We start from the raw sequence: 72,089 nt of genomic DNA, 5'->3' as shown, positions 1-72,089 counted from the left end.
CAATGATATAATAATGAAGATACTTTATATATGTTGTGTACAAGTTATCATTTTGTACAAATTATAATTTGTACAAAAATATTGTACAAATTATAATGTGTATTTTGACTTTGTACAAATTGTTATTTGTACAAAAAGTCCTTGTACAAATTACAATTTGTACAAAAAATGGACAAAAAATCACTTATAACTTGTACAATAATTTATCATATGGATTTTTGTGAAAAAAAGCCTTGATACACATTATTGAAAAACTATTGATAGACCACACATACACCTAAGTTACAAAATTCAAAAGTAGTTCTTTTTCATACGTTTGAACAGGTGATCTAGTTAGTTATGGAATCGTGTAATTGCTCAACATTTTTGACACTCGAATCGATGACTACCTGTTTTACATATAGCCAACATTAAAGCTCATGAACCGTTGCTGTGAATGAACATGTGTATATCACTGCTTCAGTTAGATGTTTAGACAAACAAACATCCCAGAAAGGAAAGCAAGATTAAACCCACCATTTGGTTAGGAATATGACTATGCTAAAGTCAGGAGTATGTCAGTTGTTTTTCTGTTGTTTTTTATGAATGTTTTTTTTCCAATAAGGATCTTTGTTATATAAATATCTATTACTGTGCATTAAAATAAGCCGAAATGAGTTGAGGCACTCTTAACTTTAAAAACAACATAAAACTTATGCAGAACAGACAAAGAGACTTTTATTTCAGACTAGAAAACTAGTTGTGTAGTATTATAAAATCATCAGAACCAATGGCATTGGGCAATCAAACTTTTCACAAACAAAAGTGAAGGGAAAGTAACGTAAATCCAATCTTTTGATGTACCAATTACAAATATAAATCATGACTTGTTTAAAGAAAGATTTGATTTTTTTCTATGGACTTAGTAAAATAACAAATAAGTGGCAACAAATCATTCGAGATTTTCACGATCCAAATTATCCAAATTTACAAATATAATCGTTTTTGCAAAATTTCTGAATAAAAAAAAACTCCAAATAACAAAAAGAACTAATCAAGCAGTACCATCGAATGATATTTTTTAAGAAAAAGAATTATATGTATTAAAAATTTGAAGAAAAAAATCATATTTGTTTAATTTTTTTTTCTCAAAAATTTCGAAAATCAATCTGCCTTTTGTAGCTGTGTAAAAAGGGTTAATAAGATTTATTACATTGGTTGCAATGAATTACTTTGATTTCCCAGTTAGATAAAAACCGATAATTTCACATGTGAAATAAACGTGGTTATTTCACTCTCTGACATCATACAACAATAGGCGTTGTCAAGACGTCGATAACGTCGAAACAAAACATGCGTAGGAAAAACATGTAGTTCCTTAACCCTCTTGCTGCCGGAGGGACACATATGTCCGAACCGGCAGTGCCGGAGGGACACATATGGCCATGGATAAAGTTATGCAAGCTTCTTATCAATGCTGTATCTCTTTCAATTAAAATACAGAAGAATAAACAGGGTCATGTTTTTCTCCAATTGGTCCCAAATGTAGTGGTCATTTTGTCGTGACGTCATATATCGAATGACGTCGTTGTTTGGCATGTTACGTCACAGACGTTGAGCTGTCGTATTTTCCGGCATATGAAATGCAACCTTGAAAAACGGTCGGCAGCAAGAGGGTTAAATTTTGTACATTAATTTCATTAAAAAAAGCAATTTGACAATGTAATAAAAAGTATAACTAATCGCCGTATTTGAATATCAAAAATAAGACAACTTGTGACCGAACGCCGCTATGGATTAAACTCGTGCTGCGCACTCGTTTAATCCATGCGTCGTTCGGTCACGCGTTGTATTATTTTTTGATATTCAAATACGGCGATTAGTTATACTATAATTAATGTGTGGTCAGTTGATTACAATTCTATCGTGTGTATTAATGCATTTTCACCAAAATTCATATTTCAAACTGTTGTACAAGTTATAGGTGCATTTTGGTCAAATTTTGTACAAATTGTAATTTGTACAGGCATGTTTTGTACAAATTATAATTAGTACAAAGTCAAAATACAAATTATAATTTGTACAATATTTTTGTACAAATTATAATTTGTACAAAATGATAACTTGTACACAACATATATACTTTAGAATTTAAAACCATCACAATCTGTAAAGGTATTAACAACTCTTTGTATTAGCCTGCCCTCCCCTGTGTTCTGCAAAAGTAAATTGTCTTAATCATTTTAGATTATGCACTTATAAATTCGATATTAGGTACAATGTATTTTTATGATAATGAACATGCAAAAATAACAATTTCTAGTTATCGTGGACAATTTAGTAAGTAAAATCTAATATCATGATGATAATCATTTACGAATCTGTTAAGGAATTAATTTATATAAGAAATTTTAAAATTCTTTGACACGTATATCTGTAATCTTTGCATCGAATGTACATGAATTTCGTTTTTACGAGTTCGAGAAAGATGACCTTTGATCGTGAATTCAAGAAGTACATGTACGTTCTGCAATTCGTTACAAACAATGTCATTCTGGACTACACAGCTACTTTTGCATCGGATATATTTCTGTACCAAAAATATATAGTACTGGAAATTTACTTTTAATAATAATTAATTATTTCTTTACTTCAAAATTATTGTAATACTTAGGTACTTGTATTTTACAGTACTTGATTTGTACTAAATATGTTTGTACAGAAATAATACAATATTCCATGTTTGAAAATCATGATTTTAAGAGATTTGAAATAGAAAAACTTTCAAAATGCTGAAAATGTAACGGTAGTAACCAAAAAACTGTAGTAACTAAATTTCAAGTAAAAAATTAGTACTGTAAAATACAGGTTCCTAAATATTACAATAATTTTAAAGTAACAAAATAGTACTAAATATTAAAAGCAGATTTCCAGTACTACAGATTTTTAGTACGGAAATAGTACCTATGCAAAAGTAGCTGTGTAAGCTATGAATAGACTCGTATTTCGATTAGCCATTGACTATATGAGGATGTGGATGGGGGTCCTTCGTGTCGGTATTCTTTTTAAGACTATTTTTTTCTCTATTTAATCATAACTCTGTTCTTTTTATTTAATCACCTCTCCTCTCTATCCCTTATTCCTTAAATTTTGTTCATGTTTCTGTTCTTAATATGTTTTGCCTTTTAATCTCTTTTTTTGTAAAATCCCTTCCACAACCTCATATATTGTCTATATCCAATTGGTAATAACTCATTGGAATTGTTTTACATTTAGTCATATGACTGTCATGTCACGGACTTGCATAGCTGACAAAACGATTAGCAGTTTGCTTATCATTGAATGGCATACGGTGACCTTTAGTTTCTTACATCTACGTCATTTGCCAAACTGTCTCGATGGCAATCAAACAACAGCTTCTTATTTTATGTGCTTGTTCTTTGGATTTTGTTTTTCTTATTTAGACATAATTATTGTAACCGGAAAGCATGATTCATCATTCAAACTCATCTTTGTTTCCTCCGGGACCTCTGTGTTACAAGGCAGCAATCCCGGGTTAACCGACAGAACTAAGCAGGTACATTTTTGTGTACTTTTCTAACCCATCCGCTGTCGGCTGGATGTGTCTACAACATGTTCTAAGGGAAGCAGTCCCGTCGCATGCCTAAAAGTAATTCTATACATTGCTGTGAAATCTTGTTGATACTGAGTATACTTACTGCTGCCGCTTTGTATCCTCCCAAATTTTTACCACACTCATTAGCAACAACTGCTATAGACGATATAAAGAATGTTACTGCGAAAAAGAGGCTTACTGCTGGGTTCTGAAATAAAAGTGAAATTTAAACACGGTATAGTATTTTTTACAAGACTAAAGAATCAATTATGGAAATAATTGTAATTTAAAAAACGTTTGATTATCAAATGATTTTTAAAAAAAATAAAAAAAATACACATACAACTAATGCAATTTATTACAAACGTTAGTGTGACAATAATGTAATCATAATTCGTTCATATTTTTAAAATACACATCTATATTTTTATAATAACGAACAATTCCAATAACATGTTTCACCCCACCACATTCTGTATTTCTGTGTCTGTCCCAAGTCAGAAGCCTTTAATTCAGTGGTTGTTATTGCTGTGGTACATATTTGTTTTTCGTTAAAAAAAAATTGTACATACAAATAAGTCCGTTAGTTTTTCTTTTTTTAAATGTTTTACATTTGTCATTTCTGGACCTTTTATAACTGACTTTGCGGTGTGACTTTGCTGATTGTTGAAGGCCGTATGGTGACCTATAATTATTAATTTTAGTGTCATTTGGTCTCTTGTGAAGAGGTAGATAGTTGTTTGATTGGCAATCATAGCGAACTTCATTTTTTTTTATATATACGTCACAGTGTCTATGGAATAGCCGCAATCAGGTCATGAGTGACCAAAAGTTTGGGAAGACAACACATAAAACAATCATAAACATCTAAAATTTACCAATACTAAGTGACCAGTCAGTTTTCAATGGACAAGAATTGAGTAAAACTAGATAAAATGTAAAAGGGAATTCAAATTGCATGTTATATGTTGTGGATAAGAAGATAATTACTTACCCATATAAGCCAAGGGAATACCCACAGCAGACGTGTATTCAGATTGAATATATATATTATGTATCGAAGAATATATGTCAGGATGCAGGACCCAAAGGCAAAATTGTAGAAACCATAAGCAGATGTATACGCTGCGTAACAGTCAACTCTTTTTGCTGCTCCTAATGCTATACAACAAATCAACGAAAATCCCTGTAAATAGAAATATTTGCATATTATAAATAATACTAGTAAATAATAGTATACTGCATTCGTTCTATTTGAGCAGTCAAAAGTCGTTGGCTGTATATTTCTATGTCATATACAGTCACTATCCCGAGATGACTTTTCCTCGTGAATATTTAAATTGAAGTTGTCGAAACTATATTTAATCATTCATACGACCTCTCTAACCTGTTCTTGATTCCAACATATACTACCATGCGTGGAACGACTCAAACTTATTTCGTTAACTTTACAATTTAAGGAAATTTAACATATATTTCACTTGTTCATATTTTTTGTTTGAAACCTATAAATTATTTTCTCTAATTCTATGGAAATTTATCCCTTTTCGAACCCATTGTATAAAAAAATTTAATCTACGTGTGGTTGCTGGTGATCTCAGAAGATCATTGGATGATTTTAAGGGTCATGACCTTTTTGGCTGACTGGATGAACCAAAATATGATAACAAGTGTTCATGAAATTGACAACTTCGTGTAATGTGAAAGGCACTCGAAGGGGATTTTCGGTAAACAAAAAAAAGAAAATGTCTTTTTAATCATTAGAGAAACAGATTCTTACAAAGTTACTCGTGGATTATCGGATTTATCCAATCTCGATAGTTAAATTATAAATTTTAAAGTACTCGCCGAGGCGGCTCGAACTTTAAAATTGATAATTTAGCTATCTCGATTGGATAAATCCGATAATCCACTGGTATCAGTGTAAGAATCTATATATGTTTGATGCTTATTTTTAAATAATCCATTCTCATGCACACGAATTCGTTCGATCACCCTCAATTGCGGGTTTCAACAGGTAATGTACATTTAATTGTGTTGTATATTTCTCCGACTGATGTGAGGCCAAAAATTTAAATCAAATAAACAACATTAACTGTTACACATGAAACAACAGTTACAATTGAAAATTACTTTTTTTTCTAGATTACAGTATAAGGACAATAACAGCAGAGCCTCGCATTTCGCCGTTTTAAAGCCTCATCCTCATCCTTATATCGTTGATAATTATGTCAAGTCAATGCACTATTATTGTCTATGTCGATTGCTCTTCTTTAAAGGGGAAAACCAAACAATAAATAATAAAATCATTACATAAATAAGAAAATGCATTATGGTTTTCAATGAGACAACTCTCCAACAAAACACAAATAACTAAGAAGTTAGCAACTATAAATCACCATATTGCCTTTAATGGTGACCAAAATCTATATATCATAGCAAGCTATAATGGGCCCCAAAAAATACATATGAAAGATCATTCAAACGAGAAAACTATAACGTCGAGATGTAAGTACAAAAACAATAAATGAAAACCAGATTCGATATATACTACCAACCAGACAATTTGACATTATACAAAATGTTGATCTAGTGTTGTAACCTTAACTTAGTGTCAAATATTGCATGCAATTCAAAACGAGGACTAATACAAAAATTAATAGGTAGATTTTGTTTTTTAATTGCTCGACCGTATTGAAGGGTAGAAATTGAAAGTGACCGGGATATATACGGTTTGTTTGAAAAGTACATCAAGCTTTCAGCTACATTAAAAAGTCTCACATATTCTGCAATGGTTATGTTTACGTTCAGATAGACAGTGTTCACGTTCACGAGACAACACTGGATTTATGTTGTATAAATATATACTGTCGTTGAAAATGACATGGACTAGATAAGTCGTTTTCAACTTACAATTTACAGATTTTACTTACAATTAAAACAACATTAAATATTCCTCCTATACTCTTCATAAAGGTCAAACTAAGGTCAAATTTCCACACTTTGATCTTCTCATCTCCACTTGCTTCGTTTTGTGTTGTATTCTGGGTGGTTTCATCATACGAGGGTGGTTCATTTTCCATGGCTATATTATATGGAGGAAGAAAATGATATGGTATATATGACCATAAAACAGCAATTAGCCAAAAATGACATACATGTAGGGGCTTCAAACATGTAATAACAAGTGTCTATTATACAGCACGTCAAGCTCTTAATTTTCCCGCGTCCGGAAAAGTCACTACTAAGGTTGATTAGAAACTATATTTGGTTTCTCTGATTCTTTGCAAATAGGGAGTAATTCCAATGTTTACAATGTTTTGTTTAATCTGTTATTTGGTTTATGAGCAGGGTCATTTTCACCGAGTTTTTAAATCTGCATATAGATTCAAAGTCTTACAGCTTTCAGTTTGTGTTTAGGGAGCTACCATTTGATTTTTATGGGGGGGACTAGGATGAAAAATTTTGTCCTGCTTTTTTTTTAGTTGTAATCTCTGTCCTGCCTTTTTATTTTTTACTCTATTCGGTCCTGCTTTTTTTACTAGTTGATCCTGACTTTTTTTACACAAATTGTCATCCTGCCTTTTTTTCTACCAAGTTGCTCATCCTGTCTTTTTTTTAGCCCCCCCCCCCCATAAAAATCAAATGGTAGCTCCCTTAAGTTTGACCTTCTGACAACATTATATTATTTTTCTGAACAATTATTCAAACTAAAACAGCTTGTATACATTTAAATAGTTTAAAACTGTCATTGGGACATTGTTTGTATGTATTGTTTGCATTGATGCATGTTACTTAAAGGATGTATTGTGTGTATACATCAATGTGACTGTTACATAATGACACACATAAATCGTAAGACATCAATGCGGTTTTAAACAATAAAAATGTATAAACATGTACAATATGTTAAACGCTTATCGTTCCGAGTGTAAAAATGTTCTTAAATTTAGAAGAGGTTTGTAAATAAACATATATGCATGCCATTGACTCTAAATTTCCGTACTAAAAAAAAGGTATATGGATATAGGAAGATGGTGAACGAGTGCTAATGAGACAACTCTCCATCCAAATAACAATTTATAAAAGTAAATCATTATAGGTCAAGGTACGGCCTTCAACACGGAGCCATTCATCACACCGAACAGCAAGCTATAAAGGGCCCCAAAAATCAGTAATGTAAAACCATTCAAACGGGAAAACCAACGGTCTAATCTATTTTTAAAAAAATATGTTGTATTCTAATATGACGTGCTTCTTTCGCTTTGTAAACAACACTGTGATAAAATTCTCGATATATCTATACTTAGCGCAGACTCCGTGGTGTACATAATAATGGCTGTTACAATATACTTCCCACGTAAATCCACATGTATTGAAACCTATTTGCAAACCCTTTGTCGATTTAATTGTTTTAAAAATTGCAATTCAGAAAAGACAAAATCACTTTTATTCTTATTCGGATGCATAATAAAAAGAAGTCATGCATAAGAGCTCGGAGAAACCAACAAAATAAAAATAAAATAAAATTCCGCGAAAGTCTATTAATGTTTTTGGCGCATTTAAGTCATTTCAAAACATGACGTCATACAAATGAAAACTCTAGAGTTGAACGTTTTCTGTTACGTTAACTATTGATATGTCGTTTACTATTGTATTAAAATTGATTATCAAGGTAGGTTATGTTTGATTTTCTATTCTATTGCATTATTCGCATATGTACTGATTTCAGCAAGTCAACATGCCGGCTCATTGGTTACGAAATGTCAACTTTGGATTTGACGGTAGCTCACGGGAAAAACATATAAATCAACATGACAATTGTTGGTTTTGAGAACGAAACATATTTTTTTTCAGCGGTTGTTCACGAAAAAATCCGTGCAAGCTACGGATCTATTAAAATGATGAGCTTTATCTAACAGGGAGTAAAAAAGAACAGCCATACACACAGATTTACCCACCCTCGCTTCAGTTTTTTTAATGATCGTATTTGTCCTATTAGAATCGAAATAATTCATGGAAGCCATAGATTATTGGAAATTTACACATGGCCTGGGCCGTGATATTCGTTGATTTTATCCCTCGCTAACGCTCAGGAAAAAATTCGAATATCACGGCCCAGGCCATGTGTAAATTTCCAATAATCTATGGCTTCCATGAATTATTTCTTAATTTTCTCATAGCTCATTTTATGTCATTTTAGAGTGGGTGTTTTATGTGTACGCTTTTTGAAAAGAAGAGGTGAGACTTAAATAAAATATTGTCTTGTCTTGTTTTGCCAAATTTAAGTTGAAAAGCATTTTCTTATCTAAAAAGAAATAAAGCAAGTAAAGTAGGTAAATTTCATTTATAGTCGGGCATATATATATACATAAAAACAGACAAGACATAAGCTCTGGTGAGCCCTTTAACCGACTATCACATACTTTTTTTTTTAAATCATGCAGCATCATGCAAATACTACCAAATGAAAATGAAAAACAACATGCAAATATAATGAGAGCAAATGTATTTGATTTGTGAGCCTCCAGAGTCAAAGTTCACGTGGCGAGCGCCTCTATGTGCATTGAACGGGGGAGTCAGCAAATCACTTGAAAATCAAAATAATAACTTTACTAAAGCATAAAAACAATAAGTAAATAAATATAAGCATTATCATTTAATGTCAGATATATTCAATAAATGCATAAAAAGCAGAGCAAAAGGCTATGATAAAAAGAAAGAATAAAATATGTTGTCAGAAAATCTAATATATTACAGAAAATATTGAATCTACATCTAAACGAAAGGAAGTATATTAATATAATGAGATCATTATTAATTAGTGAGAATCAAGTATTAACAAATTTTCTTTATGTAAAAATCAATTAATTACAATTAATTACAAATTAACACATGTAAATACAACGGATGTGAAGGTAAATGATTGCTTAATTAACTTACCTATACTGTCTATAAACAAACAAAATAGTTACAGGCAGGTGTAATTACAATCAATTAATTATTGAAGGGTGTTTGCATGTCCCTTTGGCTGAATTTGCTAATACACTGCACAGGAAACAATTATGCACTATTTACTTTTGTTTAACATATAAAACTCGAGGATTCCATCCAACTTCACTATGTACAGAAGTATATCATATAAGAAGATCGTAGGTAAATATATGTATACATTTGTGATAAGTTTGTTCATAAGCATGTGACATTGTTTTGGGTTTTTTTGCCTGACTATTCGTAAGTAACCATTCATAACTATTGGGACAATTTTTAGTCATAAGTGAAAGGCATAGATAAAGAAAATGTATTTAAAATCTGTACACATAATTCGATTTCTAAAGTAACCGAGCTCTGTCAAGATTTTTTATCATCACCAGTAAAGGAAGATAACTCTAGAATTTCTGTCAAGAATACGCCCATCTGATTATGGGAATATCACTTATAATTTATTTTTTATATATTGAAAAGTAGTATACTATTGTTTAAAGATGAAACTAAATAGAAATACAACAAAAAATAAAAAGAAACACATGAGGAAGATAAATGCAAATCAAAATTCCAAATACATGAAAATATATAAACAACAACAGTGTTCTAAAGATGAGCATATTAAGTTTTCAGACAAGAAATATTGTAGGAATATTAAAAAAGTTTGAAAGGAAAGGACCGAAATGTCCGTATTTTTTGTATTAACCTTGATATCTTTGTTAAATCAATTTAAATTCTTTTTGTTTCAATTCCTTTGAAAACATTTGTTTTTCCCTGTTTCTTTCGATCTTAAAACGATCATAGATAATTACAAATAACCAAAAGTCTCTTACATAAACAAGAAGTCTTACCTCACACGGGTTCAGAGTTTCATACACAATTCATTGGTCATGAACCCGGTCTATGGCTGTATCTTTTAGTACGGTGTACGACCGATATTTTTATCATTTTGTACCATGCCGTGAATAATAATCTTTTGTTTACCTTTGGACAGTATATGATATCTTCACAAACAAATAAATATACATCTATAATGCAGATTTTGAAGGTAAAAATTTCGATAAAACCATTCCTGATTTTACACTTTACAATACTCTAAGAAGGAAATGCAAAAGACAATTTGAAAAACGTATAGTGACGAATAAGAATTTGATTTCCTTATCCCAATAAAATGTAATTAGTAAAATATGATTCCAAAATTCCCAAACAAATACCTCTTTAAAGAAATAGGTCTAATGGTTTGGTTACTAAATGTTTTTCAATAGTATAAGAGTAAATACTCGAATTTGGATAAATATTGTCAGTGTATCCAAAGGGGAGATTTGTAGCGCAAGAACCCTTTTCTAAAATATCTTTACAATCGCGCTAAATAAGACAATATTAGTCAGGAACACAACCTGACGCCTATTTGTGGCCAAGTGGAACTCATTTACGAGACATTTGTTTAACATAATATCTTGATCCTTCAATAAACACCATAGTTACAATATTAACTTCATGGCCATTTTGTGACCTTGCATATTATCTAAAAACTGTCACCGAATAGAGTTCAAGTGTAAATCATATCGGAGTATATAAAAATTGCACATAAATGATTATTACATTTCTAATTGTTATCTTTATTAAAAAAAAGATATTATGCGTACTCGATTTATACATGTGGGCAGAAAAAAATAAGAATTAATATATTTACAAATTAATCCTCTTAATCGGTTAAAACCATTATGCATGATCTGATTATACCCAAGCTGACTAACATCATTAAAAAGCGCGCGCACCAACTGACTGACATCAATGCACGCGCTAGCATCGCGTACAGTTCAGAATGACAGAACACGGACGCTGACACACTGAACAGATCTATATATGACGTCTATATTACATATATATTTAAATGTAGGCAATGACACTAACGGATACAGTTCACATGAACTACTGACAGGATATGAGTTGAACATTTCAATTTAAAAGTATATAAAATATTTCCGATTTATAATTGTTGATTATTTTTAGAATAAGTTGTTGACGTCTTTGTATGATTATTTAATATTTTAATAATTTATTTATTTGATAATATATCATTTCCATTATGGGAGGTAAGTTAATATTTCTTTAAAGAATGAATTTTTTAAATACAAAGAAGAATGTATTTGAAGATGAATGAAAACGCAGCTAAGTATCATTTTCTAATATACCAAACTTCCATTTAGAAGAAAAATTTTAAGCAAAATGATATGTTTAATTATTATAATTGTTTCGTTGGTGGTTGTCATATTTACGTATACCCAACATATCTTAATAATTTCTGGGTTCTTTTTATTGTTTATGTGAATTTAAACTGCGTTGTGTTTACATGACTATGCATTTCTGTAATTTGTCCACTTCACCTTTTCTAAAGTCCACTATAAACTAATCTAAACTATTTATCGAAATTTGTGGTCAAGAATGCGATTATTTCGGTTGTGGTTTAATTTAGACTTCGATCGTGTATTAATTTCACTAATTTTCACAACAAATACTCTCTGAGATCAATGTTTGTCACTAGTAATTGTAAACACGATCATTTTAAGGTCCATCCACATCTTATTACAGTACTTTACGTGAACAATTAACCTGCATCTTCATATTTGCTAAGTTGATAAAAATAAAATAATTATTTGATAACGTATATAATCGGCGATGTTGCCAGTAGTTGGCCAGCACGGTTAGATCGTACCTACACAGGTCACATGACAGTTTTATCTTTATTTTCAGAAATATACAATACAGATTTATATGTAAAACAGGTTAATGTTGTGGACAGTTCACGAATAAATTTATTAACAATGGTTGGATTATCGAAATCTGGATATCTCGAGGTTAAACAACCGTCAAATATTAAAGGACGAAAATTAAAGGTAAGATTTTTTATAATTATCTTAAAAATGGTTATTTAATTCTTAAACTTAAAACTTGAATGAAATGTATGCAGCAGCATTACAATCTAGGTTAGATTACTTTCCTTAGAAGAGAAAAACTCTAATACTCCGTGCCTCAATATTGCCCGGGCTTTTTGTCAGATTGGTCTGGAGACGGTCAAGGCGTAATTCTGCCATACTAAATGTGACCTTATTTTCAATAATATTTCCAAGACTCCGTGCATCGAATCTTTTTTTTATGTGCATAATTTGATCTTGTCCTCTTCTATACGTTATAGAAACACACATCAATCAATCAGTTTAAACAAAAAAATAAGCATTTATGAAACTTGTACGGGTATTAGGTATTCCTACAAGACATTAGAGCAAACATCAAAACTATTACAAGGACTGGATGTCATAAAATACCATAAGAAAACAGATTTCTTTCAAAATGTACATCAGTATAGGTTGCAAAATTGTCCAATTTTGCTTGCGAAATATATGTGACTCAGTTATCTTACGGATTTCACAGTAAGATTTCACCAATGACAATAAACAATTTTACTGTCCCTTTGGTGTCTTTCGTCCCTCTTTTACATAGGATATTAAATACTCGTCTCTCAATGACAGTTAAAATTTTGAGCATGCAAACCACTTAATAATCTTGATGCAGTATACAATAAACTGCACCTTTTAATCTTACAAGAAAAGAGATTTTCCAACCCTCTGCTTCCAGAGAGTGTTCCTTGTTAAAACTATATTAACATGAAACGATCATCACCAGTGTGGGGTACGAGTGATACTACTTAAATTATAATAAAACCATCTCAATACAAATTGACTTCAAAAGTAATCTTCCATTGAAAGCCACATGAAATCGCTCTGAAAAAAATAACGGTTTATGTAATTATGAACCCGTAATCTTCTAAACATCTGTGCAATTATCAAACATTTAGTCGAGGTAAAACTATAGTGTATAAAAATAAGTGAATGAAAACAAATATAAACATAGCTATAATAATGAATAAGTTCAAATAAATTGATGATAAATCATTTAATCAATCAATCAATCAAAAACAAAACAAAAAATCCGTATTTCTGCATAAATAATAAATTCTTATGTCGAAATTTTAAATATATAGCTAGGTCGTGAAATTACTCATTTCTCCATTTACATGTATTCGCCTTTTATTTCAGACATGGAAGAAAAAGTTTGTTGTAGTTCACAAGATGACAGACTTAGCAGCTGGAACCTTTGCAGCAAAGTTCTTGCTCTACAACGACGAAGATGATTCAAAACTAACAACAAGTGACAAGCAAGCATACATATTTGACCATGTCACCTCAGTAGAAACAGCCAAGTCAAAGACACGCCCTCTGGCGTTCCAAATTGTACAGGAAGCGCCTGCTTTGATGTTGTCAGCAATGACAGAAAAAGAAACAAACGACTGGATGACTTCTTTGAAAGAACTTTTCTGGCCAGATGAAAACAAGCCACCTGGTGGTACGTAACTTTTTCGGACATGCACTGCTTATTTGGGCTCAAGTTGAATTGTGGTTTTCGAATGTCTTTAGTTATGAACTTTAAAAAAGGGGGGTCCAACCCTCGGGACTACCCCTCCCTGGATCCGACACTGTGATATCACTGACGTTCTTAAGTATTCGATATTTTCACACATACAATTTCAAGCTCAGCGACAAAATAAATGTTATAAATATAATAGAATGATTCATTTGCAAACTTTTAAATTAATTATTTTGATCTAGTGAAAAATGAGACGCCCATTATTAGTATAACAACATTTGACACTTATAACAGTTTTATAACAAACAAACGATTAAAAATTGAAGAAAGTGTTAAACAAGAGTCATCATCAGTTAACACCCATTACTTACTTACAAGAAATAATTGACATGCCGATTAATAACATAATACATACAGTCTTAAAAGCATTTTTTTTATTGAAAAAACAAAATACAATAGGTCTTTACTTTTGAAATTTTTTTTGGATCTCTCGTTTTTTTTTTTTCAAGTTTATATTTTCTCACAATGTTTTAACAGATAAGATCTATTTTCAGATACATTTCATGTGACTGCTGAACAGAACGATGACGCAAAGACTTGGTCATTGTCCGGAGATTATTGGTTGACCGTCACTCCAGAAATCATCACCATCAAATCTATCGAGGACAATTCTATACACGAGTGGAACTTAAACTTTATAAAAAGATTCTTCATGGATAAAATTGATGTTAACATCCTCATCATAGAAACAGGATCGTAAGTTTTATTCATAATGTATTATTCTTTAATTTATTACGATTTTATGATATTTGTAAGTCACTAAGACAACTATTAACAACTTACTCAAGACATGTGAAAGTTTGCTTGTTTTGTGTCCGTTTCATTATCTGAAGATGACATTTCATGGCAAAAGTGTATTTGCAACAATTTATATTCAGTTTGAAATTTGCTTTAGTTAAACACTTCGGTGTTCTACTTTGTGTGTGAATGTGGTATCGAGTCAGAAGAGGATTTTTTTTTTCAAATGTCGTACGTATCAAATTTAAGAGTTGAAAATTGGTAGATGCGACTCTTCAACTAATAGGCTAGAAGCAAGACCAAATGTGTCTAGAAAAGTATTCCTGATTAACGGTCATCCGCAAACAAGCACATTGACCGCTTTGAAGTTCAATATCACGTCAACTTGGTGTTGTCCTTGTAAAATTTCATGTCATAGTTTAAACAAATTCAAAATTGAGTAACATTAAAATAAATATATTATTCTATTTCAGGATTTCTGAATTTGGAGAAGCAAATTTCCGGTTTAGATCAACTTGTGTACCCGATATATTAGCTGTCATAAAACAGAACATTCATAAAGCGATACAGTTGAGGACGCAAAGAAAACGAAATCCTAATTCTAATTCTGAATCATCGTATACCATTGTACAAGGCAACTCATCCACCTCTTCAAATGATAAAAGTTTCCAAAGTCTCCTTATCAGGAGTAATGATACACAGAATAGCAGCACTATGAGTGTTTCAACAGTCGACACTATTCCCACAAGAAGCAGGAGCAGTAGCGAAAATAGTTCTACATCTGCGGATGAATACAATTCTTTAAATATTACAAACAGTCGTGAAACTGAAACAAAGATCGTATCAACGCTAACAGTGAGTAAAGACAATGGAAGAAACATTGAAGTGAAAATCGATCAGTCAGGATACAGTCATGTAGAAACAATTCAAAATGAAAGCGAACAAACAAACATTGATGTCAAAGCCAGATCCGCGTCAGGTTGTGTAGAAAATGGCGACGACTTTCACAGATCGACATCTGTCTGCTCTTGTGATTCTGGTTTTGCTCAATCCGTCACAGACTCAACATGCGTAGATGAAAACAAACGGCGAACGCATATCAGTAACAATTCATTTGATAGTGGAATATCAACGTCGATTATAAAACCAGAAATTTCAGCATCAATAGGGGGTATATTTGTAGTGACAGAAAATTCACAATCGTCTAAGGACACATTCGTGCCGTATTCAAAAGTTATCGAAGAAACATCAGTAAAAGACGATACAAAACCTGCAACCCGAAAGATCAGTAACAATAGCAATTATGCAAGTATTTATTGGGATGCTGAAGTTGATACAATACATGTTCCGAGCGAACCGGAAAAGAAGGAAAATTTATATGAGGATTTAGACAAATATAGGAAAAACCTAAGTAAACATCTCGGTTATGATCCAAAAATAAATCCTTCTGAAGTACCTCCATCACTACCCGACAGACCTTCTACGTTGCCAGTGAGGCGAAAAATTCGGTCTAAAAGCACGAAAACAAAAGATAAGAAAACAACAGCAATACAAGAAATGTTCAGAACTGTAACACGAGGTCGAACAAGTTCGATATCATCTACGTCATCAAACACATCAGAAGGCGACGAAGACAAATTGAATACATCGTCAATAAGCAACAGACCAAAATGGCCGCTACCAAGCAGCGCTGTTTCCGGCAACAATGAATTGTATACATCTGTTCCAGACGCAGGAGTATTCTCTTCCGTTAGACCTAGAGCACGTTCGTATGAAGACAGACCTACAAAAAAGCCTGAACTTTTTAACGATAGTATTGTTACAGTACAGAATTGGCCGATGGCTGCTGCTTCTAATATGGGCTTGAACTCAGTGTATGATCCGATTTATAGCCAAGTAAATAAAGATGAATCTGGAACGGACACTAATGCAATATCAAAATGTCGCTCTTTTAGGAGAAGTAGTAGTTCTATTGATTTAATGGTACAAGACAGGCGTCGTTTAACACAAAGAGCTGTCGATCTTTTGACAGGAGATTTAAACGACGAGTTAATTCCAAAACATTCAGATATACTGACTCCTGTTTCAATATCACAGCCTGAGGAGCCGGATTTTATTGACTTTGCAACTGATATCAGCGTCCCAGAAGAACAAAAAGATATAAATGCTGCTGAAAGTGGTGACGTTTGGAATCCATTTCCAAGAATAGCAGATTTTACAAACGCTATACCGCCCGAGGATGAAAATTCAGAAACTCTCTCTAGTATACCGGAACTTAATGCATCAGATCCATTCGATATATTTCACATTGGAGTTATAAGCTCAAGTTTTGGTTTATCTACCGACAACTCTTTTATTCAATCGGATTTCGTAACAGAACCATCAGACTTAGATAAGACTATTTATAATCCAAACGAAGAAATTTACATGGACATGGGAAATCAGACATTACGTCATGAACAGGCTGTAGAATATGTACTTCCTACGGAAGTGTCTCGGACTTATACCTCATAATTCATGTGTAGTGCTATTTGTGTTTAATATGTAGTAGGATACCAAAGTGCTTTCAAATGTACATGTGAGATTAAAACATAAAACATATCATGAAATTAATGTGTTGTCTTATTTCCTTCTAGATATGACTATAAAGGGTATAAAGGGTATTCAGATTATTTATCAATATACAAATACTTAAACAGCAAATATATCTTTTAAAAAACGGTCCTGTCACGTATTAATTTGATAGTACATGTATTCATACATGTTTGTTTATGAATTAGCTATTTACTTTATAAGGGAGAGTTAACTGTTTTCTTGCTAGATTGAAGGTGGCCGAGTGGTCTAAGTCTTAGACCACTCGGCCACCTTCAATCTAGCAACTCTTAAGTAGTTACTACTGTAATCACTAGCCAGTCAACACTGAGGTTGTGAGTTCACATCGCTCGTGCAGGTGCACTCGACTCCAATCTTAATTGACTAGATTTGTCAGTTTTCCTATCGAAGGTCGATGGTTTCCTCCGGGCATTCCGGCTTCATCCACAAATACAAACTGGCCGCCTAAATACGGTGCTTAAAAGTGGCGTTAAAACACCAAAAATAAGATCTTGCTAGATTGACAACCAGGACCGTAAATTTAAGATATACCATCATAGTTACAACTCACGAATGTCTTTCTTAGTTTTTTAATGTCGACAATGGCAATGAATAATATAAGTAATAGGGTGTTCGTCAACAAGACAGCAACCAAACGAAAAAAAAAACGAAAAAAAACCCTCTAAAGACCAACTAAAAGTCTTAGACATGTACAAGTGTCTACACGATAAGCAAAGCTCTTAATCGTACAAGTAAATATAAGGAGATGAGGTATGAGTGCGAATGAGACAACTCTCCGTCCAAGTCACAATTTATAAAAGTAAACCAGTCTATAAAAGAAGGAACAACAAATAAAAAATATTATCAATATTGTATTCCGGTCAAATAACAACAACAGAAGATATGACATACTTCAACTACTTATGTGGTTTTTTAAATTATAAGCATAATACGAGGTCAAAGTATTAATCCGACCATACTGTACGAGTTTAATTCATTGTTGGAGGCCGTTCGGTTGACTATAATCGCTTACATCCACTTCATTTGAACTTCTGTGGATAATTGTCTAATCGGCAATCATACAATATATCCCCTCATTTTTATGCTCCATTTATAGGCATTATGTTTTCTGGTCCGTGCTTCCGATCGTCTGTTCGTTCGTTTGTCCGTCTGTTCCGCTTTAGGTTTAAGTGTTTGGTCAAGTTTTTTTTTTTAGTCAGGATGATATGATAACAAATATATATATTAAAAAAAAGAACCAGCACAGCTATGCAAACATATACTTGTAGCATATATTTATTTATCCTGCAATTGGGTGTTCTACTATAGAGATACAGCCCTACAGATATCGCTATGCTGTATCTGTGTACTATACAGATATTGCTTTAAAGCTCCGCCAACTGCCGGACTGAGTATTGTATGAACCTGTGTGACCTCAGAATGTGCATTGCAGTTGCATTCCAATGACGTATCAATTGCGAATTAACGATTACTTTTATACGTTCTGTTTGTTTTCAAACATTTCTTTAGAGCAATTAGAATCACACCAATTTTCGGATAACAGACACACATGAACAGCAGGCCACTGCTGGTGGACGTTTCGTCCCCGAGAGTATCACCGGCCCAGTAGTCAACACTTCGGTGTTGACATGAATATCAATAATGTGGTAATTTTTATAAATTTCATGTTTACAAAACTTTGAATTTTTTGAAAAACTAAGGATTTTCTAATCCCAGGCATATATTACCGTAGCCGTATTTGGCACAACTTTTTGGAATTTTGGATCCTCAATGCTCTTCAACTTTGTTCTTGTTTGCATGGCTTTATAAATATTTTGATATGAGCGTCACTGATGAGTCTTATGTAGACGAAACGCGCGTCTGGCGTACTAAATTATAATCCAGGTACCTTTGATAACTATTTACACCACTGGGTCGATGCCACTGCTTGTGGACGTTTCGTCCCGAGGGTATCACCAGCCCAGTAGTCAACAATTCGGTGTTGACACGAATATCAATAATGTGGTCATTTTTATAAATTTCATGTTTACAAAACTTTGAATTTTTCGAAAAACTAATGATTTTCTAATCCCAGGCATAGATTAACTTAGCCGTATTTGGCACAACTTTTTGAAATTTTGGACCCTCAATGCCATTCAACTTTGTTCTTGTTTGGCTTTATAAATATTTTGATATGAGCGTCACTGATAAGTCTTATGTAGACGAAACGTACGTCTGACGTACTAAATTATAATCCTGATACCTTTGATAACTATTTCTACGATGAAAACTATCAATTTCAAAACTTGAATCTGTATGATTGTGTAACAAAAACGTCGATTTTAGCATGCATGTTTAGTGAATATCGAGTCTGAAGCGTAGGACTACTCGCACACTCCTGTTTCAAATTGGACAATGTTTTGTTATTTGTTTTTACTGTTGAAATTAGTTGTTATGTTAAAACAGATAATTATTCACCTTGAGCGATGTATTATTGTTGACCATTTGATATTCTTTTTTTTTCGAACCCGTCTTCAGTTGAATTTGTAATTACTGTATCGTATAACTACACGGGCCTCAAGGGATTTCAAATTGAAATTAAATGCAAAACACGTTGTTTTTGTGTCTTTCAAAACATAAATAATATACTGAATTAATTGCAGGATAGAGACAATAACTGTTAAATGTCTTTAAATATCAGCTGTACTTGTACTCGGCTCGAAACAGGTGTTATAGCTTGCTAAAGCTCGCATACACCTTGTTTCTTAGCTAGGCTCGTACAAATACAGCTGATATTTAAAGACACTAAACAGTTATTGTCTATGTAAATGAGCTAAAGTTGAACTGTCACATCACTGATCCAGGTTATGAGAGTATTATCATTATCATATTTAACCCCGCCACATTATATATGTGCCTGTCCCAAGTCTGGAGCTTGTCATTGGTGTTGGACATTGAGAGCTGCCTGTCACATTTTTGTTCGATTCTTACTTTGTCGTTGGTTTTCTTTTTTTGATTGGATGTTTTATATGTGTCAAGTCAGGCAAGTTTTAGCTATTTTCATGGCAGGGGTTATGCTAATTTTTGAAGTTCGTATACTATTATAAGGTTACATTTATATGTATATTTTCACTTTTGGTTAAATATTCAAATTAGCAAAACCCCCTAAAATGAAAATAGCTAAAAAGTGCCCGGCTTAACATATGTAAAACAAGTATACTCGATGCAAAACTGTTGCTTTTTGGTAAAAAAAAATGCACCCATTAAGATATGTTTTCGAATAACGGACATTTTCCATGATATATTTACCAACCGGTGATATTACATGGTACAACTTATGTTCACTTGCTCGCAGACTTGTTTTGTATCTAAATTAAACAGAATTAATTCAAAGCCTTTTCAACGACATACAAATAGTTATCTAAAGGTACCAGAATTATAATTTAGTACGCCAGACACGCGTTTCGTCTACATAGGACTCATCAGTGATGCTCATATCAAAATATTTATAAAGCCAAACAAGTACGAAGTTGAAGAGCTTTGAGAATCCAAAATTCCCAAAAAATGACGGTTTTATCCATGCATAGCAAGGTATGCATACGCAAACGAACCCGTTCTCCCTCACTTTTATCCTGGTACCTTTGATAACTATTTTAAGTGCATGCGATTTTCAAGTTGTTTTGGTGTAATTTGTTTGAACATTCAATATCAATTAACGAGATCTGAATATCGGTAAACTTCGTTGGTCTCTGCTAATCACTATATGTACAAGTTTTGAATGACGAAGTTTTGAAACATCCAATCCCGCGGAAGACATATCTTAAATCGTTAATCTCGACCCTACATTGAAGATATGACTTACATGGGATATGTGACATCTTGGTACCACATAAGTACATTAATATGAAAAAATAGACTCTCCGCAACCCGGAATTTTTCTATAAGGTTATTGATCAAGGTTACATGTATGACATTTTTAGTTATCATTTTTATGGCGTAATAAAGTTAAGTCGTATCTTAAGTGTTATTTACGTCTTGTCTTTTCATTTGACATATAAGGACTCTACTTACCATGACAAAATCACACACACTTGACTCCTAAAAATAAACTTATAAAGAAAGGTGCATAGGTCAAAATGTGTAATGAGTGGGAAATATGCAGCAGTTTACTTACTTGTTTAATTATAAATTTTATTTTTTAACTCTATGCCACAAAACAAAACTATAATAACAAAATGAACCAAAACCGATTCAGACCGTAAAATATACTTGAAAAATAAAGGCAACAGTAGTATACCGCTGTTCAAAACTCATAAATCCATGGACAAAAAACAAAATCGGGGTAACAAACTAAAACCGAGGGAAACGCATTAAATATAAGAGGAGAACAACGACATAACACTAAAATGTAACACACACAGAAACGGACCGAGCATCAGACAAAATCCCACGAGAAACCAAATACATGAATTTGGGATAGACAAGTACAGTGACACATCTTTTCGCAATGTGAATTTACACTCAAAAATAAGAGGAAACAAACGAAGCAACGTTAAAATGTAACACACACAGAAACGAACTATAATATAACAATGGCCAGATTCCTGACTTGGTACAGGACATTTTTAAAAGAAAAAATGGTGGGTTGAACCTGGTTTTGTGGCATGCCAAACCTCGCACTTTTATGGCCATGTAAAATATACAATCAAAATGACAACACAACACCACAGGACTACAATATAAATAAATTGGAGAACACAATTGACAAAGAATCACACGAACAACAGCCAACAAAAGGCAACAAGTTCACACAAGACCTACCAGTGATGCCCAGTTACAAAAGTTTGAAAGCCGAAACATGTACAAATTTGTTGGTCCGTCTATAAAAAAAAGAACAAAATTTCACTACGATGTTATTTAAAGACCACATTCAAATAATGTACCTATAGATATAAGAAGATGTGGTATGAGTACCAATGAAACAACTCTCCATCCAAGTGCAACGTATAGCAGACACTACTTAAACTTTCGAATCACCTGATATCACTTCCAGTGTTTTTTGTGTTGTTTAAATATACTTCTCCGGTTTAATGAGTTGTATCTTTGTTATTGTTTTGTCGTTTTGAGTCGGACGTTTTATCAAAATGTGATTTTCATTACAGAAATATATCTTTTTTTATTTTATTTTATACAATTTATGATTTTAAAATGTTTCTTCTTCAAACATTCATGTTTTCTAATTTAGATACAGCAAAGCCTTTAACTTAAGCCAATCCCGTTGATTATCTGTACTGTTGATAGTTTCGTTTTCGTCCAAAGTCATTTCAATGAAGCATACGTCATTTGAAATATTCACAATTTCGTGTGGAATATCTTCGATTCGAATATTTTGTAAAATGACAATTATTTTTCTAAGGTTTGTTGTATATTTTTCATATTTTGCTCTATCTATTTCGAATCTTCCCCACTTTCCCTCTGTAAAATGTTCAGTAATGATGAACACGACATGTCTACTCTGCTGAATTGATTCTGCTTTTGCATCTGCCGTAATATCTCCAGGAAGAAGATCTCGATCATGTAAGCACACTTTAAGTCCCCATTCTTCTTCAATTTTAGGAAGGAGACACTTCTGTATCCACAATACGCTTCTTTCTTCATAAGAAACATATGCGTCATATAAATAATTTTCATGCAAATTTTTCTCAACAACTCGTCGGACTTTCCTATACATGTAGAGAATAATATTCCATCTATAGTTATAGAGAAGAGAAAGAGGTACAAAAACACCGAAGGCACTAGCAACTAGTATTATACCAACATGAAGCCATAAAGTGGCTTTGCAGTCTGCGAAATATGTGTTGGTATTCTTTGCTACCTCCTTTAATAGGATTTGCTTATTGTTTGACATAGTGCAGGTATAATTATCTCCGTTATAAAATGTTACGTTTGTTTTTTCAAACCACAAAAGAAAATCCAGAGTATCACACGAGCATACAAAAGCATTGTTATCCAAATATAAGATAGGATGTGAACGGGTCATTTTATTCAACCAAATCCTTATGTTGTCGTCAATAGAAGTAATCAAATTATTGGAGAGATCCAACGATTTCAACTTTTGAAGCTTGGTTACAAAATTAGGAATGGTCCTGAATAAATTGTTTGACATATTTAAATGCGTTATATGTGGCTGTTCGAAGAAAGTTGTTTCCTCCAAAGTCCAAATATAATTAAATGAGATGTCTACTTCTCTCAACGCAGGGGCTCTAAAAGACATCCATTCTCTACCTTTACGTACAATTTGGTCTATTCTTGCATTTGTCATTTTTAGCACAACGAGTTTAGGTAAGAGCATTGATGGAAAAGTGATGATTGCTACTGAAATTCCTGAAATGTCCAAATATTCCAGCTGATTTAAACAGTCCTCTGACAATTTTGGATAACGTTTGTAAACACCATATGATACATCTAGATATTTAAGAGATGTGTTTTTGCAAGTAACAGATGCTGAAGAAGGGGTGCTTTGTATATGAGTGAATCTAAGAAACTCTATAGATGATGGAAGCGAGTAGTTTATGTTCCAACGCGGAGATATGTGAAAAACATTCGAACTTTCTGGTAAATGATAAAAAGATTCGGTGTCGTATACGTTGATAAAGACAGGATCAGCATAATCTATAGTCAAGTATGACAAATCATAAACTTTAATGTTAATTGCTTTCATTAAAAAAGAATAAAGTTGTAATGAATGCTTCGCAGTCGTTGCAGGTAATCTGTTAGCCGATATGATGAATGTTTTGAAACATTCTGGATTCTCGAACGATAACAAAGAATTATGCTGGTAATCTACGATTCCAGTTTTTGACAGGTCTAATGCTTCAATGCAGATAGTTCTTAAATATGTCATTAATTCTGCTGTTAATACAACAGAGTATGGAAAATCATCTTCATTGATTGACTTATCGCTTATGTGGTGAAAGTTTATAACAGACATGTTCTTATTCTGAAACGGATGTAGAATACGCAGTGCTTGATATAGGTGCACGTATGATTCGGAAAGATCTAAAATCTTTAAGTGAGGAAAGTATTCCAATAGTCCATATTCCAGTAGAAAAAAATTACGACAGCCGCTGATATAGAGTTCTTTCAGGTTTGCCGAAAAGTGTTCGAATGTTGAATTAGATAGCCGAAAACGACTACTATTTCTCAAATAACATTGAGAAAATTTCAAAACAGTAAGGTTTTTAAGAGAACTGAATCCTGCTCCAAATTCAGGGAACATGAATAAATCTATCGAAAGATTTTGCAAGGATCTCAATGTAGAAAATGCATCATCAGGGTAAACAAACGCAGTGTTTTCAAATAATGACTTCTTATTGCGACTTATATCTAGATCCATTAGATTACTAAGATGTCTGAAAACTCCCTTTTTCAGGGTTGTAATGGTAATCAAATTATCATTTACCTTCAAAACTTTAAGCAAATGTAGTCCAACAAAGGCATCCTCCTTGATTTCAGATATACGATTCTTATTCAAAATCAAGATTTCCATTTTCGTATAATGGAGGAATGAATCGTTTTGCAGCATGCGTATCGAGTTATTGGAAAGAATTAGCTCACTTATATCTCGACTTAGATTCCCTGGCACAGAAGTAAATCCTTGATTTTCACAATGTGCAATCAGCTTATGTTTTCTATTTCTACTGTACGTACAAGGCATTGCATGGTTTTCGTTTAATATTGTTAACATGATAAGTAAAAGGAACATTCGTCTTATCTGATTCATTTTCATCCAGATATAATTATCCAATTATGATTTCTGCTCCATATAGAAATAAATCCGTTTAATTTCTTTTTCATGCATCGCGGAAGTTAAAATCATTTCCAACTGTAACCGTAACCGCTATATTTATAAATTTATACTTGAATTTTGTTTACTGAAATGTTCACCAATATTTTTAAGTGGACGACCTTGTGCACTCTATTTAAAGAAAATTTATGAAGTACATGTACAACCATAAAAATAGTCTTTTATACAGGTTATAGAATTTACATTATTATGCAAAAAAAAATAGCATCAGTGAATTAATCCAATAACTGCATACATGTTATATGATTACAAACAGTTTTATCATCGGCGGAGAATGACAACACATAATCAGGAAATATCAGCATTATATTTTTATGAATAATGAATCTTAACAGCAAAATAAAGGCATATATACCTTGACTGTTAAGCTCTTTAATGTTATGAATAGACAACAATTGTATAAATTTTTAAACAAGATTTTTTTCTCCAATAAAATAGTTTTATATAAACAACTGTATTGTAAATATAAATGAATTTCATTGCATGTTAATTTACAATCTATTAAAAGGTTATTACGACTTTACCATGTTTACATTTGTCGTGTGTGTGATATATGATTTTTTTGTTAGATATCGAATCTGTATCTAAATATATGTTTAAATAGTTTTCTGTTTTCATTTTGCACATAATAGTAGGGTGTGTTCACGTTTCTCAAACATTTGAGATTTTTGTATATAATAACTGTTCAATTATTTCTTTTTAGTGAACCATAATAATTATGTAATAGGGATAAATGATTTCACCTGTAATTAGAGTTAAAGTTAACCCATTGTAACTTTAACAAATAAACTCATTATAGATACCAGGAGTAAACTTTATTATTTCTTATGCAGCACAAATACTGCAATCTGATTGGTTAATAACCCCGGTGTAAATAACACCCCACCCTGGTTCTGACCCGGGATAAATAAAATTTTGCCAAATTAAATATTACATTTTGACCAAAATAAAGAAAAAAAAAGAAAAAAAAGAAACTAATAGAAATGAAAAAAAATAAAAAATAATAATGACCATGATGACAAAAATTTAAAAAAAAAATTTCTCCGGAAAAATCAAAAGAATACAAACATAGAAAGAAAATAGTCTCTGACAATGCGCAGCAACATGGCCGTTGAAATAATGGTACGCTGTAAATTTGTCATTACAATTTTTCAATTATACCCCCTGGTTTCAAAATGAGTAAAGGGATTGTTCATAAGAAATAAATTCGTTATCTTGGTGTAATCAGGGGTGTACGGAATTTTACACCGTTGTTGAAAATTCATACACCCATTCGGCTGCGTCTCAGGGTGTATGAATTTTCGACAACGGTGTAAAATTCTATACACCCCTGATTACACCAAGATAACTAATAATATTTCCGCCAGACACGCGTTTCGTCTACAAAAGACTCATCAGTGAGGCTCGAATCAAAAATGTTATAAAAGGCAAAATACAGTACGAAGTTGAAGAGCTTTGAGGACCAAAAATTGCCAAACACAGCTAAGGTTATCTATACCTGAGGTAGAAAAGCCTTAGTTTTTCAATAATTCAAAGTTTTGTTAATAGTTAATTTATAATTATGAACATATCAATGAAATCTCCAGTCAACACAGCAGTGCTGACTACTGGGCTTGTGATACCCTCGAGGAAATAATACTCCACCAGCAGTGGCATCGACCCAGTTGTTGCAAATAAACTCATCGTAGATACCAGGACTAAATTTAGTATATACGCCAGACGCGCGTTTCGTCCACAAAAGACTCATCAGTGACGTTCGAATCAAAAATGTTATAAAAGGCTAAATACAGTACGAAGTTGAAGAGCTTTGAGGACCAAACATTCCTAAATGTTTTGCCAAATACAGCTAAGGTAATCTATTCCTGAGGAAGAAAAACCTTAGTGTTTCAAAAAAAACAAAGTTTTGTTAACAGTTAATTTATAATTATGAACATATCAATGATAACTCAAGTCAACACAGAAGTGCTGACTACAACCGATCTAGGAGAGGGAAACAAATCTAACCCTATTATTTTGTTAAAACATGTTAACGTAATAAAGTTTCATATTTTCTTATCTGAGAATGTTGTTGAACTACAAAAACAAATATGTAGATTTATACGATACACACATATATATATATATGAAAGTATGTCTTCCTGTTTTTTGTGACACTATACTAATATATATTGTTATCTATGTTCCAACAATGATAACAAAATGTTATGTGTCATATAAGAAATGTGACCATGTACTTAACAGAAGAACAGCGGGTTTAAAGGAATATTTATACATTTTGTCAAAAAGCATTCACACACATCAACTGCCATTACATGTACAACAAAAAACTATAAAAAAAAGGTATATATACAAACTGATAATACAATCCTGACAAATTTATCTGAATGACCAATATTTGAATGCAATAATAAACAAAATGCACTATTTAATTATAAAATTGAGCAGAGGTATGTGTGTTCATAGAAAAAATAACCAAGACACAAATTATAATGAACAAATCAATATGTACAGGAATAGGTCTTTTAGCACAGGCGCATGATGCAATAGTAACATTTAGTAAATCGTAGACACTAATCAATCAAAGTCTAATAAATCAATTCATTAAATACTTTAGATGTATGCTCGTCTAGTTTGTAAGGCAATAATATCGAGAAGCTTACATCAAATCCACCGAAGAAATAGAGATAGAGATGCATAAATACACAAGGGCACCGAAACACACACAAAAAAACTGAATCAGATGCTTCACTGCATTATGAATCTGTTTTGTTCTTAACATCATTTGCACAACCGGTACACCCAGCACAACTTTATCTGGAATAAGCGCAATGGCATACATTCCTTTCAGTTCGTTGGCTTTTCTATTGGTGTTAACGTAGCTGTCAAAACTTAATTATATACTAGTATATATCAATACAAAATTGGTAACCTTAGCTGTTAGTATTTCCTACATATCTTACATTCAAGGTGCAACCAGTAAGGTATTGGAAAATGATGACTTCGATAAGACAGAATTTCCCGGAGCTGATAAATGCTTAACTTTTACCACCACAAGAAACAACAACATTGACAATCTTCAGTAACGTTTATTAAAGGCCTTGTATTCCCAACAGTCCAATTTTAACATTTTGTCAATACAAAGTACCTCACCTCCAAAAACTTCCTATCAGTTATTCAATGGTTAAAATCTTTGAAATAAAATATGGTTCTTCGAAATTCCTTAGACGAACACTTCAGATATATGGTAATTATACCAAGTCTTCATTGATACCTTCCTACCATCATTAAAGTTCCACTTAAGTCAAAATATAGGACACTTCATAAACATCTAAACTTTGCCTTTATCTATCAACCTAAATCCATGGAACAAATTTATGTTCATTTAAACATACTTAAGATATACATATAACATTGAAACACCATTGGTGGCCTTCGGCTGTTGTCTGTTCTTTGGTCGAGCTGTTGTCTCTTAAACACATTCACCTTTTCTATTCTCAATTTTTACACTGTGTATATGTTCAGTATATTTAAAGGAGAATATGTCCCCATAGTTTAAGACTGTATTCATTATAGGTTGAACAAGAATGTGTCTAAAGTACACGGATGCCCCACTCGCACTATCATTTTCCATGTTCAATGGACCGTGAAATTGGGTAAATAATCTAATTTGGCTTAAAAGTTAGAAAGATCATGTCATAAGCAACATGTGTACTAAGTTTCAAGTTGATTGGACTTCAGCTTCATCAAAAACTGTCTTGACCAAAAACTTTAACCTGAAGCGGAACAGACGGACGAACGAACAGACGGACGGACGAACGGACGCACAGACCAGAAAACATAATGCCCCTCTACTATCGTAGGTGGGGCATAAAAATACAGGCAAGGTTTCGATGTTTATAAACTGTCCTATATCTTTATACTTTAGTGAAATCTTAACTATTTCAAATCTGATTTTCAGCTCTGTGTCCAGTTCCTCGTTCAGTCTTTCACACTTCAAAACTTTACATCTTCCCCCTTCTTACCCCAGGGATATAACTTTAAACGAACCGATTTTCAGGTGTACTCTTTGATATTCAAAATTGTTTAACTTTTGGTCGGGACCCAGTTCAAGACAGATTGTGACTGAAAATAACTAATTCAGCTTTTTAAAATTTCAGAAGATTTCAAATTAACGTTTGTGTTTATTAGAAAGTCAAATACCGATTATACCTATAACACTAACAAAATGGGGTCACTATGTTATCATTATAAAGGTGATTATTAAGATCAGGCTGCTATAATTAGTTCAGTTATAATCAAGCATACATGTACCTGTTTACAACGCATGTTACTTTACTGTAGGGTCCTATATATAGACCATTAATATTGAGCTGTAGGTAGGAAACGTATATACCTTTTGATCTTCTGAACAGATGAAAGGTTTAAACTTCATCCGACACAATTTGCCTGTTCTGTTTATGTTTTGGCTTGCGATCATCATGGCCAATAAGTACCGATCGTGGTGACGATATCGCTGAATTTGACTTTCCGATAAACTTATATTAAAAGCAAGGGAAGAAACGTGCACTATATTGTCTTAAATCATGTTGATATTAACCTGAATTATTTTAGAAATTATTTTGGAGGGAATCACCAGCCCAGTAATAAGCACTTCGAAATTGACATGAATATCAATTATATGGTCGGGTTTTTTTTTTTATAAATTTCCTATTTACAAAACATTTTTCATAAACTGCGGATTTTCTTATCCCAGACATGGATTACCTTAGCAGTATTTGGCGCAATATTTGGGGGTTTTGAGTTCTTGATGCTCTTCAACTTTTTAATTGTTTTGCTTTATAAATATTTTGATCTGAGCGTCATTGATGAGTCGTGTTAAAGACTCAATATGTATCCTTAAATCCAAAGAAGTCGTAAGCTAGGTTTGGATGGTAGATTTGAAAATGAATAAGTAATTTACTTCCAATTTGGTATCAACGATTTTGGGACGGTAGCTAGGGACAATTAAATTTTTTGTTATGACCGCACTATTTCATAGCTCCAGAAAAGCCAGATGCCTGATCCCCAAACCACAGTAAAAAAAATAAAAGGAAAATATCATCTTCAAATGTAAAGCCCGGTAAAATATAAATTGAAAGTTAATCAATCATTTACAAATTATTAACTGCTTGTAGATGGTTCCTTCATTTTTCTCTAGATTTATTTGAACAGTGTTGACCTGTCATGATGACGTTTTTATGAGGCCAAGGTATAATACACTTTATTTATATAGTTTTTACACATTTTCTGTCCAAGTTTTACGTATTACTAATTGCTTGATGTGAAATTTATTTAAACTTGCATAAATGTATAAAAAAATTAAACCAGTTCTGCTTTATAGATTTTCATTAATATATTTTACCTTATATCATTATAATGTACCGTATCAAATGTATGTATGTAAACAACTTATAAACTGTTACGACTCACCTGCTTTGAGGTATAAAATTAAAATTCTGAATTAAAAGCCAAATTAACAAAATATATCAATTTCAATTCGACAAATGTAAGACGAACTTCTTAACATCAAGTTTAGAATCACGTTTTACTGAAAAGGAAATAAAAACGTTGTGTATTGTGTATTGTGTCATACTTTTGAAATTTGTATTTATATACGATGTTTGGCAGTAAAAAGCGACAATTGAATACAATAATTTTGTTTTTAATAAATTAGCGTGTTCGTTAATAAAATTCGTCATTGAATGCATTCTCATTATGATGATACAAAAAATAAAATATAAAAAAATAACGAACTGATAAGGAAAATTCATAAATTTCTTTACTAATTATATGTAACAATATTATGACAGATTGTTATGTCTCGTAAAGTTATGATGAGAATGTAAAAATAATGACTAGTTCCCCATATCCTTGAACCCTTATTGCTAATCACATATTATCAGGCTACCTCTTGGCCTCGGTATCTAAATTTATGAGACCATAACTAGCAAATAGTGTTTGAAGGAGCTAGCTTTGAGTCCTTATAGTAAATTCCTAAGCTAGACGAAAAAGTTTTAGAAGAAACCCATAGCTTGAATGTCCATGGTAGGATCCAGTCATTTTTAAATGGGGTTTCACCATATGTATCAATTCTAAGGCATTGATCATCAAAATCAGCATCCTGCAAATATTGTAGCAGACTCGCAGCTACCATTTATGTGTATTTGCATCAAGATTGCAGAAAGGTCCACGAATATTTGCTGCAAACAACTTGAAATGCAAACGAGTGTGTGGTGCATACGGACAGCAAGACCTTTTTAGCAAATTTAGTCCGTCTACTGCAATTTGGCAGCAAATTTGAGGTACTACAAAATATGAAATATACCCTTGTCTTGTTGTCTACATATCACCTTATTCAAATTACAAAGCAGCTTAATTCTCATTATTAACCAAATTTCTATAACCAAATTCTTTTATGACAATGATCAAGATATTGAACAAAATTCAACATGTAGAGGTTCCTGAATAAGGACAGGGAAATGTAGTGTGGCAGGGTTATGTGTTATCAATCTGTCTTAAAGGTGTGACATTAATTCTGAAACTATTTTACATAAATAACATTCAAGAAGTTCTCAGCATGTTCTTAAAAATAACTTTATTAATGTTAAAAATACATGTTTCAATCCTTTTATTTACATGATATATAAAACAATGGAATGTTAAAATTATTATACAGCAAAGTCAATCAATGTATATCTAAGGTGGGATTCTTTTGTTTTCTATTTATTTAATGAGGAAATAAATCTGCTTAAAGTTTGGTTTTTTGAGAAACTGCATCAGGACACTATAATCTTCAAACACACAATTTTAACAATAAGTTTTAAATTAAATAATAAAATAACATATAAAAATCAATATAATGATAACAGTTCAACCTTAACATTAAAACCCATCTCATTCTACATAATTCTACATAATCAACATCCTAAGATATACATGTATGTTACTTTGTATATTCAGAATCTATATATTTGTCACAAAAGTTGTATAACATGAGATCATATTTTGTTTGTACAGTATGTTTATGATTTTTAGTAAATTTTCGCATCTACTCCAGACGCATTTCATCTACATAAAACTCATCAGTGACGCTTGAATCCAAAAAAGTTAAAAGGCCAAATAAAGTATGAAGTTAAAGAGCTTAAAGGACCAAAATTCTTAAAATTTTAGCTTAGTTTAAACATTTGAACTGATGTATATTCTTATGTCTAAATATATGTTAAGAATCAGTAAACTGGAGTGGTTTATTTAGTTGACAGCTTTTTATAACATAAGGAAACCAGTATACAATGATAATTTTAATCAAACTTCAACATATATCAATCAATTTTATAAAACACAATATTGTACTCCTTAATTACTTGTTGAAAATTCTTGATATACAAATGTATTAATGTTTCAGGGGAAAAATACATAATAATTTATAGGCTTATAATTTCAGATAATATTGAGCTTTTATATGAAAAGGGTAAGTTTACATTATTATAGTATGTATCAGTATATAAAAATCAAAAACTCTTTTTAAGCACTGAATGAGCAATACAAACGTTAAGATATGAAGCATATTGTTAATGAATCCTATGAATTCATCTGCTAGGCTATGTGTTTCTTCTTTCCATATAAAGCCTTAGCAGCAAAGGGTGATAAACAAGCTACTATCAATCAATCATTAAAAGACTAGATATTTTAAGTTTCAAAAAGAGGGACGAAAGATACCAAAGGAACAGTTAAACTCATAAATCTAAAACAAACTGACAACGTCATGGCTAAAAATGAAAAAGACAAACAAACATATATAACACTACTATTTTCAGTACTGTATCTTATTAGTAAGAAATTTTCATTTTTATCTGACATAGATGTTTCCAAAGAGAGAAGATAAGTTACAAAATATTTATAGTACATGTTATAATATAGCCATAAATACACAAATTACTTCCCATGAATTGGTTATTCGGTGCAGATGCTTGGCTTGCATTAAAAAACAAATGATTTGGATAATATTTGTTTATTTATCCTATATGTAGGGTTGCTGTATGTATTTATTTATCCTATATGTAGGGTTGCTGTATGTTTTTATTTATCCTATATGTAGGGTTGCTGTATTTTTATTGTAACACCATGTTATGTATGTGATGCTTATACTTACAACAAAGACCTCTTGGTAAATATATAATTGACTTCAAATAAAAATGTTCAAACAAAAATACTGGTATGCTTTGCAGCAATTTAGAAAAGAGATGTTGACTTCATTTTCATGGAAGACATCTAATGAGTCTATCACACACTGACTCAATGCATGTTCAATATTTATACCTGCAAAGTTAATAACAGGAGAAGACACACAATCATTTAACAGTATAATAACAGAAGCGGAAATAAGAATTAGGAGAGCAACTCATCAATGATTTAACCATTGGTAACTAATAAAAAGATGTATGTTTTATAGAAAGCTAAAAAGGCATTCAAAATACATTACATCAAACTATTGGTCAATAGTAATTCCAACCTAACCCCTGAGGATCTGAAGATACTAATAGTACTCCATATCATATATATATACATCAACAAGTTCTCTATTTGTTTGTAACTTTTAACATTTAATATAAAGGTTTTAACAATGATAATATACAAAACAATCAACAATGGTCACACAAAAATCAAAGTTAAATTATTGTGACCAGGAAAATTTATTAATACTATTTTGATTATTGAGCATGATACAATTTGTTTGTAGAAAACTTTTTCAATCTCTATAACATCTTTAATTTTTTGAAATAATCTCAAATGTACAAGTCAAAATAAAGTGACTGGCTAACAAGGCCCTTACCAATAGGTTTCAAATCCATTAATTGAAGATATTTGACTTTTAGAAAATAAACAATAAGGTCATCTTTAAATCAAATTCTAAAAAAAGTAAATCTTACAGGAAGCGCAAGAAATCATTTGCCTATTTTGCATCAATTTAGAAGGTTAATATCATTTTTTACAAAAAATTGAAACATTAAACTGCAAAAATTATCTTATCTAACAGATAAGTATATTACAATTCAGAATTCTCCAGTATTAAATCTTAAGATTAACCAGTTTTTGGTCATTTTAATAAATGTCTTGTTGCAAAACTTTGAATATAGATTACCTTAGCCTTATTTGGCACAACATTTTGGAATTTTGGGTCCTCAATGCTCTTCGACTGTGTACTTGTTTGGCTTAATAACTTAATTTGAATTTGAGCGTCACTGATGAGTCGACAAAACATGGGTCTGGCATATAAAATCATAATCCTGGTACCTTTGATAACTATTTGATAAGACATCATTAGCTATCATCAAATCTCATTCAGCATGTTCAGAGGCAATAAAATGTTAAAAACAAATAATGGCAACAACATTTATGGTTAAATTGTTTAGTCAGAAAAATTAAGTACTCTGCCTTAAATATAAAAAAAACCTGATAGAATGTATATATGAATAACTATACTACCTAACTGCACATAACAGTAGCAACACAATTGTTATTTTACTTAGTAAAAATAATGTTAACTCAAATATTAATTTGGTATATGGTACAAGACACTATCAACATGCCTTGATAACAAAACTATATCAATGTCTCTTCCTTTCATAATATATTGTTTCAAAAAGTTAATATTTCCATAATATTAGGCCCATTGCATTATTAAGCATATGAAAACAGCAAATGTTCACATATTTGTCAATTGGTCATAATGAATAGTCATACATGTCTCTATTTTTTTTTAAGATATATTTTTTTTATCTTTTATATCCATTAACACTTTCATTTCACATTTGTCCTTGAATAATCTCTCTTTGACCTTCTTGAATATATATCTACATAAAATAGCTATTGCAAAAATTATCTGTGTGATAAAATATGATAATGTTCAAAAATATAACTAGAGTAGAAGGATGTTTATTAACACTGCATAAACACACATAGCTTATATCAAAGTGTAGCCCATAAAATTGGAAACAAATATGAGTTCTTTGTCACTGGGAAATATTAGGATGACATTCTTTAACCCCTTGAACCTAAAATCATCAATTCTGAATCCAAACTTGACATCAAGTCATTTTTAGACTTTTGACTAAAAATCTGTACAAACTATGTTTATGAACTCAAAAAAATATAAAAACAATCTATTTAAAATAAAATCAAATCAAATACTTGTTTTGTTGAGGCCACGAGCCACATTAAAAAAAAATAAAAGTCAATATTAAAGATCTAATTAGCACAAATGAACAATTATTTGATTCTAAAATGAATCTATCAACTGTTTCTTCAACCAAAAAGGATCCTTTTTTTAAATGTCTTTTAATTAAACCAATGACCTTTAACCCTCATGACCTTAATGTCAGATGTTCTACAACCATGAAAAATATAATTATTATCCTGTCATGTTAAATAATAATTTGGTAACAAAATCATAACACATTAACATATAAATATTCTTAACCTATATATCACAGTAGGTCATGAAGGTGAACTTTGACCTCCACAACAACCAGATTTTGGCTTTGACTGTGTATGTCTGAGATTCAAAGTACTTGTAGCTCTAGGAGAATACATATCCTCTTTTGGAAGACTTCTAGCTGCAATGAAAAATTAATGTTTCTTTCATTAGTGTGGCTTCATATGTGATATATAAACACTAAATTAATGGCAGTTCATTTAATTTTGGTTGTTTAACTGATGCCTATCTTAAGCTTGTATCTTTTAATTTGTCTTAAATTTACCTAAAAGTAAGATATAAGAGCATAATATTTGATATTATCAGACCACAGATGAGTTATCACGTTGTGATTGGTTAAACGCCGTCATGTGATGACCCCCTATGATAACGTATGGGGTTAGTAAGTTTCATATGGGGTTCATGATGCTTAATGGCGACGTCATCTATTAATGTTGTTGTGTTTCATTGTTTATTTTCCAACAGAACGCTGCAGAAAAAGTCATGCTTCCGATAAATTTGTTATGTGGTTAACTACTGACCCCCTACGGATCCATAGAGGGTGAATAAAATTCATAGGGGACTTAGCCTCCGGCCTCACCCCTATGGATTTTACTAACCCTCTATGGATCTGTATGGAGTCAGTAGCAAACCATATAACTTATAATACAATAGACCACCTGAACAATGGATTCCATGTAAATATTAAGGCTCCATATGTGAAATAAACAATGCAACAACTTTAAATATAACTGTTCCGGACCATATGAATATTTGGACCATATGTGTATACTCATATGGTCCGACCATATGAGTATATACTCGTATGATTATTAAAGGGCCGGACCATATGAGTATTTTGACCATATAGATACTTTTTTTTCAAATATGCATTACAAACGTTTCAAGAATACAATAAAATGTGTCTGAAAAAACAATGACAATGTATTAATTTAAAGGCTACTTTAAAATTAAATATAATAAAGTTAATTTTCATCGCTTATTACATTCTTGCATGTAGACTTATGGTGACATTTACTTCCACACAGTAACAGAACTTTTTTCGCATTTGCACTTTATGGCTGTGCACAATCCTTTTCAATTAATACACCTTTTGTTTGCAAGTGAAAAGATCGCCCTCTTTGCAGCTGCGTGCATTGATGTCAAGGTCTTGGGCCATTCCAATGTGTCTATGGTGTTTATGCAGCTCTAGATTTCAAATATTGTAATATGCACTACAATACACCATATTCACAAAACAACTTAAATAAAATATGTTCCTTGCCAGTGACCTCTTGTGTAACAGATTATTGAGAAATTTGTGGAAGTTATCTTTTCAAGTCAATATATTGCTATTCACTAGTAATAACAAATCGGTAATGGACATTGGTATAAAATGTGTTTATTATAATTTCGACTAGGTAGTAAAATTAACAATGTTAAACTTCTTATTTTTATTTAGTTATTGTCTTCCTTATAAGATGATAACAAAATGACCTATATGATAGCGTATTTTGAATGAACAGTGATACCATATGAAGAGTTTAGAAGTATTCAAAGTAAACTGTAACAGAGTGTTAATTACCCCGACCATACGGGTACAGTCAGACCATATGCGTATGGTAGGACCATATGAATATATACCTATATGGTCTAAATACTCATATGGTCCAGAACATAACCATTTAAAATCATCTTCTTTTCTTTTGCTTTTTTTGTTGTTGTTATTTTTAACTTGTAACATTGTACCCTGGACTTGTGTGTGTTATATTTTTTTATAGTCAGCCTCAGGAACGGAGAAGTCACATTCACAAAGATGCAAGTTTTCCTCAATCCAGGAAAATTGAAACCAATGATAATAAATGAATCCACAGTACCAGAACTACACTAAACATAACTATCTATAATTATCAATCATACCTATTTTCATAAAAAGTTCAGGAACATTGACAGCATTCAGAGCACTGGTCTCTATAAATATGGCATTAATTAGGCTGGCATATTCTTCTGCATCTAAAATACAATATATATGTTCCTTTCTTCAAAAAGTACAAAACAAATATCAAATACAACAAAAGTAATCAAAGATGTTAATACTTTTTTGCCAATATTTAGTAACAATAAACATGATAAAACAAAGATATCCTGGAAAGGCAGCAAATTAGCTGATGAACCACTAAATCATCTCAAAACTGTAAGAGATTTCAAAGTTGATGGAGCTAAAACGATTGTTTAAGATAAGTATGATGGCTAAATTTAACTTAACTTTTTTGTCACTATTTTCCAGTTATGTTTTTCTTCCTTCCACATATTTCAGTTGTAGTGAATAATCAATTCAAGGTTTAATTGTCAGACTCAAAATCTTTTGGCCCCCGTAGCCTTTTAATCTAATAGCTACAGGGGCCAAAAGATTTTGAGTAAATAAACACCGGAGTTGCTGAAAGTTGGACCAAAGTTTTGACCACAACTTTCACTGTATGGTGTTTTCCATTGTATGTGTGAGTCCTCGGTTGCCGAGTGGTCTAAGTAGTTATTTCATGTACTGTAATCACTAGCCAGTCAATACTGGGGTTGTGAGTACAAACACCACTCATGTGGGTGCACTTGACTCCAATCTTAATTGGCTAGGATTGTCAGTTTTTCTATCAAAGGACAGTGGATCTCTCGGCTACACTAATTAACCTTTATCAATGTTAACCCACTATCAAAAATCTTAAATTAACAGTCCCTGTATTCTATTTTATTAAAATGTAATGCATATAAATCTAAATTTTACCCCTTTTGCTAACTTCTCTCAGATCTTCCAGATCACATTTGTTTCCAGCAATGGCCAGTATAATATTATGGGATGCATTTTTCTTCAATTCATTGATCCAATCTTTCACTGTTTTGAACGTTGACTGTAAAAAAAGATTAGCATGCATACAGAAACAGTTTTCATTCTTTGTTATTTAAGAATTGATTGCTAAATTTCATTGTGTAATGAAGTTGATTAAGGAATAACGAGAGATTGCAATATAACCAATCAGAATAATGTGTTGTAATGAAATGTACATCTAATGTAATTATTGTATTTTTTAACCCCAAGTAACAAATGCTTTGGCATTAATTGGTGCAACTTTTCTGAATTTTTTAATATTAATGCACTCAAACTTTGTATATGATTTGGCTTCTTTATATTTGTTTCCAACTCTACTGATTAGTCTTATGTAATCTGCCATTAAAATTAGTCAAAGCAATTTCTGAATTGTTATCTTTTGTTTGAGCTAATGATGTTGTTTTTGCTGAGTATAAAACCATTTTCATTTTAAGACTTATTTTAACATTGTCTAACATGTTAAACTTACATCTCTCGATACATCATAAACAACAATAGCTGCTGCTGCACCTCTATAATACATTGGAGCTAAGGATCTATACTGGAAATATACAATTAAAATTACATCATATTTGTTATTTGCATAATTTGATGTTAATAGCAGATCTTTGACATTTTTGATGGTCTGTGTTATGTTTATTCAATTTCACCACCTTTATTTTCATCTCTGGGTAATTTAGCGCTCGACATATTTTGTATAGATATGTGTCTTCTATTGAAGAGTATGTAACCCTTTAAATTTCTTTATAATCATGATAATACATGTGTTATTTCTGATCATGCTGATATATACCCCACATCTTCTTTTATTCATCAGCATCAAGTACCTTTAAAAGACTTTATCAACTCTGTGAATACCAAAAGTTTTTTTTCTTCCCAAGCACAATTTAACTTTCCTGACATGTGACTTTATTTCTGTCTAAAATCCAACCTACCTTTTCTTGGCCAGCCGTGTCCCATATTTGGAATGCATAATGTTGATCATCAACTGCAATCTTTTTACTCATAAAAGAAGCTCTGTGTAAGTCAAAAAGTATAACATTAGATTTCATACACAGCTTATACAAATGTACTAATAAACTAATTATAATGTCCAAAAAAAAACTCAAAGGAAAATATACTTATAAAACCACCAACCTGGCAATCCAAGTCAATAAAAAAACAGAGTTGAATACACTTTTGGAGTTGTATATACACTTGTGGAGTTGAATACACTTGTGGAGTTGAATACACTTGTGGAGTTGAATATACTATTGGAGTTGAATATACTTGTGGAGTTGAATACACTTGTGGAGTTGAATACGCTTGTGAACTAACAACCTCAGCATTGACAGACTGGATGATTGCAGTAGATAAACTACTAAGACCACTCTGCAGCCAACGAGGCTTACTGTGTGGTATGAGCTTTGCTCATTGTTGAAGGGTGTGTGATGACCTATAGTTGTTAATGTCTGTGTCATTTTGGTCTCTTGTGGACAGTTATGTCTCATTGTCAATCATACCACATCTTTTTTTATACATACATGTATATCCTCATTAAATCAATCATGAAATACAGTGATTCAGGAAATCTCAATAAAGAATTTGTTTTTAGAGCAAACATTCTAATTTCATTATCAAATACCTGATTTCAAATACTAACTCAACTTCCACATTCATTATTCTTATGCTCAGATTTGTTCATCATAAAACTTTGAATTGATATAATTTGAGCTGTGACAGTTAGAAATCAACCTTATATAATTGAATATCAATACAGCTGTTCACCTAATTTGGGTAGAAAATCTATATGGAAAGTCTGTAGCTGTTTAAAAATTGAGCTGTTATAAAAAATTCTATATAACAGATCAAAATTCATCTCTTATTTTGCATGTTTTGTTTTTGAATGTTCCAATATCGATCAAACATCCTGCACTTCCATAAGGTTGATTTCTATTCGCTGCAGCTCATTTTGCATGAATTTTAAAAGAACAACCTATAAAAATTCTGCTAATTTGGGTCATCTGACAGATTTAAAAATTCATCAAAAGTATTCTAAAATTATTTTGTGCATTTATTATTGTGAATTTTAAAAAATGGACGAAATTGTGAGTTTTATTATTGCAATTCCAAAAACATCTGTATACAGGCTAGGTCTGAGTTTCAATGATCAGAATGCAAGTTTTCGTTATTGCGGTACCCACCTCGTTCACATTAATAAAAAAATCTCAATTATTTTGAATTTACAGTATCTGTCAACATGGTAACATTTTGTATACTCTTCAGTAAATACAATGATGTATATTATTAAAGAGAAAACCTTCATACACAAATATATATGTGTCTCTTTAATATTAGTAAGATCATATTCATTTTTATAGCATATATATTAATTGTTTTGTATTATTTTTTATTATGCATCTATCAGTCAGGGTTATTAATTACAGTGTTTTTTTCTTCTTTTTTTTTTCTTTTTTGGGGGAGGTGGGGTTTGCTTAATTTCACATAAATTATTTTGGAAGTAGAGTTATATCCCTTTAGACCTTCTAATTTCTTTTAAATATATATATGTACAATGATGTATAAGTAAAAAAGTAATATTTCCTCTTTTGTGTTTATTTTAATTGTCTTTTGAAACTTATAGATATTGATAATTGTCTTTGCTGCTCATTCTGATATATATATGAATGTTATATTTGTCACTGGACATTGAAAACTATTACCATCATCTAAATCACATAAAAACAAATTCATAACATATTGTATAATGTATAATCAATATTACCCTATTGTACTCTCTAAAGCTGGTTTGAAGGAATCTGTCACAAATCTCATAACAATGCTGGACTTTCCAACTCCAGACTCCTGTCAATGAAAGAAGAATGGGACAATTGTTTAAAATTGTAAGAATACACTTCCGAGTAGATTTTTCTTGTAATTTGGTAATACAGTTTATATATTGTTTATCTTTTAATCCTGAAACCAATACCCATGGGACAAATGTACACAGTACAGTAACGTAAATTATTTTAGTAACTTACAAAATGTATAAAGTGATTCTTTTTAAATGATAATGTTTTAACAAACCAAACCTATTTCAACAAAACACAATCTTTTCAAGTGGTTTCAGTCCAAAGTTGCTCCTGTCTAAAGTTGAATAGGCCCGGGCCCATAATAAAACAACTTTAAATATTAAGAGGGGGGATAGGACCTTTATCTAGACTCTGGGATTGGGTGTTTTTAGGCTTATGAATTCGGGATTTCCTCTTTCACGGCTTTTGGGATCCAGGAATTCTTTTTGTTGAGACAGATAGACTTAGAGCCAGATTAACATGAAAGCAACAAAATTGATTGTCTTGGATTCAAAAATCATTTCATTGTAGTATTCATTGCAGCAAATAGAAGTACAAATGTAATAGATCGCTTTTTGTATACGGAAATTGTCTTCTTTCATCAGAAACATCTGTGTCCTATTGACATGATTGATATCATGTAAGTTCAGTGCATATTGGTTCATCATTTATTCTCAGTCACATATGTTTATAGATCAGATGTCAAATCCATTTATTTTGTTATGGGTCAAAAACTAGATTGTTGTAGCTAAACCAGAAAGTGTCCCGTTTCTCAGTTGTTCACTCGACACCTGCATCAAACGATTGCCAATGAAATATCATATGTGTATGGGAAATCACAGACTCAATGAAAAATAGGTAAATGAAATGTCGTCCAAAGTGGTTTCATTAATATATATAAACAGATAAACTCTTCAGATTTGAAAGTGAAACTTACCCCTAGTAAACACACTTTAACTTCACGAATTGACATTGTCATTCACAATATATCATCTTTACGATTACAATGTTTATAAGTTGTAAGTTTTTCGTATATTTTCAATGGAATCAAATAGTGTGAATACGTTATATTGTTTTGTTTTAGTGCTTGAAACCCAAACAACCAAGTTTCAGTTCAGGCATGACAAATCCACCATGTTATGATCACATGATTTTGCTTAAGCTAAAGACCAATTTTTGAGTTAAAACTAGTATAAACAATAACGGTCAATAATTACTGTTCACGAATAATTCAGGTCCTCCTCTTATTCGAGAGAGGAGGGAAATAGGGAATAAATAAGAGTTTTTAGTGTTATCGGCTACAAAATATAACGATGAAATACTAAAAAACATGTATATACAGCTATGTTCACTTGAATTTGTTATGTAAATTGAAAAAGAAACGCAGATGTTTAGCATTCAAACGAGGATCAATTTGACGATGATCTGGCTCAAATTGTAGATGGAATCACTGCTACAAAAACAAGTAAATGGGATCTAACCGAAATATGAAAAATATTCGATAAGAACACACTGACAACTTGCACTTTTAATCCGTGACGGTTGAAGTATCAAAGAAAAGGTCACCTGCCGCATGTATAATAGAGAGGCATGCAGGGCTAAGTATTCTATTTTCTCTTTAAAGATGAAATGACCGTACATTTGGAAAATTCATCTTACCAAAAAAAAAATTTAAAAAGAAATACACATTTTATCGACCGCTGTTTTGGAGGTACAAATTCTTTTTCTTAAATACTGTCAAACTTTTTTTCAAAAGAAGCAATTTGAAAGATGGGGATAAAAAAAAAACTGTGTTATACGAAAATGATGACCTATTCAATTTTGAATAATTTGGTCTCTACGAGTTATGTTTGCAAAAAGCTCCTTATTAATCATACACACAAAATATTAATATTCTTTAAGATACAGAAACACTCCTGAAAATACCTCAGGTTCAAACTAACTCATATGGTAAAATTCATCGTACTCTTAGAGTAACAACATCTTTGTATATATATATATATCCACAATTCAGGTATACAGTATTTGCAAAAGCCACGGTCAAATAACTATTTTGGTAGGCTGAGAGAAACAAGAAGAAAATTCGACCCCAATTCTCTCTTTCTGTTCACGAGAGAAATCCAGTTTTTCTCACTGCTCAATTTTTTATGAATTCTTATACAGTAAATACCACGAAAACAACCCCAGTGATCATATTTTATGCGAACTTATAATTTATGCTACACTATATTATTTCGCTTAAAATTTCACCAGGGTTGAGTTCAATATCGTAGCAATTTCTATGTAGCAAGTAGTCTATAGCTGTACACGATTAATAGTCAAAATCTACGTAGCACTACGTAGCAGCGACAATATTGAATGCGGCCTTGTTCTGTTGTAATTTCTTACACGTGAACAGATATGGCTAGATTAACACTGACGTGGAAAAGTAACAGCTAGATTAACACTGACGTGGAAAAGTAACACATGGCCAGCGAAAGCTCTTTTTTTGAGAGCCCAGGTGGTCGTGTGGTCTAGCGGGACGGCTGCAGTGCAGGCGATTTGGTGTCACGATATCACAGTAGCATGGGTTCAAATCCCGGCGAGGGAAGAACCAAAAATTTGCGAAAGCAAATTTACAGATCTAACATTGTTGGGTTGATGTTTAGACGAGTTGTATATACATTATGTACACAGCCATGTATCACCATCATTGATGGCGATCCGATGGATACATCTGTTGTAGGGTTGTCACTGACTTAGACGTACTTATGAATATAATTATTTTCTGTGACTGTATCTTACATTAATTTGTAGGATCCTTTACTATAGATAATTTAGCTGATCTGTAACAATAACATCTTCATGCCTTATATATCATGTACTGTAGTACGCCGCTAGATTAACACTGACGTGGAAAAGTAACACATGGCCAGCGAAAGCTCTTTTTTTTTAGAGCCCAGGTGGTCGTGTGGTCTAGCGGGACGGCTGCAGTGCAGGCGATTTTGTGTCACGATATCACAGTAGCATGGGTTCGAATCCCGGCGAGGGAAGAACCAAAAATTTGCGAAAGCAAATTTACAGATCTAACATTGTTGGGTTGATGTTACGACGAGTTGTATATACATTATGTACACAGCCATGTATCACCATCATTGATGGCGATCCGATGGATACATCTGTTGTAGGGTTGTCAGTGACTCAGACGTACTTATGAATATAATTATTTTCTGTGACTGTATCTTACATTAATTTGTAGGATCCTTTACTATAGATAATTTAGCTGATCTGTAACAATAACATCTTCATGCCTTATATATCATGTACTGTAGTACGCCGCTAGATTAACACTGACGTGGAAAAGTAACACATGGCCAGCGAAAGCTCTTTTTTTGAGAGCCCAGGTGGTCGTGTGGTCTAGCGGGACGGCTGCAGTGCAGGCGATTTGGTGTCACGATATCACAGTAGCATGGGTTCGAATCCCGGCGAGGGAAGAACCAAAAATTTGCGAAAGCAAATTTACAGATCTAACATTGTTGGGTTGATGTTTAGACGAGTTGTATATATATATAAATTTACAGATCTGTAAATTTGCTTTCGCAAATTTTTGGTTCTTATATATATACAGCTATCGCTATTATTTCCCCCTAATAACCTTATATTCAGGAATAAAATAATGTTGTGTTCTTATGTATATGAGTACACATACATACTCATTTCGTTATTATTTACTTTTATGCCTCAAAGGTATTATTTTTCTTAAAATTATCTTTGAAAAATGCGTTTGTGACTACTGGGCGTATGTTACTATGATTTGTCAACGTTTCACAAAACTAATGCTTCTATGTGCAGTGTTATAAGAATAATATTTTATTTCCTAAAAAAAAAATTGTTGCTAGGCAAAGTTCGTGTTCTTCATATGCAATTGTACACACAGTATATGATCAAAGACCAAACATATTTAATAATAATATCTATGCATTCAGAGAGCATGCACATATACGTTTGTGTCTTTTCCTAATACATAAGTTAAATTATAAACATATAGATAACTGAATGAGAATGAAATTAGTATTTTTTTTAAAAGTGGCAATGGAATAAAGAATAATGAAAATTATGTAATGTAGGCAAAACTCAAGTATTCACAAATTGATGATCCTTGATAAAGTCATCGAATAAAATCGTTTTTAGGTTAAAATTTCCCTCGAGTTATCCTTCTTTTCCTGATATTTTAGCCTAGAATATGAAATACTATACAATAAATTTTTAAATGACAGATGACGGCTTACAATTTAAATTTTATTTAAGGAGTTGTAAAGCATAACAATATACACTATATAGTACATGGACCTCTAAAAAAAATAAGTAACTTGCAATCTTTTAAAAATATCAAAGTTATGTTTATCCCCATCATGAGTTTATTCAATATAATGTTTGTTGAATGCAACCCTCGAGAAATAATGATTTCTGGCTTACATTGTCAATATCGGTGTCGTTATATTTTAATAAATTATTATCAGCATGTTGTAAGAGTTCTATCTGCAGCTATTTGGTTTCATTATGAAATGTCCAACCGTCAATAGCCTGTTATTCAGTGGTTGTGGTTGTTTCATGTCTGCTATATTTGATTTTCGTACACTATCTCGGAATTGTTTCACGTTTTGTTATTTCGGGTATTTTATAGCTAACAATATGTATAGTATAGAGTTTGTTTATTGTTGAATACCGTACAATGACCTTTGATTGGGAATATCAACATTGTTTGGATTCTTTTATACTGAACGACTTTAGAAACGCAACACTCATTTTATTGATTTTTTTTAACAAATCTTTTTTGATTACAACTACTTTTCATGCTTATCATGTTTCTTTCGTCTTACAAAAAAACAAAATCTGACTTACCTGTGGTTATTGAACATACCGAATTTTTGAAGTCGCACTTATTTCTTAAAGCGAAATTTTGGTCCCATGAAAGATTGTTTTATTTTTTTGGCTTTGTGAAACAGTTCTTTCAATCCTTTGCCTTACTTTACTTTTTTTAAATGTTGCATCTCCATTTTGCCAAGTCTGAGAAATAAAACAAACAAAGAACTGAATTAGCCTTTAAGAATACTGCAAACATGAAAACATAGATGTGCTGCAACCATACCGTATGACTTCAGAAACTCGTTCTACTGTCCTTCCGACAACGATACAAGTAAACAAGATTTGTTGCTAGCCATCAATGAACAGATTAACGTGTAGTGACAATGAAGCATCAACAGAATTTGATTATGCAACGTCATTTGACAATCATTTCTACGGCCGCAACGTCAACTGCTAACCAAATTGCCGAGTGCCATTGGGTACAGATTAATGCCATAAATGTTTCCCATGAACTGCATTGCCAAAGAATTGACTGAAGGAAAACCTGTAAAGCCCTCAAGTTTCAAACGCATAATTGCCAAAACCAATTAATGGGTTGAACAAATGCAAAATCAGAAGGTGTAAAACAGAACCCAAAAAATGTCAGACAGAATTTGTTGACCTCTCTGGCAATCATTTTGGCGTTAGTAACAGGCAGTCATCGCTGTTGACGTTGACACATTCATTTAAAAATAACACAAAAATAATCTAGCTAGTGTTGCCGTTTCTAAAGTCGTTCAGTATATTTTTGTATTATGAAGTCATATAGTAGGTGCCGATTTTGCAGCAATTTTGGAGTAAGGGGTGGAAGAACCAGCTACACCATGTAAGTATTGACAAAATCTGATCTGTACGCTTTATTCTTAAATAAAAAAAGGTTGAGTAAAAAGAAACTAGAGGAGCCATGGCCAGGCATTTTATTCCGTCACCTAGTAACCATAGCTCTGACCAAGCTGAGTGTAGTCCTCGTGTTCAATAGGTGGGTTTAATAGTCGAATTTGAAACAAAATATCAATCAGGTTAACTCAAATTTAGAAAAGTCTCACCCGACTGAATAAAAATTGAATTTCATGGGGGATTGGTTTTCAAAAATATCTTAGGACTATGACATGAAATGATATGGCTTAGGTCATATCTTAATTCAAAGTAATGTTTTGAAAGTGTCTACAGATCGAAAATTTTAAAAAGTTAGGATATCAAAATATATGTCATATAATGGTCTTCTAGGATAATGATAACATAATTTTCTTTAAGACTTAAATAGGCACGTTTAAAGTACAACGATTGAAATAAAGTAAAAATATGATAAAACGGCTAAATTTATATGATTCTACGGATTCAACTATAGAAGGTCTGTTAAACCAAATTGGCGCTATATTGTCAATTTTCTACCCACATAAACCCCGTTTATTAAAAAAATAACATTTCTGGTACAATAAAAATGTCTTCTTTTAATTACTATATTGTTTATTCCAATAAAACCTAATAGAACTACTTATAAAACGGAAGTAAAACTATTATTTTATATCATAGTTCTTCATAAATCAGTTATTTTATGTAACATTTACCTCACAGATGGAGCTAAACCACAGAATTGTCTATCTGAACGTGAAATCTTGTTACCAGTAACTATTAGTAATTTTTCGGATAATATAAATTGATGCTTTAACTGACAAAAAAGATTCCACTTGATTAATTTCTCTCCCTTTTGTTTGCTTTTCTAATAGTGTAAAAATCAAATTATGATCTAGAATATTTGCATAATGTGGGACTAGAACGTTATACCAACATTGCGCATGGTTTTGATGAAGAACTGTTATAATTGACTTAATAAGATGTTTAGTTGCAAGTTAATCATAACCAACGATTTTTACAATACTAAATGTGTTTTTTTGGCTTTACGGCTTCATGCAGGGAAAAATGATAAAGATGATATCATCGATAAATAATGCGAATGATGTGAAGAAAATGATTTTTTAAATGGCATGTTTGGTTAAACGATTTGTAAAAAGAAAATAGAATTATCCATTAGACAATGGATATTGGCCACTGACGAGTGACGGTGGTTCAATTGAATTAGAACTTCTTGTGAGAAAACCACAACACATAAAAAAAAATACACGGAAGCCGGTTTGCGCCACAGTGAAACAATTGGTATATCCTTATTACAACACCCAGCAATATGTCAAAGATTCAAGTAACGTCATCCTTGTATATACTAGTGTACGACATAAAAAAACAACACCCTTTTAAATGCCCTAACCAGCTTCTGTGAAAAATATCATATTCCGTCGGTATAGAAAGGAGACTAAAAGGTATGAATGAAAGGAGATGTTGAATTTAAACATCAATGAGACAGCAAGCCAACAACAAATGTTTTCAAAAAAGACACACATACACACAAAGTCAAAAGGATTTATAAAGAGATACAATTTAATGATTATATATAAATTCAGAACACAATGAAGTTAATTTTCCTAATTATATGATTATTATGATCAATTTTTGCTAATCGAGTGTTAAAAACAGTATGAATAAAATAAACGTATTATATACGCCGATGAGCCAGCAACCCGACAAAACGATGCATTTGAAACGCCATTTATAAGACGTCTGAAAATCTTCTTAAGAATACTCTTTTTTTTTCTAAATGTTTCTTTTTTTTCCCCAAAAAATGTGTATAGTTAGACGATTTGTATAGTTAGACTATACAAATCCTTGATTTTTCTAACTGTTGTTATATCAACCATTATTTAAAAAAAAACACGTTTCTCCGACTAATGATAATAAATCCTGTAATGTCAAAATAACCACACACAGAACAGTATCAATAAGGAACAATAAAAGTTAACCTAAGTAAACCACCCGTAATTCATTCTTACAAAAGGTTACGTTCGGAAGTGATTGATTAGAAGCGTTTAAACTAAGATTGATAAAATATGTTTTGTTCGAACTGCAGGTGCGAAAATTACAATGTAATTGACTTGTTCAAAAACTATTGTTATCTGTGACCCTGCAAAGGAAAACATCAAATAGTAACAAATAAAAAGAAATTCTGTAATATGATAGATTTCTGCAGTTCAGTCGTGCTTTTCTGAGTCAGGTCTGAATTGTTTTTTGGCAATTTTATAAATGACCTGACGTGACACCTGCCAGCATACCTGATAATTGCTAAAACATCAAAGACTTCATATATAAAATCTGCATGGAGGTATCTTGTTGAGTACAAAGGTGTTTGTGTAATATTATATGTGCAAATGCAAAGAAACTGTCAATATATTTATTAATTGCTTTTGTATTTTATGTTTTTAGGAAGATGCAATGGTATGCTCCTGATAAGTGAATCTTTCAATAAAAAAATGCTGAAAGCGTGCACACGTGTAGTGTGGGCATATACATTTGAATATCCAGTTTATCGAAGAATAGCAGCGAAAAATAAATAGCCGATCGAAGGAAGCAACTGAATTACAAAACTGCCGCGCGTAGATATTTGAAGGGGACAAACTATACTAAAGGAAATTGATGCAATAAAACTAACGAATTCGGTTTGTTTTAGAAATGGTGTTGTGATATATACGTACGATGGCCGAAGTAAGCCGACAAAAATACAATTTAAACTTTGTTTAGTACTGTACAGAAAGTTTGTACATAGTACTATCTTGTTGTTTTACTTCCTGGTTAAAAGATAGTACTCTGTACAGAAAGTTTGTACATAGTACTATCTTGTTGTTTTACTTCCTGGTTAAAAGATAGTACTCTGTACAGAAAGTTTGTACATAGTACTATCTTGTTGTTTTACTTCCGGGTAAAAAGATAGTACTCTGTACAGGCAAGTTTGTACATAGTACTATCTTGTTATTTTACTTCCTTATTAAAATATAGTACTCTGTACAGAAAGTTGGTACAGTGTACTATCTTTTTATTGGATCAGAAAGTATAAGAGCAGAGTTGGTGGAGACTAGCTATTTGATTTATCGACGTATTTTTATCTGGTTCTTTCATCATGTTCATTGAATTTCATGATAAATTGAAAGGGAATGCTAGATATAAATTATAATTAAATGCGGTTCCTTCAACCAACATACGTAATAAATCTCAAGACTTTACACCGGTTTTTTTTTTAAATTTCATTTAATGAAAGTTTGTTGCATATAATTAAAATTATAACTAACAGTGTTTCAGGATTTTTTGCTTATACTATTAAAGCATGGGTCCCTTTTCAAAAGTCTCCCAACTTTTCTTGATTTAGCAAGGTATTCTTTGACATTTTTGTTACGTTTATACGCTACTATAGGCACCTGGGTGAAGATTTCACTACATTGTTTGTCTTTTTTGCAGATTGCTCCAATGTTTTCTTATAACCTTACTAAGGTTTTTTACCATTGGATTATATTTAGTAATGAGAGTGAGTGGGACATTCTTTGTCCTATCGGCCTTCAATAATGTTGTTTTTCTGCTTGTGGTATTTTTAACGTTTCTTACATTCTCTTTTTTTATTTTTACAGTATCCTCTTTCAACTAACTTATCTTGTAAGTTAGTTAAATGTCTATCTAACTCATTGATGTCACTATTATTTCTAATATGACGTATATAGTCATACACTGTAATACTTGTGAATGTGTGTTTCGGATGTGCACTAGTGATTGGTAAATATTGATACGTTTCATTTTTTACAAACACTTCTTATCAGAGGTTTTTCTGTTTAATGCAGCTTATCCAGACAGAAACAAATAGCATATGTATAAATGTTATTTGTCACTTTTCAAAGAAAAAACATTGACTTTTTTTAATTTATGTATATACACATTTTTTTCCAATTACACATATCATTTCTTTTTTTAAATAATAAATCAAATGATTTGGGTTTTATTCATAAAAAAACAACAAGGAACACAAACTTTCTGTACAGTTCAAGACATTTTTAAAAGGAAGTTCAACTAATGCAAAAATGGTGGTAATGTACTTCCTGATTCCATAAAAAGATAGTACACTGTACAAACTTGTCTGTACAATGTACTATCTTTTTACCCGGAAGTAAAACACGAGATAGTACTATGTACCAACTTTCTGTACAGAGTACTATCTTTTTACCCAGAAGTAAAACAACAAGATAGTACTATGTACCAACTTTCTGTACAGTGTACTATCTTTTAATAAGGAAGTAAAACAACAAGATAGTACTATGTACAAACTTTCTGTACAGTACTATATAAAGTTTAAATAGTATTTTTGTCGGCTTACTTCGGCCATCGTATATACGGACTATAAATGACAATAAAATTGAGAATGGAAATGGGGAATGTATCAAAGAGAAAAAAACAACAGCAGAAGGTCACCAACAGGTCTTCAACGTAACGAGAAGTTCAAGCCACCGGAGGCATGCTTGTGTTTAAATGCTGCACTGTTTTTGCCAAAATAGAGGTGTTGTTTTACATATTAACGGACACCCTATTGCCCCTCCTCTAAATTGTCTTCGAGCGAGTTTCATATAGGTTATAATGTGACGTTTCCTGTACAGAAACATAATGAAGTTAAACATTTTTAAAGGTTTAATTTATTTGAGTTTCGATCAGACGTACCCGAAAGAAAACAATACTACGGAGAAGCCATCCCTTTTTCATATAGTTCATATCAAACCCTCTGCATCTGTTTGTTGAATGGTTTTGGTTGTATCATATCTTTGTCAATTTATTCACATTTCACTTTTGAAGAATTTAAACATTACTTTCAAGTATTTAAATCTTAAGTTACGCCATTAGTTAACATGATCTGATACAAAGGAGAACATTTTATCTTCTTTTCCATAATTTTGTGCCATCTGTTGAGTGGGTATATATTTCATTTTAGTATAATATATGAGTTAGAGGTTAACCCCTCTGTTGGTCAATAAAAATACAATCTTTCATCGAGTGATAAGAAAATTTACAGGAGGTCTTCTTTCATGGGAATTAAATTTGTTTAACTTGTTGTTTCCTCCTCTTAAAACAAGTCCTGTAAGCTTATAGAAGTATTTGCACCTAGAATTATTTGAATTTTTTTAGCCCCACCTTTCGACCAAACTGGTTTTACTTTTTAAAGGCTATATATATGTGCTTGTTAATCGTAGTATAAAACTTGACTAGTGTTAAAAAAAAAAAAATACACGCCAACCTTGTCAATATAATACTTGTATTTCTTTTGAAATAAGAAAAGAGAGCAGTTCATTTTTCTTACAGCCGATTTCGCTGAGTGTGTAACTTAAGGTAATATTTTTGGTTAGCTTGCTTGCTATCTGAACCGTAAAGATATTATTATATAAGGTATACAACCCTCCTTTCGAAGAATCCTAGTCCTACAGACAAAAAGATAGGTCACATGTATCTGTCGGACTAGTATATTCTAAAAGGAGGGTATTTTACCTTACCTAATAAGGACTTCACGGCCGTTCAGCTATAGCAAGCAAGCTAACCAAAGATATTAAATCTACTGCTACATACATGTACTCAATGAAATCGGCTGTAACACCGGGAGAAAAAACACAAGTTGAGAAAAAAAAACCGACGCAACCATTCATGGCCAAAAGATAAAAAGAAAAGACAAACAACGGGCCTCATGATATTACACAGAAAATTAAATGTTGAACACGATACCTTTCAAATAATGGAGTAAAGCTTGAGTACCCCAGAAGAGTAATATAAGTGTGACAAAACCCTATAGCCTTAATGAAATTTTAGGTTGTTTATTGCTGCTAATTTTCAAGCAAATACAACAAACTTAGGCCTGTGTTTATACTTTACAAATTTCTGAAAAAGTGACCATAGCATTCTCCTTATATTGTTTTTGTTTCTCCCGTGTTTTTATTTTTCATCCACATCCTAAACCCATACAGACTTTATAATGGTATAAACAAGGTTCAAGTACATGCGGTTTCGTGTATTTCAAACCAAATTAGATGTATCCGTAACATTTTCGGTGGTCGGCATCATTCTAAATTGTTGCAAAATTTATCAAATTATGATTTCCTTCGCACATAAATTATCACCAATTAGGAAGACGCCACTTACCTTCGTCCAAACATCTCTTCAGTATCTGTTTATCATGGCTAATTTGACTTTTATTTTACTATCAAACAAATTTGACAGACTTAGTTTTTACAAGAAAACAGTACCCCTCTGACACTTTCATCGCTAGGGTTTTAGGTGCATGTGCCGAGTTAAATTGGCACTTATTGTGTTTTATGACGTGTTACTGTCTTTACCACTTGTACCCACTTATAAAGTGACACTATAAAAAATGAGGAAATACAGGCCACACACACTAACTTATCAAGTACAATGTGATAAGATGTTACTACTCGCCCATTACTTAATTTTACAACCTCTTTTTTAACAGTACACTTTGTCAATATACTTTCGTGATCTTTCGTGTTCATCAATATCTCGGAAAAAGAACGGACTTCACATCGTTTATCATGAAAATGAATTAGATTTTTGTAGATGATTGATTGATTGATTGATTGATATTTCACAGTTCAGTATGTAATACTATATAGTACTGTTTACATTCAAGTTGTGAAAAACTTCTTAAATACAAAATTTCCAATAATTAAATTTCAGAAGTATGTGTTAGAGGAACGGATATCTCGTGTTTCTTGTTTCTCTTTTTGTAAGCTGTTTGCTGTTCTTGTCATTAATCGAAATTTACAAATCATCAAAGTATCAAACAATGATTTTGCATAACGCCTACGCTGTGATTGTCAATGGAATGTCAAATATCAGCCGCAGAACAAAATATGAAATAAGACCAGTTAAACTTACACACATGCATGTACTCTTTTGATATTAAACGTTATTTCTAACTTATTTCGTCTCTTTTTGTTGATAGGGTTCGTGTTTTTCGTTCTTTTCTAATTAAATATGAATTCAATTATAACTTTTCTAGTAATGACTTTTTATTTAGGTTAAAATTATGAAAACAAAGCGTAAATAGTTTCGAATAGAAAACACTTTTTTTTATTGAGAAGTTGTTGTTTTTCTCTCCCCTTGGTATTGTTAAACTGAATGACACTGGACTTCGCTTATTTTTGTCTTGCTATATATATATAAAAGCAACACAATTTGTGAAGTTTATTTCTGGTGCTAGATTTCGAGTTTATTGCAGTGACTATATTACCAAATACCGGAGAACATTTGCAACCATATGCAGAAAAAAAATAATGAACTTTTATTAAAGAACATAAGTTGTGAACACATATACACCGTTACTATACTGAACCTCCTATTTTGTGCTGATTCATTGAAGAGTGCTGTATTCACTGCGGAGGTATTTAGTTAAAACTTTACTGAAAGGCAACATGTCATTTACTGCACTTAAATCCATTTTATCGCTCTATCTTCAACCTTTTTCATGTTACAACTACATATTTATATTTTTTACTGATAGCGTGGAAATTTTACACGATTTTTGTCAAAAATAATTCAATACTACAAAAATACTTCACAGTAGTGTTTCTTCTTGTTCTGTAAAATATCAATAGTAGGGTTTTCCATGTCGTATGGATCATCTCAAGACATAAATGTCTTCTCAATTTGTCATTCAATACACAAAAATTCAAAGGATGAACTTTGGCGTCTGTAAGCTCACGCGAAATAGATTAGTTGGTATATTAAAATCTATTAGTTATCTGTTGTAACCGTTATTTGTTGACAAATTTATTAAGAAACTACTATTAATTTGATGTAGGAATTTTTTGTGGTAATAAAACAAGAACTTGATGACATTGACTTGTATCACGTAACTGCTTATACATTCAGCCGATGAAAAGTAGAAGCTGAACAAAAATGAGTGAGAGAGAGAGAGAAGCAGTTTGGAGTGGCATATGGTATATTTATCTAAATGATTGATTGATGGATTAATGGATACATAATGTCCAGTGGCAAGTAGTACGATCATATTAAAAACGCCTCATTTGGAGACTATCTTCTACTTTTTGCTCGCCACGATATAGCCTTTTTGTGCTAATGCGGCGTAAAGCAACCAACAATCAATCAATCTATTTATACTTTGTAATAGGCACGCACGCTGAATATCATTTTAGATGACAAGGTACATTGTAACAGTCCAAATGAAACCATTCAAGCCTCTATAGGAGCATACGATATTCTAATGAAGAGTCGACTCAATCTGATTTACATTATATATCATCTATCATTACTCGCTTACTCATCGAATAATCTGAGCAAAATCAGAGATCTATTGTTTAAGTAGATTGGACTCGGTCAGTCTTTGACAAAGTTCGCCATCACAAAATAATACTAGCTGAGAAGCACCTCCCGTACTTGATACGAGATTGTTACATTGTACCACAAAACCATCGGGCGGTTTTCTGAAGTAGTGTCTTCGCTCTCTCGAGATCCCTCTTCATTGGGGGCTTTTTTGGTTAAAACAATTAATTAGTTACTTTTATCAAATAAATTTGAATAACCTACAAAGACATATAACTAACTTCTGCCATCCGGTTTAATTAATCTGATAACGACTAATCATGCTTTAAAGAGGCAGAACCCATTCTTTCTCTAATTTCAAATTGAGTCATGTATTCTTTACAAAATATTTGTCAGTTGATTTTTTTCGAATAAAATTCCATGTCAATTTAAATAAGTTTCTGATTTCAAAACAAGATATTCCTAAACGGTTGAATCATTAAGAGACTTTTAATTACAGGTGCAATTACACAGGTGTTTGTCGTTTTAACTCGATGTCAACTAACAGCAAGGCAACAAGTTAGCGGTTCGTGATCTTATCTATCCACACGTCATTTTATAGGTATTCAGCTTCACCATTGCTTTGAAGAAATTTTAGCAGGTGTGCTACAAACACCATTAAAACAACATGATTATTGTAAAACTGTGTATTTGTTTCCCTCAAAGATACTAGATACTCTAATACACATTCAATGTGACTGTATGAAATTCATTTTTCCCATAGTTGTTAGAAAAAAATGTTATCGTTATTTAACGCGTTTAAGCGTTCTAATTGCATATTTTTCTCCGACTAATTGAGTTTCATCATAAAACGGGCAATGAAACAAGTGGATTTTTTAACTGAATAGTACATCTTTTAATTTTTTACGAAATTTTTCTTATTTGTAAAGTCTGAAAAGCATCCCTTCTCCAAACATCAAAGCTCCAACGACAGGAAACCAAACAAATTACTCGAACAACCATGTATGTTTTCAATTTTGGAGAAAGCGCCTTGGCCTCCTGAAGCATAAATATACTTCTAATTATTTATCCTGTAAGCTTTCATTGTAAAAATCATTTTGACCAAAAGTGATTAATTTGGCAGGAAATGACCACTATTTAGATTTTTATCTAAATACTTTACGAATTTATTTACCTTAAAAGACTCTATTATGGGTATAAAGACTTTACTTTTAATAGTTATTTTTCAATCGTCACTCCTCTTTTTAACAACCCATCAGCTGAAAGTGAAAATTAAAAAGAAAAACATTGTTTAAAATTCACACAACGTTACCTCATCAACGAAATTCTATTTTGATAGCGAAGCAGCCTAAAGGTGTGTTTGATTCGATCGACAAGTGTAAAAAGCCAATTGTTAATTGATATCTATCAGATAAAATCATGTAAAATCTCAAGTTCCTTGGAGGGATAAGAAGTTCATCAGCGAGAAAACATCATGTTTTCATGTGACATTTTCTGGAATCTGGTAAAACTTGTATTTTCAACAAGCACATAATTGAACTTGTAACTGTGTCAACTATATGACAGTTCTGTCTTTAGTTTCTGAAAAAACTAATTTACTCAAACGTTTTGGCTTTACTGTCATTCATTTTTTACTATCATTGATCTAAAAAAAACAGTATCCTTGTTATTATCAATTGATAGTTTTATCTATTTGCTTTGATAGAACAAATCATTTTGATTAAAAATCACAAAAATCTCTGAATTATATGTTTTCCTCGAAATATGTAATACCCATGCATATGTGCATTTGTCGCCACTTAATTGTGCAATAGTATTTCTTTAAACTATTAAGTAGGTAGGCACTGTCTAAATTTAATCTCAAATATTAATGAAAACTTGGTTTCTTACCGGGCAATACAATTGGCATGGAAGAAGAATTCACTAGCATGACTATAGTCACATGTAAACAATAATAAAACATAAACACATTTTATTTGCTTATGTTAACAACAATTTTGATAATGTTCTCCTTTGTTGCTTGCAACCATATCTGCTTACTTACTTGATTCAACTTACAAAAATCTGGCAAACAGTTTTATAATTTTATTGACTATGCGTGAAGAACTTAACATTGTTAATTTCTAATAAATTTTAAGGAAACCAGTTTTCTGAATTGGATAACTTGATGATAAAGAAGTTGCTTATGTCGATAAAAAAAAACCTCGTTGAATGTATGAAAAAGGGCCATAACTTTTTATTATTTTTTTAAATTTATTTTCTCCATTATTTAGTTAAATAAATATTTATTTATTTATTTACATGAAAAGCAATGTTACCAAGAAAATAAACTTGTTAGTATACATTTATATGACACCTACAAGTGTCAAGTAGATATTAATCTCGCTATCGCTGGACGATCTTGTAATAAGGCAAGTGACCATACAGTATATCTTTAACAAGATCTGTAACAACTTATCCGTAATAAACATGTTTATGACATTGGAGAGTGAATTAATTTAATTTTCTATTCAATATATACTTATAGTTTTTACTTATAACAAATTTATAATGCTATAAAATTTTAACTTATCATTTTAATGTAGTAATTATTCTCAGTTTGATGAATAAAAATATAATAGAATTTTTTATAAGAAACGAATGTATCTAAACTTATTATTTTGGCGGAAAATAATACTTTTTATTAAAAACGAATATATCTTTAATCTAGGATTGATATGGAAGTATGCTATCTGCTAAATATTTCTTTGTATTCTTCCATCTATATTTATGCGAATATCTGATATTAAAAGTGTTTGAAACAACCGGTAAATAATTTCCATACAGCACTGTTGGTAAATTCGGAAGTATAGTTGCAACAGCATGTGTTATACTGTTTGTCGAATTCATCACAGGCAGACGAGTGCCTGTGGAATTCATCCTTCAAACTCGTCTGCGACTCAAAAGCACTTTCAAAATGACCAAAAAATGATAAATTACAGTTCTGTAAAGAAATTAATTACTAATATGACAAAAAATACTTGCTCAGATTGAACTTCTTCATATTATATTAATTTCAATTTAATTGCATCAATTGTTTAATAAACAGGGCACAGTTTCACGAAGCTGTCTTAGGACTAAGACATGTCTTAGTATGGTCTTACGACATATCTTATAGTTCTAAGTGGATTTCAATTTAATTGTATCAATTGTTTAATAAACAGATATTTTATTTAATATATTTAGTGTTGTATTATCCTTTCTGTGATCTTGCTGGAGTTTACAATATACTTTATTAAACATTCATTTTATTGCTAAATATGCATGACAGCATGCATTTATCTGCAGAACAATTATAAAATCGTTTTAATTTGTGAGTCACTTAGAAACTTGAAACTCTATTCATAAATAACAATATATTTCATATGCTATCAGTAAATAAATGAAATGGCAAAGTTGTGTGTCAAAATAGCATAAGTATTGTTTATACGGGAAAATGTCCAATGAGCGAATTTGCAACTTTTCGGCCACCAAAGATGAAACGAATTTTAGTTCGTGTGTGACATTTCTTATTCATGAAATGTGCCTAAATTTGTTTGTAAGAAACAGAACCAATTAAGTTAGCAAGTTATACACGTGGCTATTGATTTCATCTCCGCCTTAAGGTGGAACAATCTCAACGATTCTATTCAACATCGAAAGCGACCAATCAAATTGCGTCTTACAACTAATACTCTATTCCTTCTATGAATTTTGGATAAATTAAGTTTGATGGTTTCATTTTAGCATAATTTGTTGACATTGTTGAAGTTGAAACATTAAACTGGATAAACAAATTTACAGAATTGTGTATTTGAACATTCACGGCTTATTAAGCAAGTTTGTTGTTTAGTTTATCAAAATAATAGAAATGGATTTATCACCAAGAATTCGAGACGAGACCCAAACTGACATTTGCAGAACTGAGCTTCAGAAACAATATTTGTCTCCAAAAGCAAATGCATTCTCTATAGATTCAATTCTTGGTCAAAGAAGTGTGAAAGACAGTGAAATTGTTGAAGTGCATATAACCAGAGATCACGAGCTTCCAACCACACCGCCTCTTGCAGATAGTCCACCAAGTAAGTTTAAAAAAAATTTATCTTTTCTTGCACTTATATATTTTAGTCATATTGTCTTTATCTAATTGTTTGATATTTAGAAGTATGTGTACACTGTATATACTTTTAATGTGAATATTAAATACACAATTTCTCTAGTTTAAGTTGAGATTGTATTTCTTGAATGATTTTGAGTTTAACACCGTTTAAGATTTGTATATATATTTTTATGTTTTGTTTATGTAATTTTATTTCATTATATATTGATATAATATTTGTGACTACAAAATATTTCAACAGTATAATCTAATTTTAATCAAAATCTACAAATAGTATACTACTAAAAACCGTCATAATAAGAAAAATATATCTTTGGAAATGTAAAAATTTCCTGCAATCGTTTTTTGGCAATAAATAAATGATTTAATAAGTTTATTTATTTTTTGAGATACAAAACATTGAAATAAATAAAGTGTGTTGTATGCACATCACAAAAGAGGTTTTGTTATTTTTGACAATAATATCAGAAATTTACAAAAAAAAAAAGGAAAGCACAAAGTAATATTTTAATATTACTGTTTTTCAGAGAGTATAATCTCAGACGATTCTAGTTCAGACTATAAAGCACGCGCAAGTACCACTCCACCGTTGTCACCAGAACCTTACACCGGTAGTCTGCCAAATGTAAAATGTCGTCTGGAAACCAAAGATCTCTGGGATAAATTCAACGACATTGGAACAGAAATGATCATCACTAAAACTGGAAGGTAAATACTTCATTTGAAATAAAACAATCACAAAAGTGAATTTGGTTGAATTATTACAGTCACAAAAGTGAATTTGGTTCGAATTATTTAGTAAATCCAAGACTATTTGTAAATAATTGAAATGTTTCAGCAGTAAAAAAAAAATAAAGTGTTAAGTAAGAAAACTCTGGGGGCAACACTAAATTAACTTTCCCTAGTTTTTCCTTTTTTTTTTTTCTTTCTTTTTTTTCTTTTTTATTAATAATGAAAACGATATTTATAAGATTGTCATGATTGTCTTGATATTTTTGATTTTTTGACCATGCTAAATATCGTTATTTAAATAAATATTAAACGTAAAATTATATAAATCATAGATAATGATAAATTCCAAAATAGTATATAATAATTTCATCAAAATTTTATTATAAAATTAAATCATAATAGGAAAAAAAAATGTTTATGAATAAATTGTATCAAGAATTAAAAAGAAATATGGTTACCAAAATAAATCGCACTAGATTTTTTCACAAGACAAAAATAAAAACTTGGCAAATAGTTATTAAATTATTTTGGATAATATCAACATATTCCATTCTTCTTAAAAGCACCACACCGGGTTCAATAAATTTATATCTTTTCTGTTCACAATTGAACATTTTAAACAATTCATTGCTGACTACAGCTATCAACGCTAATAGATCATTAATTAAGACCTACTAAGTTTATATCATTTTATTTCACCACATGATTGTTTAGCTATCATCTCTAAAATTTGACCCTCTTTAAGAAACAAAGATTTTGTCGGAAAAATCTTCACAATTATTTAATTCTTTTATTTCATGCCAAACTTCACAATAAATTTTACAATAGGGTGTTGATGATTTTTACGTATTTAACGATTGGCAAGATTTCGCACTTCTGATATCGGCACATTTTTTATTCTTCAAAGATTTTATCTTTCTTATTATTTATTTCAACATATTTGTTCCAACGCTCAAAGACGTTAAATTAATTATTAAAAGTGATGAATCGCTTATTTGTGATAATAAAAAATAATGAGCATTTGAAAAGTTATTTTTTCTCGACTGAAATTATATTTTTTTATATGAAAAAGCTAAATAACGGTATACGAAGATCAATTAATTGCAGATATTATCTTTTTAATGTGTCACATCAACACTTGTTCAGGCTAGATGATTTTCTGTAGAATTCCTGATTAAACTGATGAATATCAACCATAAGAACAAAACCTTAAAAAGATTAGAACCCGTTAACACTTTGAATTAAAATTAGTCATCACCGTTCAAACCAATACCTATTCAATTAGCTCTACCTTTAGAAGTCAAGGTATTTCTGAAAGGTATGCCAACTTTGATGTTGCTGTTTGAGATGGAACCGTCTTGACCGTGAGAAACATCTACTATTAATGATTTATGTCAAATTATAAGCCATTTCCTTATTTAATCCTTAACATGATAAAAATTACATTTATGGTCTACCAGACGCCTTGTTTACTTTCCAATTTCTTAATAGCCCGCAACTTACATTGAAACTTGATTAAAGAAGAGAATTAAACGATGATTAAATGTGTTAATGGGCTGAGAGGTTCCCACCCCTTACCTTTCGTCCGATAGACTTCAGCTTCATCACTTGGTGCCTGCTCATCCCCCGAGGGACAATCTATTGTGTGGGGATCAAGTTAATGGGCAACAAAACTTAACGGGTACATATTTTCTCAATGAGTAGTGAGACAACGATTTGTATATTCATTATTCACAAAAAGGCTTAACAGCAATTGACATGAAATTAACATAGAATAAAATGTTGACCAAATAGGTTAAATTATGCAATTGTCAATATGACTCAAGAAAGTAACTTTTGTTGTTCGTGTTGTATTTTTCATAAAAGTTTTATTTTATATGGATTCAGACTTTGTTCAAAGCTTCAATCAATTCAACAATTCATTTATCAATAATGTTTGTGCTTATGATCATATTTCTGTACTTCAAATGATTTAACACTGGACATAAGTATAAAAATGATACATTTTTATTCAACATGACAAAGCAAATTAGTCATAAGTAAAGTTTCAAAAAATTGCAGTATTGAAATACTTATAACAAATTAGTCAAATAATAAATTAATAAAAAAAAATAAGTACTTATCACTATATTAGAAAGAAAAGATTAAAATAAGTGATACAATTTCACCTAAATTGGTGTATATTTGACTATCCTACCACCTGTCCAAATGAGGAAAAGTTAAACTTATTATCTTAAAGTTCAACATTTCACCACTGAATGCAAAATGGTAAAATGACCCTATTCTGTGACATACGATACGGTTTTACTAAACAAAAACTATTACTTGTGGTGTAAACTTCAAATTTATATTGTAAGTGTAGCGTGTAATCTGTTTCTATATCTCTAAACACTGAAACGTGAAACAAGGTTAATCTGAGTCCCTTTACTACTGAAAACGTCGGGAAATAACTAAAACCCATAATTTACGAATTACCACAAAATAGAAACGAGGTGGAGCACGCAAAACAGCAATAAGATATATGTTACTATTCTATTGATAAGGTTGAAAGCAACAGAGCCGTTGTTGACTCTTGCCCACATAAGGTCATATATTATTATTCCAAGCGTGATGAAAAATCATTAGAACTGAAAAAGGCACGGAATAAGTGACAGTTTGGTGTTTATGATTATAATCTAATATGGTTCTAATAGAGGATTTTAATTTTTACATGCTCATTAATGTCTCTCAACAAATAAACACCAGCTGGGGCCGTGTCAATGAAAGTATCCTAGGATATGTCCTAAGATAGGTCTTAGGACATTATTTAGGATGGTCTTAGGACGTGTCTGAGACATGTCTTAGGATGTAAAACAAAGCTGTCTTAAGACTGTCCTAACTACGATGGTCCTAGAACCATCCTAACACATTTATTTAATTGAAAATATATTTAGAGATTTGTATGACATAGATTGAATTGTATTTTAGAACCTATATGTAAAGAGAGGAAGGATGACTCTTATATAGAAAACAATTAACGCAAAATTAAAGGTTAAAAGTTTTTACGGAAAACGAATAAATACGTAATTAAATGTAATAAAAGATATAAATTAATTTAATACGAAAACAAAAGTAAATGGTAATATTCGTGCTGCAATTTTAGTACATAAACTAGTTTTGTCCTTAGGTCCACTCGATTTCATTACATGTATCGAATCAGGATAAGGTAACAAAAAAAAGAAGCAAACTTTTCCCCATATTTTAATTATTTAAAATATTTGTTGCTTATGATAATAGTATTGTTTAGGCTTCAAAAAAGGCAGCACGAACATGATAATTTAATATAATACAACTAAATCTTTAACAAACATTAAACAATATTTTTTTTAAATTAATTTTATCTAATGATAGTTTAATATTGTATTAGTAATTTTTAGTATTGAGTTTATGCCATATTTGTTGTTTTTATTACGTTTTAGTACGATGTAACCTTTAGGACTATCCTAAGACACCTAATTGTATATCCTAACTTTAGGACCAAGTTTAGGACATATCTTATTTTAGGAGACTTTCGTTAACCCGACTTAGGACTAAGACGTGTCTTAAGACCATCCTAAGACATGTCTTAGTCCTAGGACAGCTTCGTTGACACGGCCCCAGTTCGCCGCAACACGCCTGCAAATGTCAGGGTATTTTATTTGAAATTCCTGAACAAAATGAACACATTTTTACCAGATTCTTGCTTATTTCTAGATTTTGAATTTCAATGCAATGAACAGTTTGTCACTGAATTTAAGTCACCATTGTTCTGTTTTATTGTGGCCATTGGTTTTGATTAAACCATGTAAATTATACGTTGTTTTCCTTTCAGACGTATGTTTCCAACGGTAAGGGCATCATTCTCTGGTTTAGAAGCAGATGCTAACTACGTCATATTGTTAGATATAGTACCAATAGACAACAAAAGATACAGATATGCTTATCACAGATCATCTTGGTTAGTGGCGGGAAAAGCTGACCCACCATTACCCACAAGGCTTTGTTCTCATCCAGATGGACCATTTTCCGGTCAACAGTTGCAGAAACAAACAATTTCTTTTGAGAAACTAAAGCTCACAAACAATCTTATGGATAAAAATGGACAGGTAATTTACATTTTTTTTTAATTTACTTTTAGTAATAATGTAATAATTATATGAGAACTAGCTTGTTGATTTGTACCTCGGAGTAATACAGGGTTTCAAATAAAATTGCAATACTTTTTGTTCAACAATATCCATTTAGCTGGGAAATTTCATCTCATAAAATCTTACTTTCTGTTTTCAGATTATCTTGAATTCAATGCACAAATACCAACCACGCCTTCATATAGTGAAACGTCAACCAGACGACAAGAGTTCCGTAAATGACCTTGAAAATGAAGAATATAGGACATTTGTTTTCCCTGAAACTGTGTTCATTGGGGTAACAGCCTATCAAAATCAACTGGTAAGTAGACAATACTTAAGAACTAAATAATAATTTTCATAATATGCCAAATGTGCCAATTTGTAAACATGTCATGCTGATAAAATGATCTTGCACTTTCACATGAAAGTTATCTTATTTCTTAATTAATTCATTTTCCATTGTAAAGAGTTTTGAAAATAGACAATATATAGTGTTTATTGAACATTGTGATTTTGTTGTTCTTTATCTCTTCCGCTGCCTGGGTCTTAATTTGGTGATATACAGTATCTGTTTACTGCCAAGTAAATCAACCACAATGGTACAGAGGTGAATTTCTGACAGTAAATAATACAAATAAAATCACTTAATCACGCAATTACAACAAAAAAACACGTGAGAGTTAAAGAAATGACGAGACATCCGAAACCTGACGTCATCTTATGTTTCATACGTCTGCTAACTGCCATACTATATAGGAAGTAAATATATCCCTTAATTTTGTTAAAACGTTTTTGTTACTTTGATTCGGTGATAAGAATCTTATTATAACTTAATCACTGTAAGCCTGAAAGACGATAGTGCCCTGTTTTTTTCAGGGTCAGTTAAACATATTCGACACCCAGTCTAGTAATAATTTGTTACGGTTCTGTGATAACCACGTACGCCATATTGATGTCAGAAATTTGTGTGGTCGGAATCATTTTCTACCCTTCTTGCAAACGATAGCATAACAAATTTTACTCACGGTTTGATTTTCTTTCAGATAACTAAGCTTAAGATTGAGAGTAATCCATTTGCCAAAGGATTTAGAGATTCCAGTCGACTCAGTGATATTGAAAGGTAAATAACATAACATAAAAGAATTAATGAATTTTGTTGCAAGATTATTCGAGAAACAAAAAAAAATAGATGCTGAAAAATTTCTTTTGTCTTAAGGGAGGTATGATGAACTATATGTACCAACAATTATTTGCATCTTAGTTGACTATATCTTTGACGTCACTCAGTTTTATAATTTGTTGTTGTTGTGCTCTGTTGATTTGAGTTAATTCATAAACCAATGGTATCAAAAAGACAGCAATCCAACAACTCATTACTATAATTATTTATCAAGTTATCATATTTTGTTATTGATATGGTTTCTTATATTATATAACATTATTTTGCAGGGAAACAATGGAAAATTTGTTGAACAAGCATGGATTTCCTAGAGTACCTTTTCCTTTCCCAATTGACGAAGACACTTTGAAATATAGAGACACATTTTTATCAAGAGGTAAGTTATCTAAATCTATCTTAATGTGTTCTATATAGACATCTGACATAAGATGTTGCTCATTTATACTGTTCAATACATTTATTGTAGTTCAATTAAATATGACAGCTAATTTGAATGATAAAAAAGTAGATTTTTTAGTAGAATATTGTACAACAAAATTTATTATGATATTTTATGCGCTTTCCACTCACGATCCTCTTTCTATTTCAGATGGTATGTTCCCATTTGGAATGATGCCAACATCAAATGCCATGCTACCAGGTTTACCTCTCCATACTTTGGACTCACGAATGATACCCAGTTATAACAGTGTCTTAATAAACGGACAACAAATGACCAGTGAACATGAAGCAATAATCAGAAGCAATATAATCCGAAACTCTTTACAGTCGTCACCGCCATCTAGTCTTCATTCAAGTCACATGTACCGCTACCATCCTTATCTGTCAAAATCGGGACATGTTTGAGACTCCCAAAAGTTAACATTTAGGTCTCCACGTACGACAACCGTATACATAGATCGGTCACAGTCTGAGCATTCCGATGCTTCAATCTTGGATGCTGGTTTCGTCCTTGATTGAACAAGTAGCAATCAGTCAAAACAAACAGTTCGAGCAACCAATTTATACCATGATAGATTATTCTATATGTGGCATGGTCAAAGCATTTGGTTAGAAGAAAATACACCTTAATTCCAAAGTTGTCTTATGGACGGTAGATTAACTTCTTAAAATAATCTATTCGACTCACTGTTTCAAGGCAGTTTTAGATTTTTGACATTATCTATTTGATATGTTAGTAAAGAATTGTATGCAAGCTTTCAGTGACTGCAAGTTCTGAAATGCTGCATATATTAGCCCAAAGATTATTGGCATAATACACTTGAACTTAACTTATATTTGTGATGAAAAACAATTGTTTTCAAATGGTGCTTTTGAAATATAAATTTATATGTGTAATTAATTTAATGTGTTAGAAGTTCAGTATTGTTGATAATAAATAGCAATAAATGTGATATGTAAAAATGTGAAATTTGGTTGTTTTACACTTTATTCCTAAAGCAGATGTCCTATAGAGCAGGCTTTATACCAAAAATCTCAATCTAAGATTCGTTATCCTTCAGCGGTCACATGTAATAAGTATGATAAATATTTTCACTAATGAAAAAAACTTATCAAACACATTAAACAATCAAAATGTACTTCCAAAACCTTTCCTCAAATTGATAACAGTCTTTATAACACAGGACCATATGTACATTTCGACTCGTCCCAAATTTTGAGTCAGTCGAGTTCAAGACAACCAGTGTTAGGAAGAAAACATTAAATTCACAACGGCTTAAAAGATAACTTTGAGTAAAATAAATATCAACTTCCATAATATGAGGGCTTTTACTTAGATAGTTGGTATGGTGCTTTTTATTTTTATGATCTTGATATGGTGTACAAACATTAACTACCATCCCTTGTAAAAACAACCATCCACAAGTAAAATGGTGTATGAATTAGAGTTAGTACGTTATAAAAATATTTAATGTACAGTATAAACAAATGCAAGAATTTTAAACTTCTAGATATGAATGAATTGATAACATACAGACGAATACAAATGATTTAGATAATAATGGATCATACAAAGCATATAATTATACAATTTTAAAACGACGTATTCAAAGTTTCTCAACCATTAAAACTGTGTATCTTTTTTGCATTATACACATCATAACCTATTTCACCCTGTTTACACAGTTATCGGTCCTGTATTGATTGATTAAGATATCCCTTGAACCGCGTAAAAGTCTATTCGTTGTATTGAGATTGATAACTACGAATTTATAATTTAAACCAAAGATTGCTGTTTAATAAGTTGAGATTTTATTACATATGTATACCAGGTTTTGGTAGTCCGATTACGAATCTGCCAAAAATGGGAATACCAAGTAACGGCTTAAAATACAAGAATAGCATTGGCTCTACAAACAACATCATGAATCCAAAAAGAATAAAATTGTACAATCGTCAATCAAATATTGCACAGAAGAAAAAAAAGATTTTTTTCAATTATGGCCCCTATATAAACTACTGATGGTTAATTTTGAGGTGTATTTTCTTAGCTAAAACGTCGGTCCATTGATGTTCGAGGTAAAACGAACTTCATGTATGTAATTCAATGGTTGTCGTTATGTTGTAACTTCATATTTGTTTCCCGTTTGTTGTTTTGAAAATAAATTAGGCCGTTTGGAATCGTTAACATGGTCATGTCGGGACTTTGCTTGCTAAGCGGTATTAGTTTTGTTCTTTGGTGAACACTGTACTGTGATCTAAAAAAAAATGAACCGATATTTAGGGAGAATATTATTGTGTTCATCATTTACGCCTCTGTCACATCTGAATTTGATCAAAATTTGTCAAGCTTCATTGATATCTATTGTCAAATTTGTCGTCTCAAATTTGTGAGTTTCATTTTTTAATTCAAGGGTCTTAAAACAAGGGTCTCAAAAACTGCCTCATCATACTTTCTCCTTTCTACGATTGTTGTTCTTTTCCGTTTGACTATATGAAAATACTAGTATATATAATATTCATTCATACCAACTTTCCAATAACAATTAAAACAAATCAATCAATCGTCATTACAAGTCAACACTGACTTTAATAATGTTGAAAATTACCTCCAATATAAAAGACTCTTAGTTATGTCAGAATGTTGTACCTGGTACTTTATAAGTTAATCTAATCTAATTTCTGAATCATACAGATGTTTTAGTGATGACATGACCTTGTGCCTTTCATAAGATCTTCGGTCAATCAGTGTTTGGCAGCTCACGATGTAGGTGTCAAATTGAAATATACACGCAACTTTAATATATAACGCATATTTTGTTTGTAGAAAGTTGTGTCGAAAAAAAAATAATTTTAATTTAAATTTTATGAACTCGTGCATTTCAAATACAGTCAATACAATTTGCTTTAAAATGTTACTATAATTTTAATATAATGAGGTAGCAAAAAAACCTATTCGACATGTTACGCGAATTTGGAAGATGTATATAATTCAAGACATTTGTAATATCATTGAGACTTATTTTAATTAGAGTAACACGACGGTTCAGTTGTTGAATTGCTAACTATTCCATAGCACCATAGCTTATAATTTTCTGGTGTTGTTGATGTTCGTGGTGTCCCGTCTTTAGTTTTATATGTGTTGCGTTTTGTTAGTTGTTGACACTCGATTTCAAATGTTTTTCATATTGATGTTGTATTGCATGTTTGTTCGGGACTTTTGGTTTTGGTTATCCCTGTAGTGTCTTCTCTCTATGTCTTAAATGTTTGTTTTGGTCAGACAGTTTGTAATTCAAATGAACGTAGACATATTTTAATATTTGCTTTTTGTCAGAAGTCAGGAACATAAATCGCCTTGGTGGTGGTTTGGTAAATTGATGAGTCACCAGCAAGAACATTTCAGAAAACGGATATTAGGACATATTATAAACTATCAAAGTGGTACTAGACCGAAGTTGTTGGTTTTCATAAACATAAAAATATTTTACCTATTAAAAGGGAACTTGATGAATACATTATGGTTTCTGTTGTACTTTTAGATTTGAAACAGTATATTCCTATATTATTATGTGTTTGCATGGATTATGTTCTGAGGAAATGTACAATCATGATTTCAGCAGGAGATGGACAATATGCTTGCTATACGGAAAGACTATATTCCGTGTTACGGAAATGTGCTTTACAGATACCACAGTTCTGTGGTTATTTAAATGCGTAATGAAAGAACCCATAAATCTAACTTATCTCAGGTGTCAAAATATAGATAGTTTACAGGTATTTAAGAAAGTGTCAACACTACGGGTCACATAGGTTTTACTTTTATAATTTTCTTGTTGATAAAATCTTAACAAATTCCTTCTTCTTTGTACATAATGTGATACACATCAAAGTCACGGAAGTCAAGATACAGGTGCTAATCTCCAAAACTAATCAGGTGACCGGAAGTGCAATCTTTCTTTTGAAAACAAAAACACATTTACCCTTTTAAATGTTAAAACAATGTACGCTTTCAAATACTTTGTTTTTGTTTTCATACATACATTTCAATCTGTGATTGATGATATTAATATCAGCTTACGAAGACCGCATTCCGTTGCAACACTTACAAACAAATTGAAAACTGCACTAGCCCCGTTCCATAAACAAAAGTGCATACAAGTGAGAGGTTTAGCGCTATAAAATCAGGTTCAATCCACCATTTCTACATTTGAAAATGACTGTACCAAGTCAGAAATAACAAACATTAAAGTTCTTTAGGCAGCAGTTTGACCGCCAAATTAAACATTAATATAATTCTGATTATTCTATTATTTGGTCTTTTTATACATTTTGTTTGTAGAGAGGGAACGTAAAGTGTGATGCAAAAGGCTTCTATTTTTTTTCTTGATTAATTACCCGCAAAAGTTGTCAAATGGTTAAATTTCTCTTATTTTATTAGTAACTAGATTGTTATAAATTCATTATGACCAATCAGTCTAGTTGTGCTGAAAAATGCAAAGAGAACAATTCCATAGTAAAATTATTTTTATCTTTTCCCGAGCTATATCGGGTGAAACATCATAGTGATCTTATTAGATTTTCAAATAACGCAAATAACGTCACATCACCATAGTTCATCCATGCGCTTAATTGTTCCAAATTAGTCTAATGAAACTTTATACTTGCTAAGTGACTCGCGTGGGACACCATAAATGTGAGGAATAAAATCGTATTTCAGTTAATAATGTAAATGAGAAAATTATGTAATTAAATAATAACTGTTTGTTTAATACATGACGGATAGCTATCTAGTCCGTCAAACGTTAGCACCTGGCCCCTGCGTCTTGGCACCAATAGCGATAATCTAATCACCTTCCAAACCTCCATTACCAAATTTGTTATCAGTACTGTTCGAAGTCTTTCGGGAAGATCTGGTACGCAAAATCAAACAGCTGAAGTAATCAATGCTAATTATATTCTCCCAAATGTCCAATTTCTACGTATCGTCAATACTTTTCTTTACACGTCGTCAATTTGAACATGTTATTCTGGCCACTAATTAAATTTTCTTCTCTTCTTCAACCAGAATTATTGTTGAATGCTCTGTTGATAAATTATCTGCGTTACATCTCAAAGTCACAGAATGCCTAAAATCGATGTATCTTACTTTTAATCAACTATTTGCCATATCGCTCTTTATAAAATTATTACCGAACATCTCTCGTTATTACATTTATTCAAGGGACAATATATCTACAACAAGTTTAATTCAATTCAGTTCAATTTTGAAGCAATTAACAAAATGAATTGCGTAATTATTCCACAAATTGTAAAACATTAAATGTTTTATTATTGTGCATGTTGTTAAATGGGATAAAATTATGCTATTCGTAATCTTTAGTTATAAATCATAAACAGCATATCTAAGACATTCAAATATTACATCTGTTTGCTTTCCTAACACGCCTGCTTTGCTGCACAACGTTGTGCTACTTTTGTCAGTAGATATGTTAACTCTCTTCTTATTCTTCTTCCTGAATGAAAAGTTTTGTACTATTTTTTTTTTTAATTTGCTATAGATATATATTGATATTATCTTTAACATGTTTAATAAATTAAAAGAAAAGAAAAAAAACTTATTAAGCGTTTTGACAAATTCAATCATAACTGTTTCTCTCTTTTTGAAACTATGAAACTACGACATTGAATTATTTTGATTTGAAAAAATAAAATGAAAAGTTGTTAAAGTTGTTTTTCAACTTTGTCATGCTTTTACAGACGACATCCGATTTGACATGTTTTGTGTGATTTTGACTATTTTCCTTTCATAAAATGTCACCGTTATGAAAATATAAACTTTTTCTAGTTGAACACGTTTTAAAAAATAAATTATTTCGTGTGT

General features: G+C 31.5%; 5 protein-coding genes across 7 annotated transcripts in view; 2 read left to right on the top strand and 3 right to left on the bottom strand.

Moving 5' to 3' along the window:
* The window catches only part of LOC134723246 (uncharacterized), an 11,274-nt gene extending 724 nt beyond the window's left edge, over positions 1-10,550 (bottom strand). Inside the window, exons 1-4 of one of the 3 annotated variants that reach the window (XM_063586868.1) lie at positions 10,432-10,550; positions 6,529-6,680; positions 4,590-4,781; positions 3,699-3,803 (exon numbers count right to left, since the gene is read on the bottom strand). In XM_063586868.1, the coding sequence (XP_063442938.1) occupies positions 3,699-3,803; positions 4,590-4,781; positions 6,529-6,678 (447 nt within the window). In that variant the 5' untranslated portion in view covers positions 6,679-6,680; positions 10,432-10,550. Of the gene's footprint in view, positions 1-3,698; positions 3,804-4,589; positions 4,782-6,528; positions 6,681-9,538; positions 9,753-10,413 lie in introns of those variants that run through there. The other 2 variants (XM_063586869.1, XM_063586870.1) reach the window with 2 other exon arrangements.
* A 1,790-nt stretch (positions 10,551-12,340) lies between these two features.
* LOC134720902 (uncharacterized) lies at positions 12,341-17,378 on the top strand. Its single transcript, XM_063583463.1, has 4 exons — positions 12,341-12,477; positions 13,678-13,984; positions 14,560-14,761; positions 15,277-17,378. Exons 1-4 carry the CDS (start codon positions 12,406-12,408, stop codon positions 17,315-17,317), a joined length of 2,622 nt encoding a protein of 873 aa, XP_063439533.1. The 5' UTR covers positions 12,341-12,405; the 3' UTR covers positions 17,318-17,378.
* Positions 17,379-22,271: 4,893 nt separating this feature from the next.
* Positions 22,272-25,368, bottom strand: LOC134720901 (toll-like receptor 2). Its single transcript, XM_063583461.1, has one exon. The coding sequence runs from the start codon at positions 25,182-25,184 to the stop codon at positions 22,632-22,634; it is 2,553 nt and encodes an 850-aa protein (XP_063439531.1). The 5' UTR covers positions 25,185-25,368; the 3' UTR covers positions 22,272-22,631.
* A 7,939-nt stretch (positions 25,369-33,307) lies between these two features.
* On the bottom strand, positions 33,308-42,633 carry LOC134720900 (ras-related protein Rab-22A-like). Its single transcript, XM_063583460.1, has 7 exons — positions 42,419-42,633; positions 41,415-41,494; positions 39,586-39,667; positions 39,120-39,191; positions 38,549-38,672; positions 37,693-37,785; positions 33,308-35,914 (listed from the first exon to the last, which is right to left on the bottom strand). Exons 1-7 carry the CDS (start codon positions 42,458-42,460, stop codon positions 35,796-35,798), a joined length of 612 nt encoding a protein of 203 aa, XP_063439530.1. The 5' UTR covers positions 42,461-42,633; the 3' UTR covers positions 33,308-35,795.
* Positions 42,634-59,306: 16,673 nt separating this feature from the next.
* LOC134720899 (T-box transcription factor TBX20-like) lies at positions 59,307-67,028 on the top strand. The gene is made up of 7 exons (XM_063583459.1): positions 59,307-59,669; positions 60,235-60,415; positions 64,290-64,563; positions 64,745-64,906; positions 65,631-65,707; positions 66,037-66,143; positions 66,357-67,028. Exons 1-7 carry the CDS (start codon positions 59,459-59,461, stop codon positions 66,611-66,613), a joined length of 1,269 nt encoding a protein of 422 aa, XP_063439529.1. The 5' UTR covers positions 59,307-59,458; the 3' UTR covers positions 66,614-67,028.
* Positions 67,029-72,089: the final 5,061 nt, after the last annotated feature.

Source organism: Mytilus trossulus, chromosome 6 (assembly GCF_036588685.1).
Source record: "Mytilus trossulus isolate FHL-02 chromosome 6, PNRI_Mtr1.1.1.hap1, whole genome shotgun sequence".
Classification (NCBI taxonomy): Eukaryota; Metazoa; Mollusca; class Bivalvia; order Mytilida; family Mytilidae; genus Mytilus; species Mytilus trossulus.
This window is presented reverse-complemented; position numbering and strand designations above follow the sequence as displayed.

What these genes read in the sequence shown, in the direction of transcription:
- LOC134720899 (XM_063583459.1), top strand. Translation starts at nt 59,459, where the DNA reads ATGGATTTATCACCAAGAATTCGAGACGAGACCCAAACTGACATTTGC. An exon ending in ATCATCACTAAAACTGGAAG is followed by an intron (nt 60,416 to 64,289) that starts GTAAATACTTCA and finishes TTTTCCTTTCAG; the next exon opens with ACGTATGTTTCCAACGGTAA. An exon ending in CAGCCTATCAAAATCAACTG is followed by an intron (nt 64,907 to 65,630) that starts GTAAGTAGACAA and finishes ATTTTCTTTCAG; the next exon opens with ATAACTAAGCTTAAGATTGA.
- LOC134720900 (XM_063583460.1), bottom strand. Translation starts at nt 42,460, where the DNA reads ATGACAATGTCAATTCGTGAAGTTAAAGTGTGTTTACTAGGG. An exon ending in GCTTTAGAGAGTACAATAGG is followed by an intron (nt 39,668 to 41,414) that starts GTAATATTGATT and finishes TGACTTACACAG; the next exon opens with AGCTTCTTTTATGAGTAAAA. An exon ending in ACACGGCTGGCCAAGAAAAG is followed by an intron (nt 39,192 to 39,585) that starts GTAGGTTGGATT and finishes GTATATTTCCAG; the next exon opens with TATAGATCCTTAGCTCCAAT.
- LOC134720901 (XM_063583461.1), bottom strand. Translation starts at nt 25,184, where the DNA reads ATGAAAATGAATCAGATAAGACGAATGTTCCTTTTACTTATCATGTTA.
- LOC134720902 (XM_063583463.1), top strand. Translation starts at nt 12,406, where the DNA reads ATGGTTGGATTATCGAAATCTGGATATCTCGAGGTTAAACAACCGTCA. An exon ending in TTAAAGGACGAAAATTAAAG is followed by an intron (nt 12,478 to 13,677) that starts GTAAGATTTTTT and finishes CTTTTATTTCAG; the next exon opens with ACATGGAAGAAAAAGTTTGT. An exon ending in TGAAAACAAGCCACCTGGTG is followed by an intron (nt 13,985 to 14,559) that starts GTACGTAACTTT and finishes ATCTATTTTCAG; the next exon opens with ATACATTTCATGTGACTGCT.